Source organism: Xenopus laevis, chromosome 1L (assembly GCF_017654675.1).
Source record: "Xenopus laevis strain J_2021 chromosome 1L, Xenopus_laevis_v10.1, whole genome shotgun sequence".
NCBI lineage: Eukaryota > Metazoa > Chordata > Amphibia > Anura > Pipidae > Xenopus > Xenopus laevis.
This window is the reverse complement of record NC_054371.1, coordinates 145,779,446-145,841,831: the sequence shown is the minus strand read 5'-3', so window position 1 is coordinate 145,841,831 and position 62,386 is coordinate 145,779,446. Positions and strand designations below refer to the sequence as shown.

Here is a 62,386-nt window from a genome sequence, read left to right as displayed (position 1 = left end):
AATGTATATTTTAAAAACAATTTACTTTTTCTCTCTAATAATAAAACAGTAACTTGTACTTGATTGTAACTAAGCTACTTGAATCCATATTGATGGCAAAACAATCTCATTGGGTTTATTTAGGGGGTTATTTACTGAACTTCAAATCTATCTCATTATTTTATTAAAAAAAACACGACCAAACTCCCATGCCCGATTTTACCTTATTTATTAATGTAAAAACTGTATAAAATTGATTGAAAACAGGAATCGTCTGATTTTTTTTATAGAATTGCTAGATTTTTAGCTTTTTCCCAAAACCCCTAAATTTTTCGGATTATCGGGCTAAATCCAGCACAAACCACAATACCTTCAAATTGGGATCGGTGCCTCTTCCATCGATTTATACAGGACCTCGACAGGTCTGAGATGGCAGATTTTCAGATTCGGGGTATTTGCAGCATCGAGGCATAATAAATCTCGAAAAATGCTCGTTTTTGCCCCAAAAAGCTCAAACAGATGAATTAGAGGTTTAGTAAATAACGCCCTTAACGTTTAAATGTTTTTAGCAGACTTAAGTTATGGTGATCCAAATTACAGAAAACCCCAGGTCCCAAGCATTTCGCATAATGGATCCTATACCTGTACAGGTACTAATAATATATTTATTGGTTAGGATGTCAGCACACTGAGCTATTCTGATTCCTGATGCCATATAGGCCCATAGACTGACATGGCAAATACTGAACATTGATATAGCCCGAACTGCTCCATGTGGAGCTATACAGGTACACATTTTATTTTAATTTATTATTTACTGATGTTCCTGACTGACATGGCAAACAGGGTATCCATTATGAGACCAGGTCAGTGGGGGTTATTAATAAAGTTTGCGCAGCCAGGGCCGGAACTAGGAGTAGGCAGAAGAGGCACCTGCCTAGGACGCAATGAAGTGGGGGCGCCAAGCACGTACCTCTTCTTTCAGCCTACCCCTGGTCCGGACCCTTTCTCTTCCATCGGCACTGGTTCCCCCTCCACAAATTTAAATATTGACTGCAGATGCGCATTTCGGGAAGCGTGCGCATGCGCACTCTGGGATGTGTATTCTCCATGACGCGCACACTCCCGGACGTGTGCACACTCGGCGACACGCGCAATCCTGGACGCTTGCATGCGCACTCGGGAGCTGTGCCGGCAAGGGGGCGAATCGGCCAGCCGGGTTGCCTTGGGCGCCCAGGTTGCTTGGCCCGGGCCTGTGCGCAGCACATATTTATTTACAAATGGTTGTATTGCCAATGTTTTTTCGTGAATGCCAAAATATTGCATTGCTGTTCCCGTCTTTTAGTTTTTTGCGAATTCGCATACAAATTTTCGTAAATGGTTTGCAAATGAGACAGGTATTTGCATGAGTGTGCCCACTGTGCTAGGTTGTTGTGCGTGAAAATAATGTTGACAGTAGTTTCAATTCGCAATTGATTTGCAAATTATTTCCCTGCCACCAAAGTTGCGGCGTAACTCAAACGTAGAGTATTCCCCATTTAAAAAGCTCTTGTAGACATTTGCAGCGCTAAAAAAAATATTGCAATTCTGTTTCCACATTAAGTACATTACTCTGATCCAGCTTTATATATACAACCATCCGCAAGGCAAATATTTTCACTGTGCAAATTATTCTGCATTGTGTGAAGTTTATAAATGAGTCCCACTATGAGAGGCATTTAGAGCCTGTACGTTTTTAATGAGAAGATTCTAGACTAGCAAATTTGAATAAAAACAAGCAATTAAGAGCCCCTTAATTGTTGTACTATGCAGGAGATAATGAGACAAGTAGCCTCAAAACAATCTCATCCTCTGCCTAAAAGGTTGAATGTAAGCTGCAGCACAAGACTTCCAAGCCAGAGAGACACATTAGGGATCAGAGGTGAGTTGCTGTTTCTTTGCCTTGGTTTATACTGGCGATATCTAGAATCCCAGTCCTGTGGCAACATTCCTGAATATGGGTATGCTTACAGCAAATGTATTGTGGAGGATTCTTCTGAAATCTCTTCAGTTTGCAAATACAGTATGATACCATTCTTTATACAGCTCTTTAAAGCATGTCATTTCTAGTATTTTCTTTTCATTGTTGACAGAGGGATTCTGGAGTTTGCCAATAAACTCTAATGAAATCTGTGCTTTTAGATTTCTAAAGGCACTGAGCATCAGAACCCTGAAAAGTGAACTTGCAATGTAATGAAATTAACCAGTACTTGAACTTCAAAGACTTCAGTGCAGCCTGAACTGTTTGTAGGAGGAAGCTGGAGGCTACAACTCGAATATATTATATAGAAATAATATATAGCAGATTTAGATATGAAAAAATGCCATGCATGACTGTGTACGTTTAAATGGATCACTTTGCATAACACATACATAATAACTGGGGCACACCCAATAACTGCTTAGGTAAGAGAAAACTTTAAGGGTGCCTTTTTGTATTGAAATCCCTGCTTTCTCCTAAGATAGTGTTGTTAAAGCTTGTTGTTGGCAGCATTAAAATAGTCAAATGGTATCATTTGTTCTCAAAGGAAACATTACAAATTACAAATAATTGATGAAAAGAAATATACTGCTCATTTTTTAGAGTTATTGGAGACAGAGATAACACTGCAGTTGACCCATATTATTAACACTAACGGATTGGTGGAAATAAACTGATGTGAAAATGAGAAAGTGCATTGATGTTTTTATTTTCATAGTATGGTACCAAACATGGGGTTATTTAAAGTATGAATCACATACTGCAGTATAAAAATAACAGTTCTATTAGTAGCAGCTTACAAAGTGAGGTGTAAGTATATTGGGGGAAGTGTACTGTAGCGTATTGTAATATACTATACTGTGAGTGCAGCTTTTTCCTATACCTCATTTCTAACACTACTTTAGAATGCCCAATTCACCTATGGTGGAATGCATAGAAATCAAAGGGGTCATTAATAACTAGATGGCTCTGAGGAAGCCGATTGGATCGGCGAAACTCGTCAGGTGGAAGTGACGTCACTACAAGCTGAGGGGAATGCCACGAGGAAAGAGGGGAAGAGAAAACAACATATTATCCAACCTCATACTCCACTGCATACCTGCATAAATACTTGTGACTATATGTGACTAACTTCATAGGAAATGTGAGTGCAAAACTTTTTTTTTAATTTTTTTTAATAATAAATAGACTTACATTATAGGATTTCTTGTTCCCTTTTTGGAGCGTAAAGGTAGTGAGGAGGATCTACACCTGTGAAATATTACATGTGATACCCCCTTTTTGGTCTTGTAAGTAGGCACTTCTGCTAAATTGGTGGCGGTTGTTGAAGTAAACCGGTGGTGTCATAATTGAGGGGAGAGGAAAATCTTACTAAGAAACTGCACAAAATAGGATTTACATCCACACACTGGGTGTTATCTAACATAATTGCAACATACTACACCATATAGAGTTTCTGATTTCTCCGTTGCCCCAGGCGCTGATCCACGTTTGTGATTGTGACTAGATGGCTCTGTTAGGTAAGGGATTCACTTGAGGAGGTCCTAGATCAGGTTTTTCTTAGAGGCACTTGTAGAAGATGTCCCTAGTGAAAGGCTATATATAAGAAAGGGAAAAATGTCCCACTTCCATTTTGGTTGAAAAGAAGTCAGAAGCGAATGACACCAGACAGCCTGAGGTTGACGAACTCAGTGAGGAACTATTGTCGAGAGTTTGGAAACATAGTAACAAGTTATGTTTGTGGAGCTCACTGTAGGTAGTGAGAGCAGTATGGTAGGAATCAGGGGGGCCAAATGGCCTGAGTATTTTGGTTCTGTTGCAGTTATGGTATTTGTAGAACCTGTACAAGCACTACTATTGAAGAAGCTACATTGTGACAGTGAATAAAGTTGTTCCTATGGTCATCTGCAAGACCATGTGGACCTCCAGTTTACTCTCCACTAAGTGTGCAACTACAAGTCCTTTCTATATGTGACGCATATATATATATATATATATATATATGTGGTACACACTCTAAATTGTTAATTCGGTCAGTTAATACTAAAGCTATTTGGATACAACTTTACAAGCACTGTATTCATGGTGATGAATACAGGTCTCTGCACTCCGTTTTGTGGCAACTCATTTACAGTATTGTGCTGATGGATTGGTTCTGTTTTTTCACACTCTCATTTGTGATAAGGTTACCAGATAATGTGAAACATTTGAGACACTATAGAAATAACCTAAAAAGTCTGCAACGACTATGTTTAAATTAACTGTTATCCATTTGTAATCAGTGTAGCCTAGCAATTTATTAGACGGGTCCCGATTTCTCAAGTGAACAAGTAACCTTAAAGAAAACTATACCCCCAAAATGAACACTTCAGCATCAGATAGTTTACATCATATTAAGTGGCATATTAAAGAATCTTACCAAACTGGTCTATATATTTAATTAAATATTGCTCTTTTACATCTCTTGCCTTGAGCCATCATTTCATGATGGTCCCTGTGCTGCCTCAGAGATCACCTGATAAGAAATACTACAACTCTAAGGGGCAGATTCACTAAGGGTCGAATTTCGAAGTTAAAAATACTTCGAAATTCGACCCTCGAATTGAAATCCTTCGACTTCGAATATCGAAGTCGAAGGATTTAGCACTAAACGTTCGTTCAGTCGATCAATCGAAGGATTTTTCGAACGATTAAATCCTTCGAATTGAACGAAGGAAAATCCTTCGATCAAAAAAAGTTTAGCAAGCCTATGGGGACCTTCCCCATAGGCTAACATTGACTTCGGTAGGTTTTATCTGCCGAAGTAGGGGGTCGAAGTTTTTTTTAAAGGGAAAGTACTTAGACTATCGAATGGTCGAATAGTCGAACGATTTTTCGTTCGATTCGTTCGATTTCGTTCGTATTCGAACGAATTTAACCAATTCGATGGTCGAAGTACCCAAAAAATACTTCGGAATTCGAATTTTTTTCATTCGAATCCTTCACTCGAGCTTAGTGAATCGGCCCCTGTAACAGGAAGTGTTGAAGCAAAAGATACAACTCTGTCTGTTAATTGGCTCATGTGACCTAACAAGCATGGATTGTTGGTATGTTTGTGTGCATAGTGAATCGTATGATCCCAGGGGGTGGCCCTTATTTTTTAAAATGGCAATTTTCTATTTATGATTACCCAATGGCACATACAACTAGAAAAGTATATTATTATGAAAATGGTTTGTTTAAATGAAGCAGGGTTTTACATATGAGCTGTTTTATGCAATATCTTTTTTATAGAGACATACATTGTTTGGGGGGTATAGTTTTCCTTTAAGAATCTGGAAACCTTTATCTAAGGGTTAATTACAGGAAAGCCTATAGTAGCCTATTACATATATTGCTGTTAATACATGGTAGCTGAATTGGAGAGAAGGAGGGGTAGTCTGAAAGGCTATAAAGCAAATGTCTAAAGAAGGGTAAACATCCAAACAAAGAAGTAAGTTGTGTTGTAAAATATATTGGGGCCTAATTCACAGAACAGGTGAGTGGTAAATAAGGTAGTACATACAGAGGCTCACCACACCTTTATTTAGAGCTTGAAAGTTTTACAAGCACTCACTGGTATAAAACGTTAGGTCTAGCTGTTTGGGATGTAACATAGTAACACAGTAACATAGTAAGTAAGGTTGAAAAAAGACACACGTCCATCAAGTCCAACCTTTTTTTTTTGAAGCCTCACCAATTTGCCTCAGAGGGGGAAAAAAATTCCTTCCTGACTCCAAAATGACAATCGGACCAGTCCCTGGATCAACTTGGACTATGAGCTATTTCCCATAACCCTGTATTCCTTAACTTGCTAAAAATCCACCCAACCCCTTCTTAAAGCTAATCTAATGTATCAGCATGTACAACTGATTCAGGGAGAGAATTCCACATCTTCACAGCTCTCACTGTAAAAAAAACCCTTCAGAATATTTAGGCGGAACCTCTTTTCTTCTAATCGGAATGGATGACCTTGTGTCAGCTGGAAAGACCTACTGGTAAATAAAGCATTAGAGAGATTATTATGTGACCCCCTTATATATTTATACATATCACCCCTTAAGCACCTCTTCTCCAGCGTGAACATCCCCAATTTGGCCAGTCTTTCCTCATAGCTAAGATTTTCAATACCTTTTACCAGCTTAGTTGCCCTTCTCTGTACCCTCTTTAATACAATAATGTCCTGTTTGAGTGATGGAGACCAAAACTGTACGGCATATTCTAGATGGGGCCTTACAAGTGCTCTATACAATGGAAGAATGACCCCCTCCTCCCGTGACTCTATGCCGCTTTTAATACAGCTCAAGACCTTATTTGCCCTTGATGCTGCTGACTGGCATTGCTCAACAATGCGGAAGTGTAAGAAGCATGTTTGAACGCAAGTACCTTTAATAAATAACGTCAGCATGTGAAAAACTTGAATTTTTTATAGCACAACCCCACTGGCATTTGTAAATGACCCCCAATATGCAGTTAAGTACAATAACCATTATTATCCATGAAGCTCTGTTATTGTATCTATAGCCTGCAATTACATGACAATAACATTATTTGTTCATTGTATAATACAGGCCCGGACTGACAATCTGTCCGATCGGGCAAATGCCCGAAAGGCCGCTCCCTTTACTGCTGAAATGGGCTGCTTCTGTTTTGTGCAGCTAAACTGTAGTCAAACTCGCTTGGGCCTGCCGGAGCTGCGAGAGACTACAGCACGCACCGTCACACGGATACACATACTGAGCGCAGGGAAATGGACGCATCTCCCTGTGAAGTTTACAGATGGTTAGTGCCTGCCAGTCACTAGAGTGTCTAGCAAGTGGTTGAGCTGGCACGCTGCGATTGGCCAGGAACCAGCATGAATTGAATCTTTTTCTCCTGCTGAAATAATGGCCTCAACTTTCGATGGTGACGCAACAACATTGACTCCGCCCAGCTCATGACGGTGCTTGTCAGAGCGCTAGGTTTAGACGGGCTAATTTCTAGACTGCACGGGAGGAGATGGCGCCTGGGTATGTTTTGGGGGCCGCTGCGGAGCTGGCTGACCAGGTAATAAGCTGAACCTGTCGCCACGTCACAATAACATCCTGAGGTTACGTTCTCCATTTTATGTACTAAATCAATATAGTGTATATGCCCCCCTTTCAATGAACTGGTGGTGTTTTCTATACTCTCATATGACTAAAGATTGGGAGAAACCATTCATAGAGAATGGGGGGAGCAACGTCGCAAGGGAGAGGGTAACTTTGTGTCATTACGAAGGGATAAGTGGGGTCGTGCGTATAAAATGCAAATAAGCTAATTTTGAGTTCATTACTCTCACGCACCTATCTTTCATATGCTCCAGTGTGCTCAGCATCAGCCCTGCGAAATCCCATTAAAGAAACACTGTCTTCAATATCTAACTTCATAGCTTTATAATTATGCACAGGGATCAGCCAATGAAAATGGACTTCGGAGTATCCCTTTAGTTTTCCCCAAGGTTGTAAATCATTTAGATAAGGACCTCACTGGGGTAGTCATTAAAGGCACACCATTTGTTACTGGTCTAGTAACCCATAGCAACCAATCTGCAGGCAGCAATTACTTGGCAGCTGTTTGACAGCATCTGATTGGTTGCTACCGGGAAAAAAGTGATATACTCCTCTGAGCATTTTTTTCAATTTACATAAAGTGTTTTTTTTCAGACTAGGGTAGTCTGGGCCCACTGGGCCTGCACCATCGGCCACATTGTGTGTGTGTTTTCACCTGCTGATGTAATTATGAGATAATTATGATAAGTAATAAGCGCAGATGCTATGCTGTGCAGCTGTCCAGCTCTTCTGCTAAAATACCCACAATTCTCTGTCAGCCCAAGCAAAACTATAGGACACTCTTTGTCATCTCATTTCAGGAAGGTAGTCTGTTAGCTCATAAGCACACACAAACATCACTGGTGTCGCTTTATTTGGCCTAGAGGTTGTTTATATTAAACCAGATATCCTATCTACACTTATTGACAATAAAACAAAATTTTATCTAAGTTTATTGACATTTTTTCATGGATTTGCTCTCAAAACCCATTCAATGCATACTTCTGAGATTCCTATTGCACCTGCCATACAACAATACAGTTATGAGGACCTGTTATCCAGAATGTTCAGAGTGGGGTTTTCCAGATAACAGATCTTTCCGTAATTTGGATCTTCATACCTTAAGTCTACTAGAAAATCATGTAAATATAATAAATATAATAAATAAACCCAATAGGCTGGTTTTGCTTCCAACAAGGATTAATTATATCTTAGTTGGGATCAAGTACAAGCGACTGTTTTATTATTACAGAGAAAGGAAATCATTTTTGCTCACTACTCAGTGTGGCTGAGTACAAGAGCATTGTGTGTTTACATGTGGGCTGCTTTGATTTTTTTTGCCCGGGCTGCTTTTTACTCCCAGTCCGGCTCTGGTATAATAATAACCTAAACTCATTTAGATTTTAAGGTCTGAGCAGCCACCTTTTGGTGGTTTTATGTGTCCAATGTAAACTTCTAGTTACATTATAAAGAGTTTGCTTAGCTGTGTGTGGGTTGGGTAGGCTGGTTTCTAAGCTCCTAGCATTTCAGGAGGCTCAGAATGGAAGGCTGTTTGAGCTGACTACAGTTTTCATCTGCTTCTGAAACTGGATCTCAAACAAGAGGCCATGCAACGACACCACACATTTTGGTGTGAAACTGCACAGGCCAAAAAAGATCTCCAGTTTCAACTTACAAACTAGGACTCCAAGATTTTTAAATTATAAGGGGGACACAAGGTAATGGGGGAAAATATATGTGGTGAGTGGAGTAGGCAGTAAAGTTGAGCAAATCACATCTATTTTAAAAAGGCCAGGAAATCTAGGACATATAGGAGTCCTATCTGCAACCGAATACTGTTAACTTCTATGACAAATATCTCATCTGGTTACAAATACAACTGATTCTTAAGTTTCCTACAGCAAATGATCTCTTCAGTGGGACTGGGATTCCCTGCTGCAACCTCCTCTGTTCTCACAGCCATAAGTCACATAGAATTTTCAAAGATTTGTTCTCACATTTTGGTATGGACAAAAGCAGGCTTCAGGACTCCAGATTTCTAAATCTCATCTAGTTTCTTAGTATTTCATCATACCAGTGGGATATTGCTATTACACCCAGCAGGTAACATATATCAGATAAGGGAAAGTAAAATTGATGAATTGCTAATTCCTGTATCCATGGTATCTTAGCAGGTTTATGAACTAAAAGACTTATTTTTAGTTAACTGTATTATTATGTGCTTGGATGAAACTGTATATGTGAATATTGTGTTAACTATAGCTGCTTCCTCCCTTCAGGAAATGTTCAATCGTTTTCTGGGGATTAACCTTCATGGTCCTGGCCATGGTTTGTTTGATCCTACTTCTGTTATGTTATATTAGTATTCTAGATACACTGCATGTACACTATATGATGACTGGTATGGTTCTACAAATGCAGTATGTGCTTGTGTTGGTTTCCATTGCCAATGCATTACTACATATTACTGGCTGTGATACCGTTTTTGATTTAATGTGCATCAGCTTAAAAAGCCTGACAGTTTTTAAAAAAAAGTATATTCTTCATATCTTGATTGTGAGCAAGTACATGGCACTTTTTTATTGTTATAGGTAAAAGAAAATAATTGAAAAAAAAAAATCTGAATTATTTGATTAAAATGGCGTCTATAGTGGATGACCTGTAATTCAGAGTTTAACAGATCGTATAACTGTACTATTCTTTTAGTGACATTTATAACTTTCTTTTAAATCTTTTATATCTTTCTTTTGCTGTACTTTCTATCACATGATTATGGTGGTTGATGATCAATAAGGAGTCATTTACCTAGGCCCGGAATAGAAGAGCGAGAGCACTAAAGGTGGCCATAGACATAACAATTATGATCCTTCCTGGAAAAGATCCTTCCAAGAAAGATTGTTCGTTTCAATACAGATGTGTAGAGCTAAATCATCAGATATACAGGTAAAAACAATAGAATTCTACCTGTATCTGACTATTCAGCACTAAACAGTGGCCACTGTTCAGGTGCCTTCAAAGGCACCCAAGTAACATTTTTAGACTGGACCGATTGAGAAGCCGACCGATATCCAAGTCTTTTGCCAACATCAGTTGGCTCATCTCCCACCATACACTCACCAAAAATCGTACAAAGATTTGTTTTGTACGATAATATCGGTATGTGTATGGCCACCTTAAAGGAGAAGTTAACCCCTTCGGCGCTAAAATCCCTCCCCCTTCCCTGTGTTGCCTCCCTCCTCCCCCCTGGCCTATTTCCCCCCCGGCACAGGTCCTGTCCATGGAGTTCACAGGCACCATTGTCTCCTGTGCGGTATTCTTCCTGGATTGCCCAGTGTTAGATAGGAGTATTTGCCGGTTCAGCTCTACTGCGCATGCGCCAAAAGTCACGAAGTTTCTGAAAAAAAAGAAATCAGAAAACGTCGTGACTTTCGGCGCATGCGCAGTAGAGCTGAACAGGCAAATACTCCTACTGCGCATGCGCCGCCAAACGCCGGGCAATCCAGGACTATGTTAAAATTAACATACTCACTTCATATGTAATTATCTGTATGGGCAAGATCTATCTACAACATATTTGGGCAGGATCTGCTATACCTTGTGTATTGGTTATTATTTTTTATGCAATCTGTATGTTAAATGTATAATGTGTGTTGTGGGATATGTCTTATGTGTTATTAACAATTCATAAACGTTAGAATATAATCATAATCACTCTCATGCAGACATCTCTAGATGGTTGCCTTTAGGACCCTGAGAAAAATCTGTACATGAGCCACTCTCTCTCCCCCCCACCCGCTACTACTGGTTACATGCAGGAAAATGCCACAATTGACTTGAAACTTGTCTGACGGATAAGCAGCAAGCATCTTCTGCAGCACATCAGGAGAGGGAGACCAAATCCAGATTGACTGGAGCTTACTTAAAAAAAATCTATACAATTAATTTAAACTTTTTTCTCTTCTTCAGAACTGAAGCAACAGAAGCAGCAGCACATGAAATCTGTTCTTTTATTCCATCTCTCTGTTCCAAATGCTCTGCTGAATTTGGGATAACCCTTTGAAGAGCTTTCCCAACTGAAGCTTCCATATCAGCAATGATGAAGGACGCAAGTGCTACCCCATACCCTCTTGAACTTATGCCAACTGAAGTGGGTAACTTGTCCCTGCTTTCCTGTAGCAACGACTCTGCTGAAAGTATCAGACTTTACCAGTCTTCACCTGCAGCTGGGTGCAATAGCTCACTATCCAGTTCTGATCAAAGCCCACCATTGCTGGTGGATGCATGGCTGGTACCCCTGTTCTTTGCCCTCATCATGCTTGTGGGACTAGTAGGCAATTCCTTGGTCATATATGTCATAAGTAAACACAGACAGATGAGAACAGTAACTAATTTCTATATAGGTAAGCATATAAACCTTAAATTCTTTCTTTCTTTCTTATTTCACTAAATAGGAGCAGCATGCAAAACTGGCATACCAGTAACCTCTACCCCAGACGAGTATAAGCTCAGACTGGCAGTGCTCCATTCATAGATTGTTATGTGTGTGTATTTTTATATGAAATGATTTTGTACATCATTTTGGGATCTGTTTAGAAACAAGTATTAATTCTGAAGCTTGCTTATGTTTCCTGTTACTGTGCTGTGGTGTGCTAGTGCCTGCTGTGCATATCTTTGAGTCCCGTTAAAAACGTATTTGCACGTGGACATCTATGTACACATTGCAGAGGGGTAGAGTGATTTTACTCAGAAGTGGTAACATCTAGCAGCCAATTAGCAAGTAGCTCTAAATTCATTAAGGGTAGGACTACATGGACGTTTTTGCCGCGATCCGACTCGCTGTGACAAGTCGAATGCGACAGAAATAAGGTAAACGATAGAAATGTCGGATGAAGTCTGCATGCGACAGTCGTGTTACGTTGGATCAACGCTGCTACTCCAGCCGACATTTTTATCTTTTACCTTATTTCCGTTTTGTCACAAAACGTCCGTGTAGTCCTACCCTTAGACTGAGCCAATGCTTACCAAATGCAATTCTAAGCACAGAAACACATTCATGTCCAACCTCTCTGAATAAATATCAATGCAATATTTTTGTAAACATTTTTTAAATTCAAGTATTCAGTAAAGGAGTTTACATGCTCATCTGCACCTCAATGAAAAGAAGGGAAAGAAAGACTAGGGGTAATTTACGTATGCTACTGTAGTTGCACTCCTGCCATTATCCCCACATATTCTAGCAGCCAGTTGTGTGTTAAACCCCATTCATTAAAGATACTTGCCTCAAAATGTTCTGTAAAGTTGTGATTGGCGCCGCTCACTCCTTCCTGCCTTCCATTCCAAAACGTGCTCAGTTGCACTATTGTTGTAGAGCAAGAGTACCCATACTTTACTAATGAGGGGCCTACTTTTAGTGATGTTGCCCCATTATGATCTATATTGATAAAAGCATTCTGTTCTATTGAAAACATTACTTAAAGGGGTTGTTCATCTTTGAGGTGAGGCCTTAAAATGCTAGCAGGAAGTTGGTGAAGCGCGGGTTAGGATCCAGGTTGCCCTTAAAACCACTGAGGGCTCCATTAGCATGTCCCTGTGCATCCAACAAGCCATGTCAAACAGAAGCACTGCATACATAAGAACATGCAATCCTACCTGTATTAAATTATTTTTTTCTCGTACTCCTTAAGTGGCCTAAATTACTGAGAGTGGTTTCTGCAGGGTGGCTTTGAATTAATCCAAATTCTTTGATATCGCAAGTCAGTGGCATTATTTTAAACACAAGATAATTAAAATTCTATCCACTCCAGCATGAGCCAACAACTAAATCTAATTCACAATAATAAATCATGCGATACTGCATTTTCCATTCATTTTAACGTAATTACCATTTAACACAGCACTGATATCTATTGCCTTGGTAAGAGCTTGTACACAGCATCTGAATGTCTTCTTATTATGCAGTCAGCATGTTTAAGTGGAGCCTGATTGGTCAACAGATGTAAGTGGAGGGATCAGTGTGTATTTGGTCTGTTAATGCAGCATTATGGATAAAAGGGGACGCAGGTAATGAATATGGCATAAATTAAGTCTATATAAGTGAATTCCCCACGCTTTGAGCAAGACACTTGTGCTATACAATGTGCATACAGTTTCTGCACCGTATCTTCATCCAATAGCAGAAGCTTGACCTTATTGTTAACATCAAAAAATTAAAGTGGTTTAAAGTAATAAAAATATAATGTGATGTTGCCCTGAACTGGTAAAACTGCTGTGTTTGCTTCAGAAACACTACTATTGTTTATATAAATAAGCTGTTGTGTAGCCATGGGGGCAGCTATCCAAAGGAGAAAAGGCTTAGTTTACACAGCAGATAAGCTCTGTAGAACATAATGATGTTATCTGTTATCCACTATTTACAGTAACCTGTGCCATATAGCCTTTTTTAAATTTCTGCCATTGCTACACAGCAGCTTGTTTATATGAACTATAGTAGTGTTTCTGAAGCAAACAGATCAGTTTTACCAGCACAGGGCAACAGTACATGATATTTTCATTACTGTAAAACACTTTTATTGTTTGGTGTTAATGTTCCTTTAAGTAGGTGTAAGCAATGCTACGCTTGTTTACCCCAGTTAGCCAGGTACAATAGTAATAAATGCTGATTTATAAATGGTTGTTATTGGTAAACCAACTCGAGCATTTGCATAATAAAAACACGTTCATGAAGAGATGCTGACTCTGTGGCTAGCATATTCAATCTGTCCTGTTTTCCTTTGTCAAAACAGCAAGAATTTGAAAGTTAATGGGTGTTTGTTTTTTTTTGCATTCTATGATTACGTTTTCAACATATAATATTTTGGAGTTGATGGGCAGTGTTTTCCAGGGGGATAAGGATAGCAGAATTTAATAATGATGCTATATATAAGCAAACCATAATTTTCTTTGGTGTGCTTGTGTACAGAATGCAAACTAACTAAATAGATATAATTAATAACATTGCAGCAAAATACCACTTGAGAGATAATAAGGCAATTTCTTCATCTGCTAATTGGGAACTGAAAATAAGAGCATAGAGAGAGAGAGAGAGAGAGAGAGAGAGTCATTCAATCAGCTTTAAGTGAAAAAAAAACACTCATTTCAAACAGGACAAATCAGCCTTGTTATAAATAATAACAATAATAATAATAGTAAAATCATTAGCTAGCTGATTTAGTCCTGGTATATTTTACTGGTTATTTGGTTCTTCAAAAAAATCCCCATAGCTCAAGGAATGATTATTTGATAAATGATAATTAATGATAAATCCCCATGGCTCATGGCATATAAATGTAGCCAAAAGGGCGAAACATGTGGGTGGAAATATTTGTGTGCTTCTGCTTACTATAAATAAGTGAAGAGCTGTAAGGCAGCAAATGAAAGGCCTTTATCAGGAGCTGGAGCCTTACCTTCAGCCACTAACACATTTTCACGGTGCCTTGGGCAGGTCCAGAACTATGTTCTGTGTCATGGAATTATATTAAGTTTCCCAGGAAAAGCAATGACTAGAATACTGTAAAAAGAGTCTTCTACTCTGTCAGTGCTATAGATTGCACTAATAATGTGTGACAATATCCAATGGCTTAAAATAATGCACAAAATAACGCATGCTATAAAATACTGCACACAATTCACTAAAGATTAACTAAAAAAGGCGCTTCTTAAAGGAGAGGGGGCCGATACACAAAGGTAGAAAAAGTCAGTGTTATTTATAGCATGCCTTAAAAATTGTATCACTTCTTATATATTTAGAATTAACAATCGATTCACTAAAAGTTCACTTGTCTGACTTAAAGGAGTGAGCTATGGAATATACCTTTTTCCTTACTCTTGCTTTTCTGTTATTATAACTTTTATCAATATGTATTTATAGCCACTGACATGTTTTTCAGCATGTTGCAAAAAAAAGGTTTGTATGTCTAACATACATACTACATATAAGGATGGAAGTTTTATTCTTGCTGGGGTTTTATGTAATGAAATTCCATTCTGTGAGGCAGATATCCTTTTAAGAAACTGTTAACCTCCCATTTAGCTTGCTATGTTTCAGTGAGTGCTGGCATTGAGTTGGACAGGGAAAAAGGAAAAATGTATCAAACTTACTGTGATTTCACTATAGTGGAGAACTCCATGTAAAGCAGATTTCCTGTCATTCTTTGGCCGAGTGTTTTTTTACAGGTCAGGCAACTCCAAGGAAACTTATAATATCCTCATATTCTACAACAGGGGGGTACATTATTAATTATAATACATAAGTTTGGGTCATTCGACTATAGCACTGAGCACCGATTATATCTGATGACATCACTAAGTGCTGTTAAAATGAATATAATTTACATTATATTCGTGATTCTTGTTTATTGTCAAATAATGGTGTCACAAAAGATTCTAATCAAAGGATGATGCCACACAAAAATGTCAAATGAGCTGTTTGGAGGAATCAATATGGGACGGGCCCCCGCAAAAAATATTTCAGGAAAGGACCAGTGCGCACTTCAAAGTACCAATCCACCCCTCGCTCTCGTGCATGTACATGAGCACCTGGTAAGCAATACTTCCTGTATGCTGCCCACACTAAAGACACTGGGTACTGGGAGTTGCAATAAAACTTAAATGTGTTTATTAATGTTGGTCACGCTTCACACGGTCACAGGCAGGAGCTCTCCCACAGGACATTAATTCACAGTACACAGCATCCATGATAATTGCACAGTCAGATGGAATACACACGGGCACATCTCAAGTACACTTCCCGGTCTCTCCAGTGCCCTCTCCCACTCTCACCCTCAGCCCCCGGTGTCCTACTAAGAGTCCAGTCAACACTTCCCCATTTTGAGGGCCTTGCACAGACACCAAACTTGCCAGGTGCATTCCAGTGGGACTTCTCACGGGTGCCTCAACTATCCACTCCAACCCTGACTGGCGGGTACCCACTGGGCCACTATACCTACTTACTTCTTATTGGGGCTACAGCTGCCCATGCTAACTATCGTATCTCACCTCACACTCCTATTGTGTGCTATTTCAGACACTAGGGCTCTCACTAGCTAAATTCAGTACCTCTTACTGTGGGCACCTTCACTGCTTCAGTGACTTCTTGCCTGCCACTCGTCCCATTAGCCAACTCTCTATTTCCTGCAGAACCTCCCTCTTTTATAACCTTCTCATCTCATGGGACGTTCCCTCAACTCTTATGAAAGTACTTGTACTCACTAGCTCCCTCTAGAGGCTCCTATACTGTAATTAGACTTATTTTACCCTTACATTTAACTCTTACCCTCAAAATGAATACTTAAGCAACTGATAGTTTACATCATATTAAGTGGCATATTAAAGAATCTTGCCAAACTGGAATATATATTTAAGTAAATATTGCGCTTTTACATCTTTTCCCTTGAGTCCCCAGTTATTCTCTGTGCTGCCTTAGAGATCACATGTTCAGAAATACTGCAGCTCTAACTGTAACAGGAAGTGTGGGAGTAAAACACAGAACGTTGTCTGTTAATTGGCTCATGTGACCTAACATGTATGGTTTGTTTTGTGTGTTTGTGTGCACCGTGAATCCTAGGATCCCAGGTGGCAGCCATTATTTTTAAAATGGCAGTTTTCTATTTAGGATTACCTAATGGAACATGTTACTAAAAAGTATGTTATTATGAAAGTAGTTTATTTACATAAAACAGGGTTTTACATATGATCTGTTTCATACAATATATTGTTTATAGAGACCTACATTATTTTGGGTATAGTTTTCTTTTAAGCAACCACCATTCTTTTAACAAGGCTGGGGCTCTTTTACCCACTAGAGGATATTAGAAATTTTTAATTTGAGGGAGGTTTCAAAGAATGGTGAACACATTGGTCAAGTTTTTGCTTCTACTAAACTCTGATGCAGAATAAAAGAGCTTGGCAGTGATCATGAAATACAGGTATGGTCATGAAATACATGTATGGTATCAGTTATGCAGAAACTCCTTATCCAGAAAGCTCTTAATTACAGGAAGATCATCTCCTATATACTCCATTTTAACCAAATAATTCAAATATTTAACAATAATTCCCTTTTTTCTGTGGAATAATAAAACTGTGCTCTGTATTTGGTCCCTACTATATTTAATAGATAAATGTAATCCTTATAGGACACGAAACAATCCTATTGGGTTTAATTAATTAATGAATGAATAAATTAATTAATTAATTTTCAAATTATTTTTTTAGTAGCCTTGTATGTATGTATATTTTTATCTGTAAAGCGCTCCTTGAGGGCAAAGCACTGTACAACAAAACAATAAATTAGTAGTAACAAACAAGGGGTCATTGGAATAAAAAGTAACAATAAGTGCATTATTAGAATACAATTTACATAAATATAAAATATAATTACAATGCAGATTAAGTGCTCAGTGTCAAGGAAACAAAAGGCTAGAGGACCCTACCCCATAGGGCTTACAGTCTAAATGGGAGGGTAACATACAGACACAATTCAGAGGACTATTAAGGTGCTGTGGGTTACAGTTTGTTACACTGCTATATAAGTGCCAGTTCAGGTGTTATTCAGGTGCTCCCAGAGGTAGTCTTTGAGTTTTGATTTAAAAACATTGAAGGAGGATTCTCTCCTGAGAGATTCAGGAATGGCATTCCAAATATAAGGAGTCGCAAGAGAGAAGGGTTTGATACGGGAAACAGCAGTAGTAGTGGGGGGTACAACCAAGCGGTTGCTCTGAGAGGAGCGGAGGTTTCGGGCAGGAACATATAGAGAGACAAGAGATGAGATGTAGTTAGGTGCAGAGGAATGAAGGGCTTTGAAGGTTATAAGGAGGAGTTTATAAGTTATTCTTTGTTTTATAGGAAGCCATGATAAGGACTTCAGCAGCGGAGGGGCCTGTGCCCTTTTGGATGAGAGGAGGATAATTCTTGCAGCAGTGTTTAATACAGACTGTAGAGGGGAGAGATGGAAGTTAGGGAGGCCAGTTAGTTTAAGGTTACAGTAATCTAGTCTGGATAGGATGAGAGCATGCATAAGCGTCTTGGATGTATCAGTTGAAAGGAAGGGACGGATTTTGGCAATATTGCGTAATAAAAAGTGACAGGTTTTGACAGTGGACAGCCTTAAGGTATGGAGATCCAAAATACAGAAAAACCCATGATCCTGAGCAGTCTGGATAATAATTGCATGCCTGTATACAGTTGTTTACTTGAAAATTTTAAGGATGTATGGGTTAGGTGTTTGCTTTAAAAAAATTCCCATCAGTTGTTTTTTCTGTTAGTGACTCATTCCATGACATTCTATATTTCGAAGAATTTCTTCTCAAGCCTTTTATCTTCAGCTGCAAGATGGTCACACACACAACAAATAGATTAGCTTTATAGATCATCTTTGTTTTCCTGCAACTTACTAGCTGTGTTTTCTAATCTTCAGAATGCCTATGAATAATATAAATAGGCAAAACAGAAATATAAAATTGAATAGTGCTCTCATAAATAATTCACCCTTATATAAGTTCTGTGATCTTGAATTAGCTTATTCCATTCTCAGACCTACAGCTGTAATTGGAAAGGGGCTTATAAGCTACACCAGTGATCCCCAACCAGTAGCTCGTGAGCAACATGTTGCTCTCCAACCCCTTGGATGTTGCTCAAGTGGCCTCAAAACAGATGATTATTTTTGAATTCCAGGCTTGGAGACAAGTTTTGGCTGCATAAAAACCAGATGTACTGTCAAACAGAGCCTCAATGTAAGTTGACAATCCACATAGGGGCTACTAAATGGCCAATAACAGCACTTATAGGGCAGCCCAGGAACATTTTTCATGCTGGTGTTGCTCCCCAACTCCTTTCACTTCTGAATGTTACTCACATGTTCTAAAGGTTGGGGGTCCCTGAGCTACACACTGAAAAAAGTGTTTAATGGATAAAAATCCAAACAAGTTGACTTGAAATAAGCTGCTCCTGAGTAAAGAATTTGACTCCTGCTGTCTTGACTCACCCACTTATTACATGTTTTATACAGAAACATATTTACACTGGGAGAAATCCACGCAGACTGCTGACATGGTTTGAACCTCTCCACTAATAAGCTGTGCATGTGTGTGAAATGTTACAGGCGCAAATAAATGGAAATCAATGTGAAGGTCTATTAAAAATAAAGTCTGTGATACTGAGGGTAATTAGATAAGGGTCCCAGGGAATGAATATCCTATCAGAACTCTGCTGATGTACACTGGATGTTATACTTTCTAACTTAGGATAGAAAAAGTTCAGGGTGTATAACTTCCTCAAAAATAAGGAAAGAAATATAAGTGGTTACTATATTTCCCTTTATTTCTTTCAGCTGCAAAGATTGTTTCATCTGGGGTTCCATGTCAATATGGACTAGAACTAGTGCTGGAGCATAAGTTAAAGATGTCAGTTAGGTGAAAATTCAAACTTGTGGCAAAAATTACACCCCCAAATAATATTAACGGGGTATACCATTCTTTTAATAGTACTACAGTACAGTTCATCCTCACTGGGGTGCAGGCACATACTATAAACAAAAAGTAATAAGATTAGCAGGCCAGGTAGCATAACAGAACATACTGTATCGACTGATCAAATGAAATACAGTTTCTTTTAAATTTTATATTAACTGTTTTTATCGTCTTACACCACACATATGATAGTTGGTGGTCTGGGAAGGATACAGAACCAATTAATAAAATAATAAAAAAGAAAGCATTTATGATACTGCCAATTCTGAAAGGAAATGAGTCTATCCCAATTAGGCAGTTATTCATTATCACACCTGGGTTTTCTAGCACACATATGTACATACTCGAGGGTATATTAAGAAGGATGAATGGCTGTGGGTTCTGAAGTGCTACAAAGTGGCTCAGATACAAAGGATTGTGCTTCATTATTCTCCAGAGTGCACCACAATACATTTGGATTTCTAATATAGTATAAATGAAACTCATGCACCATATGATGTCTACTCTGCACTCATTTCCCTCAGCAACTACAGAGTCTGCTTCCTCTGTAGTTAAGTCCCTGTCACATCGCTCACTTTGCTGACTCCTGATCTTGTCTTATAACCCCTTCTCCTTTTAGAATGTAATCTATATTTAACGGGACTATTTTTACCTCCCGCATAAGGAATTGCTTGTATTTTTGGATCGGTATGCAATCTTTACATTAAAGGGGGATATTTAATATAAATTTTTCTAAATATAATCAATTAAAAATTCTGTACCGTTTCTGAAATAATCAATTTATCTTCACTATCCCTCTCTTAGCATCTGTTTCTCTTCATTCTCTCTTCATGCAGCAGTTGGGTGTCAGATATTCAATGACAGTTAGATCCAATATATTTTATACGGGGGCTCCTTTTGCCCTAGAAGATGTATTAGAGCTCACTATTAAAATCACCAGACATCATGTCTCTCTACATGCAGTTATTTTGTTAGATTTTGTTTGTACTCGAATCAGTTATTTGAGTGACTTCTAATTCATCTGCTAAGAAAGAAAGCCAGCCCCTATAAGATATATTGGATCTAGCTGTCAATGAATATCAAACACTCAGAAACAGATGCTGAGAGAGGGATAGTGAAGATAAACTTGATTATTTCAGAAACAATTCAAAATATTTAATTGATTGTATTTAGAAAGTTTCCTGTTTCAGTGTGATGTGTATATTATATTTTAATTGTTGTGATAGTTCCCCTTTAAGGGCACAATTTAAGAATGCTTGAATGCTAAGGGCTTTCAGGAGGAAGAATCACGTGCATAGTTTCTTTCTTTAAACACCTTGGCTTCTTACTGAGCAGGTTTTTTGTCCCCAACCAAAAAATAAAAAGTAGGATTTAGGTACCGAGCTTTTAATTATTTTGGAAAACCTACTTGGAGAAATAAAAACTTGCTGGGAAGGAAGCTGATGTATTCAAAGGAAGAAACCATGCAAGAATTTAAGAATACTCAAGTGATTATTGTACCCAAATGTGCCCCGAAGGTTCAAACATTCTTTAATCAGCCCCTAAATATATATATATATATATACACCCTGTAAAGCCGTGCAAAAAATGAAGGTGCTTTATAAATGTATTTTAATCATGAAAAAAAATCAGTATTGTAGAAATGTAGAAATTACCTTAAGAGGTAGTTTCACTTCAACTATCTTTGTGACATGCATAAAAGTATTTCACACATTTTCCATGTATATAGCTTCCTCTATAGTTATGCTACCGGATATAGGAATACAGTAACAATATTACTAGCATTATATCAGAGCTTCTATCAAAACCCTAAGTTTGCAATAGCATTCAAAAAAGAATTGACAAAATGTAAGAGCAGGACTCATGGGAAAAATCTTTATTTGTATACTGAAATATATATGGGAACATGGGCCTAATGAATTTTGAACACAATGCGATTAAGGTGCCCATCTTTATCCCAAATTCCTTTAATTCAAACAGTGAACAACATCAGGATCTATGAAATCTCATATTATAGTCAGGAAAACACAGATTGATGACACTTGACAACCTTGGTTCAAATCAGAGAAAGAATTGAGCCATACTAGGTATTTAAGAAGCAAGCCACATGTATATATATATATATATATATATATATATATATATATATATATATATATATATATATATATATATATATATATATATATATATATATATGTGTGTGTGTGTATTTAATCACTTCTTTCCCTTTATTATTGCTATAGCAGGATACCTGTGCTTGTAACTGGACTTTGTTATATACAGTATCTGGTTATGAACTTCACAAAATCCCAAATGCAGAAGTGTTAACTATTGCCTAAGTTGTCCTTCTTACTCCTTTTACTTCACTGATACCCCTTTTCTGAAAGGATTTAAAGATTTATTGAGAATTATGAGCTTACTTTTTAAAGTGCTTTGTTGGCACTATATAACTAAGGATAGCAATCACTATTAATTAAAATGCATGTAATAAACGTATTTCCACAGGGCCACTGTAATTCAAGTAACAGCTGTTTTGGTGGACACCAAACTGTACATTTTTTTTTGCTACCACAACCAACTTTCATAATGAATATTGTGGTCCCAGATATAACCATTATTGACAAAGGGTTTTCTTTATTTTTTTATAAAGATGTTTTATACTGCATATATACAGTATATAAAACGTCTATACACATATAGATGATTTGCATGTAGATCCTGTATTTATGCCTTAGCAACTTTTCTTTACATGTGCGTCATTCATTTCTTCCTGGAATGCTGCAATGCTTTCATAATTGTCTTTCCATATTGCTAAATGTTGCCACTGCAGATTTAAACACTGCTTGCATTTGTATATACATTTTCACTTGAGAAGCTCATAATTATAACTAAATGCCACATTTGCAATCACCTCCTTGCCATATAATTTTTTTTTTTCCCCATTGCTATCTTTGCTCATGAGAGTAGGCTGGAAAAATAGAGCAGTGTCTATTCAAGCCTTGGCCTTGCTTAATGGATTTCCATATTGTAAAATATTGCCTCTGAATTTTAAGTCACAGGTTCCGCTATTCCAGATTAGTTTTATTTGTTTTATTAGTTTTATCTACTTGTAGTAGCTATGAGAAGACTTAAAAGACACCCATCACAAAAATGTTGTATCTCCCACCGGAGGCTGGGCCGGATTTGAAGTAACGGTGCCCCGAGGCTATATGTCCTGCGCCAGACACTTTGCGAGCATGCGCACACCCCACCCCTGTGCCCGCATGGTCCTAGTGCGGGCCTTTAGGCGGCTAAACCTTCCATACTGTGCACGCATGAGCGAGATCTCAAGCAGCGGAGCATTGGGGAGCTTTGAGTCCCCATTGCTCCTCAGGGATGCGGCTGGGCGGTATGCCACCCCTAAAATTTTGCCGCCCTAGACCGGAGGTGCGGGGTAACTGAGCCTAAGTGAATGGACATACTCATGTGGGGTGTCCAGGCTGGTAATATGCACTGTTGCCCAATATCCATGTTATTCACATAAGCAAAGAAGAGGGCAAATAATTAAACAACTATAAGAAATAAATAATGAAGACCACTTAAAAAGTTGCTTAGAATTGGCCATTCTAGAACATACTAAAAGTTAACTTAAAGGTGAACCACCCGTTTAAACAGGCATCTTACAACAGTGAGATTCGGAATTTTATAGAAAGTTTAGCAGTTAACCTTGACGAACTGTCATTTACTTAGACCCCAGACAGCAGTGCAAGATGAGCAAAGACATGCCCCATAATGCTCATTCACAGATCACTTCTGCCCGGGGTCTGGCTGCGCTCTGCACCAAATAAAAAAATCCATATCTTGGCCAGTGCATGCACCACTGTATTCGCAGGGAGAAAGTGCAAAAAAAAACCATAGCCTAGTAAATAAGCTCTTATGTCTAACATCCAATTTGTAATACAATTTTTTACTCACATCTATAGCATATGTTTTGCATTCCATTCTTCATTTTTTGGATATTAAAATCTCAAAGCATCTGAGCTAATTATCACAAACATTCTCTGTTCTTAATCCTTCCAGCCAACCTTGCCATGACAGATATCACCTTCCTGGTATGCTGTGTGCCTTTTACTGCCACTCTTTACCCGTTGCCCAGTTGGGTATTTGGTGATTTCATGTGCAGATGTGTTAACTATCTCCAGCAGGTAAGCTTTAAATTATTCTTTAGCTGACAGCACCCTGTACTGTTATTTCATTTAAAGGGATACTGTCATGGGAAAAAAACATTTTTTCCAAATGAATCAGTTAATAGTTCTGCTCCAGCAGAATTCTGCACTGAAATCCATTTCTCAAAAGAGCAAACAGATTTTTTTATATTCAATTTTGAAATCTGACATGGGGCTAGACATTTTGTCAATTTCCCAGCTGCCCCATGTCATGTGACTTGTGCCTGCACTTCAGGAGAGAAATGGTTTTTGGCAGGCTGCTGTTTTTCCTTCTCAATGTAACTGAATGTGTCCCAGTGGGACATGGGTTTTTACTATTGAGTGATGTTCTTAGATCTACCAGGCAGCTGTTATCTTATGTTAGGGAGCTGTTATCTGGTTACCTTCCCATTGTTCTGTTATTAAGCTGCTGGGTGGGAAAAGGGAGGGGGTGATATCACTCCAACTTGCAGTACAGCAGTAAAGAGTGATTGAAGTTTATCAGAGCACAAGTCACATGACATGGGGCAGCTGGGAAATTGACAAAATGTCTAGCCCCATGTCAGATTTCAAAATTGAATATAAAAAAATCTGTTTGCTCTTTTGAGAAATGGATTTCAGTGCAGAATTCTGCTGGAGCAGCACTATTAACTGATTCATTTTGAAAAAATTTTTTTTTCCCATGACAGTATCCCTTTAAGGATGACATTCCTATTGGGCATATCATTTTCCCCATGAATTTGATATTTGTTTTGTCTTCTGTAAAAACAAATGCAAGGATGGGCCTTGTGAGATACTATTACCTACTAGGGTACAGGTTATTAACTTGTTAACTTAGATTATATTAAGAAAAATACGTTTGCTAGTACATAAAACTGTAAACTATTTGTCACATTGAAAGCAAAAGTCTAGGACATGTTGGCAATAAACATGTTTGGAATAAACATTTTCGTTGTTGAACTCCATGTCAGTACTCATCTGGATAGTCCATCCCCCTGCTCCCATCAGAAGGACCCTCCCCAAATCTTTAAAAGATGGACCACACCCACTTACGTGTGTCTTTTTGGCCCTTCTGCTCCCATTTTCTTTTTAACCTTGGGAAAGCATTAGGCCTGTCCATAAGGTGTCCTAGGTCCATAGGGCTTTTTTGTTCCCCAGCACATTACCTCATATCTTGGAGTCTTCTGGGCTTCAGCTTCTGGATCAGATAGAGCACTGGTGAGCAGTGTTTGGCATCCCATGTCTGCCTGTGTTTCAGTTGCCTTCCTGTATTGTCAGAGCATTTGGTGGCAAGTGCCATCCGTAAGCCCACCTGACCTGCCCAAAAGGCATCCATTGGCAGTGGTGTATGTGGCCCCTATACCCCCTTTTATTTTTATGGATGGGTGGGGGAGGTGGCAGTTAGCTTAGTGCTATTACCCTCACATTGGGAAAATAGTAGCTTGCTACGTCCCAATGAGTATTGACATGGAGTTCGACAAGAAATAAGGGAAGATTGTGTCATACTTACCATGATCTTCCTTTCCTAGACTAACTCTAATTTTTAGAAGCTTGTTGCGGTCCTTCTGATGGGAGCAGGGGGAGAGATGTTCCTGATGAGTACTGACATGGAGTTCGTCTAGGAAAGGAAGTATGACACAGTTTTCCCTTTTCATTACAACTCAACTGAAGGGGACAAGCTCTGCCAGTCAAGGAGGCATGGTATTACAGCAATGGTATTTTGGCCAGGTAATAGCAGTATAAATGAACAACTCACTAGGTTTTATTATAGCCTGTACAGTGAGATACCATACATTGGTGTCAAGCTTCCCATGAGCTTAGGAACTATTGAAGCTATTGAAAGCCCAGAATCTAGCACATTGGTATTCTGCAATCTCTCTTTTACTTTTCCTGTATTGCAGCCATTGTAGGTTAATCTGCTTGTCTGTGCTAATCGATAGAGCTTTTGTTTTTGGTGTCAGTTTCAAGTGCACCGTCTTCTTATCATTCTGGTTGCACAAAGGGCAATAGTCTGGGATGATTGTTGCAGTTAGCCTAGACTACTGAGCTCTGCACTCTTTGCATTTTCCTAATGCACATAGCCTTCATGAATAAAACTAAATTTGTTTTAAGGGGTCCACATATAATATTAAAGTATTATGAGAAGTTTTATTATGTTGTGTGGGACATTATTGGTAATGTTGCATTATATTGCACTTTACACTAAATTCAATATTTTATTACATATATAGTATACCTATATATACAGTACAGAACAATCTTTATTTTCAGTTATTTCAGTATGGAAGTGCATTTGATTTTGTACTTCATGCTGTGTTATTAAGTAATCTTTTCCCTTCCATTAAAAACCCACAGGGAAATTTAGATGTCTGTATATCTCCTTATAGATATAATTATTCAAGATGTATTCATATCCACTTGGTCGGATATTTCATCTGATAATAACAGAAAACAGTCGTTTTGAAAAAAGCTCTTTATGCTCTATTCAGTACAAATGCAGGCTTCTTCATAAGAATGAAGCAAGAAAACCAGATTTTAAATAATAAGGCTTTTTTGATGTGCACTAACTGGAAATGAGAATTCTACTCTTATTGCTGTAGAAGTATTTTATACCCAAAATACACTTTTATCGTACATTTATATGCATATGGATTCACTTATCTGAGGTAAAACTGATCCTGTAAAATGAATAATGCTATGTTGCTTTCTGTTATATACAAGTGTAGCCCTATTCTGCATGAAATTTAGCACTGATTTTCTTGTGTGTGGCGCTACAGGAGTCCTGTGTCTCCACTACTGGGGAAAGCGGGTACACTATGGGGCAAATCCACTATGCGCCGAAGCGCCTAACGCTAGCGTTGGTCATTTTCGTTACTTCGCAAATTCAGTAACGAACGCTGACGTAAATTCGATAGTGTTACTTCGCACCCTTACGCCTGGCGAATTTTCGCAACGGACGTAACTAGACAAATTCACTAACGCGCGCATTGTACTGAACGCTTCCTTTTACGCTAGACTTCCTTCGCCACCTCAGACCAGGCAAGCGCAATAGAGTAGATAGGGATTGCTTCAAAAAAAGTTCACATTTTTTCTAAGTCCCAAAAAACGCTGGCGTTTTTTCTATATTATGGGTGATAGGCTGAAAAAGATCGAAAAAATTTTTGGGGCTCCACTCCTTCCCCCCTACATTTCCTAACTCATGGCAACTTAACTATACAGTGGGCACATGTGTAGGGCAAAAAAAAAATGTATTTGATGTTTTGAAGGTTTCCCAGGGATTTGTAGTGATTGTAGTGATTGTACGTATTCCTCCATATGCAAATTAACCATCGCTAGCATAACTTCACTTTGCTTAGCGAATCAACGCTAGCACAACTTCGCAACCTTATGCTACCCCTGAGCTCAACTTTGGATTTAATGAATTTGCGGAGCGCTGGCGAAACTACGCCTGTCGAAGTGCGGCGAAGTTACGCCTGGCACAACTACGAATCTTAGTGAATTTGCCCTTATGAGTTGGCCTGCACCTAATGTCAGAAAATACTGGGCTGTGATACACCTCAGAATTTTTTTAAGGGGCACCTTTTTGACTAATGCACAGTGCGGGAAAGGGAGCAATGGCAGACAGTAAAAGAGGGCATTTGGTAAAGGGGGGGGGTTTAGTTCTCCTTTAAATAAACAGGATATATACAGCCTGCCAGACAGGAGCAACTTCATAGAATAATTCAGATGGTGATCACTGAGCTGGGGAATCCCCACTTATGTGGCAGTTTCTTCAGCGTCCTGAGAAGGTCTCCCTTTGGATTGCCTTCCCTGAAAAAAAGCATTCTTTGCACTTCAGAGCCTTGACTAGGACCTCCTTTCCTTCTGCCCCCTAAATAGAGCGCACTTTTATGCCACCCGGGTTCCCCACTGACTTTTCACACACACACAATAATATCTGGGACCTTGCAGTACCTTCTTTTCACTCTGCTGCTTCTCTCTCCCAGCACTTCCTGTGCAGCACTTCCTTCCTGTCAGCTCACGGGGTGGAGACTCCTCCCCCTCTTGCACGGAACACACAGAAGAGAGACAAGTATGCATAGCTTCCCTACACAAGCAGAGCATATCTACTATACTGGAAGAATTATAATGTATTCATTAAGGGGCATATATATGAAAAATGAAACTTGCATAAATACAATATAACAGGATCTTTTCCCACATTTCTGTATGTATTGCAATTCTCCTGTAACGATCTCGTTATCAGAACCTTGCGTGATGATGATGGGGCCCGGGCTTTCTGCTGTGGAAAACCAACAAGGAAGTGCAGATCTTTAGCAAATAGTCCGAAAACGAGATACCGGCAAGGATTTAGAATAGGCGTAGTCAAACAGGTGAAGAGGCAGGCGGCAGGAATCGTAAACGAGAGTCAGGTAGAAGTCAAAAAAAGGGATAATCAGATTGAAGAATACACGTGAGCAGGAACAGTAAACTGAAGCCTAGCTTGGGTACTCACAAAATGGAGGACTGGAGCTTTAAAGGCATTTGGTGGCAAATTTAAATCTGGCACCAAATCCATGACGTCATGACGCATGGTGCCATGATGCACGCATCATGACGCCCAGCGTTAAAATATGAGGAAGTGCGCACCTGCGCACAGGAACCCAGGACGAGACCTTACTGGGAGGTAAGAGAGCGCTGAACTCTCCCGGCGCGTCTTAAATGGGTGGCAAAACTATTGTTTTCATTTGTTTTTTTAAATCAGAATTTCATAAATAATAAAAATTGCACTCATGTTTTTTGCTGCACTTTTATTTTTTTAAGCAAACACACCACAGAAATTAGTGGCTGATTTATTATTAATTGACCTTCAGGGTCAGGTAATCCATTTTTAAAATAGCAGTTGTAAGGATTTTTTTCAGGAATTTTTTTGTTTACTAACCTATTTTTTTTTCAAAACTAAGAAAAGCTCACAGGTTTTAGGTCCCAAGCTTTTTTTTATTATTTTTTGAAGAAAAAGCATAATTACAAACACACTTTTGATGAATTATAAATCAGCCCTCAAGTGTCCAGTATAGTTGAAGCTGGTTCTATTGATGTATCTGGCAGTATTTCCTACTCTCTTTTTCCATCTGAAATGAATGGTGTACTGTGCAAATTGTTAGCATCAGCAAAGTCTGCTCCATCTGCTATTTATTCCTTTGTTTCTCATTTATTTTTACTTTTTGCTTACATTTTTGTTTAATTATGTTCTACAAACATACGTAATTAGCAATATTGGTGGCAAAACTATCTTATGGGTTTATTTAATATTTAGATATTTTAGGAGACTCAAGGAATGAAAATCCAAATTACAGAAATCGCCTTATTCAGAAAACCTAAAGTCCTGAACATTCTGGATATCAGATACACTTGAATAAGGTCTTAGCTTTATGATCGTTATGAATATAGGTTTGTGAATATTCAAGAAGCCTGGCCTTGTTACTTTTGAATCACAGCAGTCAATTTGACTGCTAAAAAGGTATGGGATCTATTATCCAGGATGCTCGGGAGCTGGCACTTTCCAGATAAGGGGTCTTTCTGAAATTTGGATCAACATACCATAAGTCTGCTAAAAAAACATTAAAATAATGAATAAACCTAATAGGATTGTTTTGCCTCTAATAAGATTACTTATATTTAGATCAAAGACAAGTTACTCTTTTATTATTATGGAGAAAAAGGAAAATATTTTTAAAATAAAGTGAAAGACTAGCCTTTAGGACATGGCCTTCCTATAATTCATTTCATTTCTTGCTTTCTGTATAACAGATCTTATACTTGTATTGAAAGCACACAATACAGAATGTTATTTCAGATGAAAAGTGAACCCATTACTTCCCTGGTCTTGTGAAACAGTAGCAATATTTTGGGGTCAGTACACTTGATATCCAATCTGAAACCAACTGTTACAAATATTTTTAGCAGTGAATTACTAAAATAATCAAAGAAGCATGAATAAGAATGCCATCCATGCAATCATCATAGCTGGATTCTATCCCTGAATATAGGGTAGTATCCATATATTTATAAATACAAATACTTCAAAGGTTTTCATTCATCTGCAACGGGGTCATTTTGGTGAAATTAGCTTTTCTACATCTATAGCGTGCAGTTTCTAGGGTTTATAGAAGGCGCAGGCCTTCCTGTTCAAATGAAGTATTTATCTTACTGTAATTACCTCCTATTCAATTTATTGTGGAAAAAGAGGTATTATTTGAAACAATATTATCCGAAGATGTTGGCATAAATGATGTAATCATTAGAATCCATATAATTCCCCTGCTTAATAAGTTGGCCTGAGGTGAGAAAACCCCTGCCTGTTAATTACACTAGATAAATGATTTGAATCTTGTTTCCTTCAGTCTGGGAACTCATAATTATAACAAGCAGGCAGGAGCCATATTGTGGACACTGTTATTAAGACAAGCCTTGTGTCATCTCAGAATCTTGTTTGTGTACCAGAATGGGGGACCTGATGTCCATCCCCATGAACTGGCTACTACAATATTTGATTGGCAGCCGAGATTTTTAAATGAGTTTACAACAGCAATGAACACTTTAATAAAAAAAAGAATTTGGATTTCATGTTTCATTTGAAAAGGACTTTTATTATACAGCTTTTTATGTCTGGGTGACAGGTCCACTTTAAATAAACCCAATAAGATTGTTTGGCCTCCAATTATATCTTAGTTAGGACCAAGTACAAGGTACTGTTTCATTATTACAGAAACTCATTATTAGAATTGAATTATTATTATTTGATTAAAATGGGAGATGGCCTTGCCATTATTTGAAGCTTACTGGATAATGGGTTTCTGAATAACAGGTACCATACCTGTACAATATTGTTTTTTTAAATGGCAATAATGTCTAAGCCCCCTCCAGGTGGACCTTCTTCTGAACCCTTCCAATTAGGATCCAGGTTGTGGATGATGGACTTTCGTTGCAAACATTTTCCTGACTCCCATACTTTACTATAGGGCGGATTTATTATTTTCCACAATTTGCTGCCCTACGGCAGGTTTTAGGTACCAAGATTTTGATTCTTTGCAAATTAGCTTCTTGTTGTTCAGACGAGCTGCAGGGTTTGCTCATGAATATTATAAGTACTTTATAGTAATTGTGCCGTTGGATTCTCTGAGCAGCATGCACATCAGTAAATTCAATAAAGTGATTTAAATATCTCATCACATAACATAGAACCTTATTCCCAAAGTGTTTTCGTTTGTGGGAATTGCATTACTGTACTGTTGAAAAATGATAAGGAAGATTGGGTTCAAAAAGCCATGTTGTGGCCATAGGTGTTTCATTTTACAGTCGGAGAGAAGGGGTATGCTCAGTGTTATTCTGAAGGGGGTAATCTGAATAATTTAATAACATTACAGCATTGAAAAAATAAAATGATAAAGAGAACTCCCATTTCCATTTAACTGGAGCATATCCATATAACAATTTTCTCTCACACATCAGTTATTCATTCTATCTTCTATTCAGGGCTTTGAATGGAAACGTATAATGCTATTGCACCTGACAGCATTAAAGCCTTAAACTGTCAATTTTTAGCTTCTGTTTTCTTTATGGATCACATTTCTGATCTTGATTTATGCTAAAATGATAAACATCTTTTTTCTTTTTTTTTAGGTCACTGCACAAGCAACCTGTATAACCCTAACAGCTATGAGCGTTGACCGCTGCTATGTAACAGTCTATCCACTGCAATCCCTGCGCCACCGAACCCCTCGAATGGCCATGGCAGTGAGTCTGGGTATCTGGATAGGTAATCAATTCTAATAATCACACTGCCTTGTAACCCATAACAACTAATTATCAAGGAAAACTTACTGATCACCTCGTAAAAAGCAAGCAACTGATCAGTTGCTGTGGGTCCAAGCTTGGTGTAAACTTAGTGCCTTACCCCATATGTAAAAGTACATTTCTTCCTTGTTTATAAATGAAGGCATAGGGCTTTAAAGGAGAACTAAAGCTTAACTAAATAAGTAGCTAGAAATGTGTACATTATGTTTTGGGCTACTTTTAGCACAATGCAACCACAGCCTTTTAGCAGTAAAGATCTGTGTCTCAAAAGATGCCCCAGTAGCTCCCCATCTTCTTTTCTGCTGATTCACTGCACATGCTCTGTGCACTGTCACTTATAGAGCTTAGGGACCGACTCAAAATGTACAGTACACATAGAATAGAAATGTCACAATATAAGGCTGATTAGTAATTTATACAGATAATTATTAAAGGCAGCACAGAAACCAGTGCAACTAGCATCAGAATTTAATGATCAGCCCTGTAGCATCATCTTATATTACAGGCAAACCTCATTTTCTGCTTGATAATTTGCGACAATACCTAAGCCTAATTTCCAAAAAGAGACAGATGTACATGACCTAAACTGAGTATAGCGTTGGTTTTGTGTGTATGTTGGTAATATTTCTTAACCAAATTTGATGTAACCAGAGAAGTAAATACAGACCGACTCTTAACCATTTGATGTATGCTTCTGAGATATAATAATTAGGCATTGGCATATGTGGCACCCACGCTTATGGGTCTCTCTCCTTACATCAAAACATATAATATGTCATAGAGACACAAGGAAGAATGACTTGTATTTAACATCTGACAGATGCTCCCTTGTGCCTTGTATTCTCTGACAATCCTTACAATGCTTTTTGCACCTTGACCCCCCCCTCATTGTAAATAAGCCCTACTGGCAGTATTCAAAGAGTTATAGATGATTATGCTGAAATATCATCTTAGCAGCAATACACATTAATTAATCACTTGGGAGTAAGGTAAGTAACCTTTATAACAAACAAGGGAAAATTGTGCTCACCACTATTTTTTAAAACCATTAGGCGGGTGTGCAATGAGGCTGTGACCACAAAATTGAGTGAAGAGGACTCTTGTATTTACCTTTATCATTGTCCCATTATTAGCATGTATTGCACTCTGCTTTTTTTGCCCTACTTTTTTGGCTCAAATAGATAAATAAATAGATAAATAAATAAATGTTTTTGCTCAAATATGTCTTTAATGACCTGGCCTTTTTGATTTTCCTTCCAGGCTCTTTTGTATTATCCATTCCATTTGCCATGTACCAAAAGCTTAGCACTGGATACTGGTATGGACCTCAGACGTACTGCATAGAAGCTTTCCCTACAGTTGTGCACCAGAAAGCATTCATATTATATACGTTTCTTGCTGTCTACCTTTTGCCCCTGCTCACTATCTGTGCCTGCTATGCTTTTATGCTAAAAAGAATGGGTAGGCCGGTGGTAGAACCCATTGACAACAATTATCAGGTGGGTGGTTATGCATTACAGGTATGTGATCTGTTATCTGGAAATCTATTAACCAGAAAGCTCCAAATTATGGAAAGGCCATCTCCCATAGACTCCATTTTATTAAAATAATCCAGGTTTTGAAAAAAAAAATTCCTTTTTCTCTGTAATAATAAAAGAGTAGCTTGTACTTGATCCAGACTAAAATATAACTAATCCTAATTGGAAGCAAAACCAGCCTATTGGGTTTATTTAATGTTTACATGGTTTTCTAATAGACTTAAGGTAAATAAGTACATTTCTGATGTCTAGAATAATGTTCCAATTTTACAGATATAAATCACAGGCATAATATACCATTTCCTAAATGTTGTGCACTTATTATTGACAGTAATGGTAAATTAGGGATGCACCGAATCCAGTATTCAGTCCGGGATTCGGGCCAGGATTCTGCCTTTTTCAGCAGGATTCGGATTCGTCAGAATCTTTCTGCCAGGCCGAACCGAATCCAAATCCTAATTCGCGTATGCAAATTAGGGATGGGGAGGGAAATTGTGTGACTTTTTTTTGTCACAAAACAAGGAAGTAAAAAATGTTTCCCCCCCCACCCCTAATTTGCAAAAAAAAAAATTCCCCTTCCCACCCCTAATTTTGCATATGTCTCCGGTATTCGGACAAATCTTTCTGGAAGGATTCCTTCCTTGGAGGTTTTGTTTGATTTTCTCTCAGCAAGTGACAAAGTTTGAAGTCAATAGATTTGTGTGTTATTGTTTATTGTTCTGCTTACTTGCTATGTATTTATGGATGTATGCGAGAAGCTAAAGCTATATATTGTTATATTTTGTGCTTTAAATAAATCCATACTCTCCCACCAACCTATAAATCATAGCAATTAACAACCAGGTTACACTAAAGCAGTGCTACCCAATCATTTTGTGGAATAAACTGAAAACAATTATGTTCCACCACCAATTACTTTATGCAATTATGTGTTTTTGTCTTGCACTATCCTAGCTGGAATCTTACAGATCCTGCTCCTAGGATGGAATATAATGACTGGGTATTAGCTTTCTTTCTGACTACAAACATTACAGTCATTTTTTCATACTTTAGTACTTTTGCCCATGCCCCAATTTCTTGCAATTGTTTTATGTTTCAGGTACAGCTTTTGGCCGAGAGATCTGAGGCAGTGAGAACAAAAATCTCTAGGATGGTTGTGGTGATAGTTCTACTCTTCACCATCTGCTGGGGACCTGTCCAGCTTTTCATCTTGTTCCAAGCTTTTGACTCCAGTTTTGAGAAAAGTTATGAAACCTACAAGATTAAAATCTTTGCACACTGCATGTCGTACTCCAACTCCTCCATCAACCCAATTGTGTATGCTTTTATGGGGGCAAACTTCAGAAAATCTTTTAAGAAAGCTTTTCCTTTCATATTTAAGCAGAGGGTTGAGGGCACAACTGGTGTTGTTGCTAACACTGAGATGCATTTTGTTTCTTCTGGAACATAATTAGCAGGGGGAAAATTATAACTGCAATAAATAGCGCATTGGAACACTTGTTAAACTCTCTTAGCAAATGCAATTTTGTGGTTTTAAGAAGCCAATATCAGGTGTAACTAAAGATATCAACGTGTTTGCGAATTCACATCTAACAAAATGTCCAGTCCAATGAATATTTATACATACACATCAGGGAGTCCTACGATTTCGTGCCTTTGAAGTTTAAGGTGACTTCTATTATTCACATCAGTTCTTTCTGTTTTGCTTGCGGCTTTATACCTTTGGAATCCGAAGGTATATTTTGTAATTCATATCAGATTCCTAAAGCTATACATAGCTCACTCCTGTTTTATATATTGGTGTTTTGTTCTTCTACACAAAAACTGTACAAGCCTTCAACTTGAAGGAGGAACAATAATGGAAAAATTCTTGACAAACACAAGCATCCAAATACATTGAAATACATACAGGGTATTTCCCTTTGTTTTGATCGACTGGACAAATAACGCATTTGTTCATTGTTTTAGAACCAGTGTTTAAAAGACCACAAATCAAAGAAGATTGGTCTTGTGGTGGAGGGTATTTTGCTTAGCAGGAAATTTATAAGCTTTTTAGACTACAGTAGTTTTAACTTCTGAGCGATGAAAAGGGGTAAAATGACCTACGATTGCACCAGCAGGGTCAGGGTGCAGGCATGAAAATGCTCACCATCTTCATCTCCTTTCTGAAATATGGTATAGAATACATGGGTTTAGCACTTGCATGACATTTGAGTGTGCAGCTTCAAATTTTTAATGCCAAGTGAGAACATTGCCGGGCATCAAAGAAGTAGCACCACCGTTTAGTTACATGCACATTAAGCCGAGAGTATGTCAAATTGTGTCTTTTTAAATGTATATAATTTGCTATGTAATGTGTGCTTGTTTGTCTTTTATAAAATAAAGATATAGTTTTGCTCATATACATCTAAGTATTACTCTGCACCCATATTTGCCAATATACAATTCTTTTAAAGACTTTTTATGATGCATACATATTAAATAAAGTTGCACGGCTTGGCTGCAGCATGATGAATGTTGCTAAGTGAATCATGGATCTATCATAATTTCTCTCTCTGGATCTGTTGTACCGCAAGGCTGGGCACTCGCTTTTAGGTAATAGTTATAAATATAGGGATCATTTACAGTTCCCCAGGGTACAAGTGCTAGAGTGCTAAGGGGCACAAAAGCACACCCCTTAGTAGTGATGCATGGGCTGGACTCAAGGGCGATCCTGGCACCTCCGCCGCCTGAGGCAGCAGCAGTTGCTGCTGCCCCCCCTCCCCCGGAAATTCGCTCTTAAAGTACCAGGTACCTAGTGGGGGGCTGCCGTCTGAGGCGACAGCCTCAACTCGCCTCATTGGCGAAGCACCCCTGGCTCAACTGATACCTGCAGGTCAGGCAGGTTCGAGTCAACTTCCACACATTTTGGGGGTCCCGGGCACATTTGGGTTGAGCTCTTCTCTTGCCAGGGTGCTCTGCTCTGCACAAAGAACATAGAATGTGACATTTTGGTCCCCATTGGGACCTTTCTTTAGCCTTGAGAAAGGTCACGTTGTTGCACATGCAATAATATACAATTTTGTGAATACACACACACACACACACACACACACACATATGTGTGTGTGTGTGTGTGTGGAATTCAGACTGTCTGCCTATTTGTTTAGAGAATCCACTAAAGGGTCGTTTTCCTCAGTGAGTGGTGAAAGACAAATAAAAGATTCTTTCAATTTTGTTTGGATTGACATGGTAGCATGTTCTAATATATGAGCTCAGAGTCAGGACACTGAACTGGTTGTGACTTAAGTCCAAAAACAAAATATATGCAGGTATTACAATATAACATGACATCTGTTTTTATTTATGAACAGTAAGCTACATGTGGTTATGGCATAAAAGAATGAGATCAATTGATTTTCCCTTGTGAAGAAATCCCTATGCTTTGAAAGTTTCCACACTCCTTGGAGAATTACTTATAGCAAAAGAAGCACTTATTATTCAAGGCAGCAGCAGCTTCATATCCCTGCTCCTGCCGCTAGAAAGCCAGAACATATAGGGAAATATTTTTCATTCCCAGCATCAAACAGCAGAGCAGTGCCCATGAAAATAACACATAATGACTTTGCAAGTCATGCGTACAATATTATTTAAGTAAAGTATAGCCTCAGGTTTGATAAATATGCAGCTAATCTGCACAATAAAATTAGTAATTATGTTAGTGATCAAAAAGGTGCTTTAATCCTTTGCATGCCTTCTAAAATTCTTGTTAGACAAGCTTAGCTCAGAATTGTTCAGACCTGGTCTGCATATGTATTATGCTTTTTAAAAAATATATCACGTGAGACATTTTTGTAAAATGAGTTCAAAATTGTGCACATTAAAAAAAACATTGTTAGCATTTTGTGTACAAAGCATAATAGTTTCTCATAGACAAGCAACAAGCGAAGAATGAAATATTGCAGGTTGTATGCTCATAATCTTTGACATTATGTAGAAAGGCAAAGTATGGTTTAAGTAAGGAAACAGAGAGCAATAAGAATAATAAACATACACTGCAATGCAGCAGTGGCCTATTTGTAGCTGTAAGCTCCAACTTTGCTAAATAGACAAATTTGTGTTTTTAGCAATGATAGAGTTTCATATCTATCTTCTCCTATAATACACGATCATTTATGCACTTCATCAATTCAGGGGGTTGGACAGAACTTCTTTTCCCATTCTCCTGTGTAACCCCTAGACTTAACCAAATACTGATATCAATTTTTCTGCTGACTTTGTTAGGAAGGAATTTGTTAGCTATTTTATACCTTACTAGTAGGTGTCACTGTGTCATTAGTTCATTGTCCTGACCAACATCCCCATTTATATTCTCAAGATTCTTGACAATGGCTCTGGATGTGAGCCAAAACGTTGATTGATTCCTGCATTTAGGGAGACAATGCACAGCATGCTATACACATTATCATCATGTCTAATCAGACATGTTTTGGTTCACATTTACATGATCATGTACAATGTGGATTTTCTATTTGATATAGTAAAGATGTCTAGAATTTGTTCACTATTACATGAGTGGGAATAGCCACAAATGGGCTCTGCAGTATTGTAAAAACGACACTGGTCACCTTTCCTCAAGCAATAATATAGAAAAAATATCAAAAGGGAGTGATGCCGTCACAATGTCCACATTCAGTTCATTATATAACTACAAGGGTGCTTAAAGAGGAACTCCATAACTTAAGCTTTTTGAAAAGTAAACATAATTTCAAGCAACTTTGCAATATACATCTATTAAAAAATATGCAGATTTTTCATGATTTTTAATGGTTTGGAACAATTCCCTAAGCCTAGCCCCCTGCTCTCCTGCTGATCTATCTGACTACTTTGCTGAGCTGGCTGACTACTGTTACTTTGTATCAACAGCCATCTTTCCTCAGCCTGCATCCTCCAAACCCCACAATTCCCTGCACATCTGATTTCAATAAGGAACGGAACATCACAGTGCAATGCATTATGGGTTATGTAGTTCCTGTATGCTGTCTGTAAGCTGTGGAGAAGTTGTTACAATTTGTAACGTCAGTTCTCTCCTTCCCTGCCAGGATTTCAAATGATGCAGAAAGAGAAGAACTGTTAAACAGAATAGAAAATGGCATTTATTCATACTTTTTAAAGAAACAGGTAACTGTGATGGGTATATTACGGCTTTCTGTATTATGTGGGCATCTCTATCAAATGTTGGTTTGGAAGCCAGAGTTCCCCTTTAAATTCTGCATTGTAGAGAACAATAACAATAATATAAGCTGCCAGTTTAATAATTACCACTTTTATACAGTATAATAATACATTACCATAAGGTTGTATTGTGATTCATATAAGGCCACACCATCCATAGATGGCAAAATTGGCAATTAGTTCAGTTGACAAGTAAAATTCTAAAAAAGCTTTTTAAGCTTCATTGGTCATTTAAAGTGATACTGCCACTAAAAATGTTATTTCAAAATATTAATCTACATAAACAGCTACTTATAGGTCATGCTGATCATTTTCACTGATAGTTCTGCTTTTGTGAACAATTGTTACTTGAAGTTTCTAAACCGGACTGTTTTGTCAACCTGACTGTCCCTTCTCAACCTGTCAGTTAGAGTTTCTAATGCTAACTGGCTACTGCTGTACAAATATCATTCAAAATAGCATTCAAAGATAATGTTGTGATAGATATTAAAAAAGTTTATTTGCTGGTGTCAGTATCTCTTTTACCCGAAGGCTTGTAGGCTACATAGTCGTTTTATCCATTAAGCTTCTCTTTGGACTAATAGCTTCTGTTTATCACCCCTCTGTGTGGTTCAGTTACAGCTTCCAGAATTTGCCATATTAGTTGTGACATATTAGGGGTCATTCTTGACTGCAAGGGTGCAAGTTAAATACACCCTAAGCAGGCGTAAAGGTGTACATTTAAAGGGGTGATTCCCCTTCAGGTTAACTGTTAGTATGTCATAGAATGGAAAATTCGAAGCAACTTTTTAATTGGTCTTCTTATTCTCTTTTGAATAGTTTTTGAGTTACTTGCCTTCTTCTTCTGTATCATTCCAGCTTTCAAATAGGAGTCACTGACCTCCTCTAAAAATCAAATGCCCTGAAAGGCAGCATATTTGGTGTTATTTCTACTTTTTATCGCTTATCTTTATATTCAGGCCCTCTGTAATTCATCAGTTTTGAACATGTTGGGAATATATGGAGTCAGATATGTTTTACTTCAAGTGCTTACCAGGCAGTCTGTCTACTGGTAGTGCTTTCCATCAGAAGCATTCTTTTTTGTTACAATGGGTTTTAAAATGATAGGTGTGAAAATGAGTCTCTGTCTGCTGTACAGTGCTGCATACAGCAAGTAGGAATATTAGAAATAAATATATATATACATAAATATAAAAGTACAATGGTCCAATGATCATGCACAACTCAATGACTGTTTATTTGTCCAGTTTTATGCCCAAAACATTTAAATTTAACTGCTTGGAAATGGAACACTAAGCAAACCTGTTGGGAAAGGAACATATCCATGAGGTTCTCACTAGATGCAACTTTCCAGCTATTCTAAATAAAGGGAAAATATGCCCCCCTTTTACATGAACTCATTCCATTTAGATTATGGAGAAAAGTAACATAAAGTAATATAAACATACTTTTTTTTTTCACATACATACATAAAGCCACACATTTTAAGGAAACTATGATCTGGTTGTGTGCTTGCTGGAAACTTTCCCCCACCCCCAGTTAGGTAGCAAAGTGAAATCTGCAAAGCAAGAAATACTGTTATTTTTATTTTACGTTACCAAGGAGAACATTTACCTTTAACAGGTTTTTAACACAGCCAATGCTGCATCCCTGAGTATTCACAGCTGGAAGTGGGCTGCAATGCATAGTGGTAACGTGAGGGTGGGAGCAGATTAACTATTTCATTGTTACTGACCTTAAGCTCATGCTGTGACTGATGTGTTTTTCATTTGTTCCCTGCACATCTAATTCTCACTTGTGCTTCAATAACTAAAAATATTATTAACAAGGAGCCCAGAATTCAGTATTAAAAAGGAAATAGAAAGGTCAGATAGTTCTCTTCTTCCATTTTTATATCTCAGGCTATTTAACATTTCAAGTACCAATTTTATGCCACAAATAAAGCAACCAGAGACAGCGTTTTACCCATTAAAACAGTAAGAAAAATAAGAACATTACATTAAGAAGCACAGCGTTTGTTTTCTACATTATCAGCCATTGTGAACTGTAAATTTGTGTGGGTCCTATTCATTTAATCTTTGGCTGGAGACACTTTATTAAAATATTAAGGCAACATGGACATAAAGCATACTAGGTGCTGCTCTATTCTGCTCAGTAGTCCTCACCCAACTGTGGGTTTTGTGTTGAATGTTTATTTTCTTTAAAATGTTTAAAAGCTTCAAATCCAGGGTTGTCATTTTCTTCAGGCTGCATTCAAGAGCGACTGCTACTTTAGAGTCTGCAAAAACCACTGTCCCCACACGTCTGTTCTATGCCGCGTACATCCAATTGCCTGGTTTTTGGAAAAGTCCATGTGTTTGAGCCTCTGAGGAAGTTGCCTTTTTTTCGGAATACATTAATGAGTAACTGATATTTACGGTTTGGTAAAGCGCCAAAAGCTGCCTTCGCTAATCAGCTTCTCAAATGGTTTTTATAAAGCTATCTACAGAACCCTGTCTTCGTTAAACAATTGATCATGGTCCACTGCAAGCTGATGCAAGGCACGCCCCAAAAAGGGCAGCGTGGGGGTTCTTACCGGCAATCCCTTAACCACCTGACCATTCGGGAGCCCCCCTTTCGCGAGATACCCAGGGTTCATATTGACTCTGTTAGGTGGAAAATGGACTGCCGGCACTGCCAGTCAATGAAGAGGCCCAAGAATACATTTGGTTGTTTTTCTGGAAGTGGTCCTACAGGAACAAGCTCAGTGGCATGGCAGCTAAAGCACTGGTTGTTTGCCTGTGGAGTCCTGAGTTCAAATCCTGGTTGGATCCCTTCCTGGACCTTTCAGGGTTGTTATTTGCTTCAGGCTGCATTCAAGAGTGACTGCTACTTTAGAGTCGGCAAAAAACGGCCTGTCCACATGGCTGTTCTATGGCGTATGCCCTGTCTTCATTAAATAATTGACCAAGGTCAATGGCAGGGCTCGGCTCTTTGGCTTGGTGACTAAAGTGCTGGCTTTCTGCCTGTGGAGACTGGAGTTCAAATCCAGGGTGGATGATTTTCTGGACCTTCCCAAAAATTTTTTAGGCCTGTACAGAGCCATTTTGTTAAGGCTGCATTCAAGAATGACTGCTACTTTGGAGTCAGCAAAACCATTAAAACTGTCCATCTGATCTGTGGCGCATGCAGCAAATTATTTGATTTCTTCCCCCAGTGAGCTCAAGGTTTGAGCACCAGTGGTATGCTTTTGGCTGAAGTTGCCTTTTTTCATCACAATAATGAGTAGCAGGTTGCTTATGCTTGTACAAAGCTATTTTCTTCAGGCTGCATTCAAAAGTGACTGCTACTTTGAATTCGGCAAAACCCACCACCCCCACTCGTCTGTTCTCTGGTGGATGCCTCAAATGGTCTGATTAATTTCCCCCGAGGACCCAGGTTTGAGGCCTCCTGGGTAATTTTGGCAGAAGTTGCCTTTTTTTTCATCACATTAATGAGTAACTGATGTTTACTGATCTGTAAAGAGCCAAAAGCTGATTTTGCTAATCAGCTTCTCAAATGTTTTATTCTCCAGCTATCTACAGAATCCTGTCTTTGTTAAACAATTGACCAAGGTCAACTGCAAGTGGATGCAAGGCTCTGGCAGGATTCGGACCATAAAATTTATGGCACAATTTAACAAAAGCCAAGTGGTAAATGAGGCAGACCCCATTGGTACATACACAGAGGCTTCCCTAGGACTAAGGGCACCCAGCCAATACATACCTACTACAGATTATGTATTTATAGGGACATTTGTCAATAATGTTAATAGAGAGGTAGCTGAACTAGAGAAAATGTTTAGTAGGGGGGAATGCCATTCAACCCCACATAACTTAACCCATGAACAACACACAGCATTACAGGAACTTTTGGGAAATGAAAAGTGGTAATTAAATATGCAGATAAAGGGGGAGCACTGGTGATTATGGATAAAAAAATGTATACAAAAGGAAATACAGCGTCAGCTGTTGGACACAGTGACTTATAGAGTCCTAGACACCAGTCCTCTCCCAGGAATCCAATCCAGAATCAAATATCTGGTTACAGGTGCACTTAAATTGAAAGTAACTGATGCTGTTTTGGCAAAATATTTACAGGTTGAGCATTCAGTTTTGCCAGTATTTTATGTTTTGCCAAAAATACATAAAAACTTGGACAAGCCCCCGGGCATCCAATTGTTTCATGTATGGGTTCAGTTTTAACACCACTCTATTTATGTTGATCAGATAATTAACCCTTATGTCTCCTCACACAAATCATGTATAAAGAATACTGGTGATTTTTTATTAAAAATACAGGAGTTGGGGGATCTACCGGCAGACTTGATCACTCTTGATGTGGAGAGCCTCTACACCTCCATCTCACATGATGGGGGCGTGGAGGCGATCCGCATCGAGTTAGACCAAAATCCAGCAATAGATGTTTCTGCACTGCCTAGAGATGGTTCTCTGCAATAATTATCTTGCTTTTCAGGATGTGGGGTAATGCAATGGGGTCCAATGTGGCCCCCAGTCCTATGCTAACATTTTCATGAATAGATTTGAAGAACAACTTGTATACACAAATAGGTGTTTTTTGAAATATTGCCTTAGATGGTTTTGTTTCATCGATGATGTGTTCGCATTGTGGACGGGGCCACATTGGACCCTTGAGGAGTTTGTACACGGTATAGGCTCTTCACTTGCATGCATAAAATTGCCAGTACACGCCAGTTAGCATGATATCTCCTTCCTTGATACAAATGTTCTAAAATGCAGTAAGGCTTTATGAACAGATTTCTATGTTAAGCCTACCGAAAGGAGTACTTTACTGCATTTCGACAACTTCCACCCAATGCAGGTCAAAAAATCATTACCAAAATCACAATTCAATACAGTCAATCGCATTGTATGTGATGAACAAATGCTGGGTGGTAGTTTGGATGAAATGCAGGAAAAATTTAGAGAGAGGGGGTACCCCAATAAATCAATGGGAGGAGGTAGAAAAATTAGAAAGTATAAATACAGAGGACGACATAAAGGACATACAGATCGTATTCCTTTTGTCTCGAGATTTAATGTACTGAGCCACCAGGTGGCCAATATCATTGACACTGGAAGACACTGGGGAGTGCTGAGGGATGGTATCCATGGGGTAACTTGGTTTGAGTCACCTCCAATGATGTCATATAAAAGGAATAAAACTATTGGATCAATGTTAACTAAATCAGATTTGGGAGTGGAAGAGACCAAACAAAGCTTTTTGGGTCCTGTTAAATTTGGCACCTTCCCGTTTTTGATTTGCAGCTGCTGCTCCAATTGTCAGAAAGGGGGATGCAATTTACCATCCGCGAATGGGCACCCCCATAATAATTTGGGGATATTATACTTGTGCAACAAATTTTGCCAATGATGTAATAAAATGCCCATGCGGTTAATGTATGTGGGTCAGACAAGTCGACCCGGTAAGGGAACGCATAAGGGAACCCATAAGGGAACACAAATCGGCTATAAGACAAAAAAAGTGGAGCAAGCTGTTTTTTTGTGTAAAAGTGCCACGGGGTACAGCAACTAAAGTATCAGGTTGTGGTTAATGTATCCAGTACGGGGGTGACCGAACCAAGGGGCTTCTCAAGAAAGAGGCCATGTAGATTAGGAGTTTAGAAACCCTCATTTCCCAGGGATTAAATAAGGAATACGATTTACAAGCTATTTTCCGGGTTTAATTGTTTTTAAATCTTGTGTCCTACAGATACTTTAGAATTTTGGCTAGCTTTTGGTTGTTCAGCCTTCTAAGAGTTAATGGGAAATAACCTTGTGACATTGTAACAAACCTTATCTTGAATAACAGGATATGAAGCACACCATACTCAGGCTTTGCCTTTAAAACATTTTATTTCAGCGGAATTCACACACAAGCACCCCTTCCTCAGGTGCATGCTTGTGTGTGAATTCCGCTGAAATAAAATGTTTTAAAGGCAAAGCCTGAGGGTGGTGTGCTTCATATCCTGTTATTCAAGATAAGGAATTTGGCTGACTTGGAGGCAGCTTGGGAGTGGATGCACCCTGAAAAAGAAAAAGTAAGTGGTGTGCTGAAGAAAAAATTGTTTTTGGATTGTAACAAACATGTTGAAGATTGTAACAATTTTGCCAGTAGATGGTGCAATATGTTTCTCTATAAAAAGCTGTATTGTTTAGTGTTTGGTAAGCTTGAAAAAAGGCTCTGTGTAGCCTGAAACTTCGCTTATCCAGGTCCTGCCAGTGTTCCAAATAAATCCAATAGAAAAAATCCAGTAGCAGACTGGTAATGTTGCAAAAATCTTCAGTGATTTATTAGCCCATATACAAACACACAGAAGGGCAGTTCTATTTTAGACAATATCTTATTTGACAAATTATATACTAACGTGTCTGTCGGTCGTTCCATCTTGCTGTTCGGTATGGTTGTTGTCTCTGTTCCGAGGGGGCTGTTGGATAGTAAGTGTGTCTCTCCTGTTGTCTCCTCTCGTCGATTCCTTCTCCTGTTGCCTCTCCGCGTTTTCTTGCCGTGTCCTGTATTGGCTCCTCTAAAAAAGACGAGGCTGATGAAGCTGAGCTGTCTGTGGCATTGGAGTCCCACGTAGGTTCCCTTAGGGCTTGTCTCGGTTTCTTTCCCCGATAGTAACGGCCCAACGTAGCTCCCTGTTGATCCCGCGGTCTTTGGCGTCCCACGTGACTCCCTTGGCGTTCTCGCGGGATTTGGCGTCCACTTCCGCCTTCTCCACCGGACCACTGGTACACGTTCCCCGATCGGTAATCTTCCGTGTCTCTGATGAACTTAGCGCGTTTCCGATCCTCAACCTCTCTTCTATGGCGCTGCAATGATTCCTCAGTGCGGGTAAGCAAACTCTTTAATTCAGCTGGTTGTAGGGATTCTTTTAAATCTCGCTCTATATTAACGATCTGTGAGCGCACTTCTGGAATAGCTTTATGTAGAAATTCTATATTTAACAGAAGAATGTCCAACGAACACTTGTTGGCTATTTGTTCATACCTCTTGACAAATTCTTCATTATCTTGGAAGATTGTCGGTCTGAGCTTAACCCGTAGACCACGTGGGATTCTTTTGCACTTGTAATATTCAGTAAGTGTTATGGCATGTAACTCAAGGCCCGCAAGTTGTTTCTTCTCTTTCTCTAGGTTTCTTGTTAGATTTTCTCCTGTTGGAACGGTGAGAAAAGTGTTACTGCCATATCCAGTGCCAATGATGTGTGCAGCATCTGCCTCTGTGTAGGCAAAGGTCACTTCTTGGGAGAAGGGGCTAGTTTGCGACATTGAGAAAAATACTTTGGTTACAGCAAAGGGGAGCTACTCCTGCAGGAAACAGTCAATAGCAAGTATTTAGGAGTGCTCTACCCTCTTATATTCACCTGTGTAGGTCCACGTCCTGTTGTCTCCTCTCGTCGAAAGACAGCGGGATCAACAGGGAGCTACGCTGGGCCGTTACTATCGGGGAAAGAAACCGAGACAAGCCCCAAGGGAACCTACGTGGGACTCCAACGCCACAGACAGCTCAGCTTCATCAGCCTCGTCTTTTTTAGAGGAGCCGATACAGGACACCGCAAGAAAACGCGGAGAGGCAACAGAAGAAGGAATCGACGAGAGGAGACAACAGGAGAGACACACGTACTATCCAACAGCCCCCTCGGAACAGAGACAACAACCATACCGAACAGTGAGACGGAACGACCGACAGACACGTTAGTATATAATTTGTCAAATAAGATATTGTCTAACATAGGACTGCCCTTCTGTGTGTTTGTATATGGGCTAATAAATCACTGAAGATTTTTGCAACATTACCAGTGTGCTACTGGATTTTTTCTATTGGATGTAAAAGTTGACCCAGCTTGCAGGCAAAGGTCTTCCGGTCTAGCACCTGGACCTACACAGGTGAATATAAGAGGGTAGAGCACTCCTAAATACTTGCTAGTGTTCTGTAGCTGTACTTGAAGGAATTTTTTGAAAGAGAATTGTAAAGTGGCCATTCAAGGTACGTGCACCAGGACTCTCAGGTGTAGAGAATTGGGAGCTGATTCAACTTACCAAACAAGGATTAGGCTCTTTGGCTTGGTGGCTAAAGCACCGGCTGTCTACCTGTGGATTCATGAGTTCAAATCCCGGTTGGATGATTTTCCCGGACCATTCCGGGGTTTTTATGCCTGTTCACAGCCATGTACTTTAGGCTACATTTAAGAGTGACTGCTACTTTGGAGTCAGCAAAACCATCAAAACCACATGGCTGTTCTGTGGAGCATGCAGCAAATTGCTTGATTTCTTCCCCCCAGAGGCCCACGGTTTGAGCCCCGGTGGGAAGCTTTTGGCAGAAGTTGCCTTTTCTTTGGGCTACATTAATGAGTAACCAATATTTATGGTTCAGTAAATCACAAAAGCTGCCTTTGCTAATCAGCTAATCAAATGTTTTTTTTGCCAGCCATCTACAGAAACCTTTGTTAAACAATTGACCAAGGTCATCTGCGAGCTGATGCAAGGCAGCCCAAAAAAGGGCAGCGGGGGAGGTTCTTATAATTAACCACTGTAAGAAAAGGGCATCCAAATGGAGACAAGACAGCCCTTCAGCAAGGAAGCTGCCAACCGCCATGTTGTTTTTTTTAGCAAGGCCCCTCCTTCCATCACAAGCAGGTTACCTCCCCCCCCACTGTAGCAATCCCATCGACTGACGTAGGGACGGACAGCTTGCCCCTCCTTCCATCAAAGGCAGGGTATCTTCACCCCCACCTTGGCATGCCAACACTGCCTTTTTATGTAAAGGCACAAGGGGACATCCAGTTGTTACCCAAAGCTGCATTTTCCTTAAGCTACATTAACGAGTAACAGAAAGTCGCTCATAAGCTTCTCAAATACTTTTTTTTTAAAGCTTGCTACAAAACACACTGTCCTCGTAAGCAATTTGCCAAGGCCAACTGCAGGCTGATGTTAGGCAAACCACCAAAATGGTTCTGTATGGGGGAAAAAACCCAAACTGATGCAAAGGCAAGGTAAGGGCAAAGTATGGGCAAGGTAATGGTAAAGTTAGGGCAAGGTATGGGCAAGGTGCTAGATGGGGAACCTCTGGCCTGAAGTAGATGCCTGGGTAGCTTAGAAGGGCAACCCCTGTAAGAAAAAGGGGCAGCTAAACAGAGCCCTTTTTAGCAAAGGGTACCGCCAACAGCCATTTGTTTCAGAAAGAGTGCTGCCTTGCAACACAGGCAGGTTATCGTCAGCCCTGTCTTTGCAATCAACCTAGGAGCAGACAGCTTGCCCTTCCATCATCTGACTGACTCGACGCCACCTGGAGCAATGAGCTTTTGGCACAGGCAGGAATTGTGATTTTTCCTCATCTTTTGAAAGGCAATTTGCCCTTAAATCTCTTTTCAGTGACTTCCATTGGTCCATCCACTATTCTTAAAGCGCTGAGTTTTCATTGGTTTATCCAGTATTGTTGAAGCACCAAGTTTTCAGCACAGGCAGGAATCAAACTAACAACCTTTGGGATGAAAGGCAAGCACCTTATCCACTCAACCATTCAGGAGGTCTCCTGTAGAGAGGTATCCGGTTTCATATTAGGCAGAAGATGGACTGACAGCACTGCCAGTCAATGTAGAGATCAAAGAAGGAAGTAGAAAAGTAAAATATATTGAGCTGCCAGTCAGGTACAGTCAGTGTGGTAGATTTGTGAGCAAGCAATTAAAGAACTGCATTTCATAAGCTTTGATTAGCCTTGCATGTGCCATTAACTTGAAAAGTAAATCTTAGCAGCAACACTTAGGTATGAGTCTAGTTATATATATATATATGAAAACCTGGACTTGAACTAAAAAATAGTTAATATTAAAAATATATTTTTAAAATATTTTAACAATGATGGCAAGAACATTATGTTTGTAAGTCAACCTGTTCTGACAGCAATTGCTCATGCATAACGAAGATGGTTCACTGCACAAATAGGTAAGAGGCGCATGAGATCCCCTTCAACCACTCAATAAGAAAGAAGGGGTCAATGTGAATGAATGACAGGGAGAATCTGTTATCCTTCAGATAACGGAGTAAGCCATTTTGAAAGTTAGGGATGTGCCGCCTAAATCTGGTCATTTATAATAAGATACACCCGTCAGTAGACCATGTCCACTTCTCAGGAGCCACCAGGTCTCAGAATGAAGTTAGAAGATTAAGAGAAAGCTCAAAGTCAGAAAGGAATCATAAGGACAGGCTTTTTCAAACACAGACAGGAGATACAGCAATTATACAAGGTCTAGAAGCAGACAAGAAGTCAAACTGGAATACAGATCAGAGAACCCCACCAAAGAACTAAACACTAGACCTATCATGAATGAGGGGGGGAGGCTACAGGTCTCATGTTTTTAATGTGAAGACCAAGATGGGTGTCATAGTGACATGCACTTGCAAATGCTGTTACGCCTAGCTAGCACACAGACTAGTGCGGGCATTCAGAACCACACATTTCAGTACACAACAAACAAGCATTGCTTTCTTTAATGCTTTAAGTAACAATATCACAATCTCTGTTCTAAACATATTATGCTGGAAATATATTCTGCCTACTGTTCGAATAAAAATAACAAAAATCTCTTGGAATATCTTATATGTGCTTCTTCATACTTACTCATGTGGCCGTGTCCCTGCTTGTCTGTGACACCACAGTCCTCTTCTTTTAATGCAACAGTATTATTGTGGAAAAAACACTAGATGGCAATCTTGCAAATATAAAAATTTTACATAACAAACAGCAAGGCAAAATAAAGCAAAATTATTTATCTGAATTTTAAGCAACCTTTGCCTTTTTACTAAGTATCCCCTTTACTACATTCTGCAGGAAAAAAACTTAGGGCTCCTTTACTGTAATGGAATCTACCTCAGGTCTTCAAGATGGCGTCCAAGATGGCGACCTCCTGCCTCACCACATGGCTCCTGCTGGGCACAGGTCTATGACCTCACCTTCTTCTCACTCCAGGATTGGTCGTCGGCGACGGAACGGACGCCGGCGTCAGAATTGGGCGCCAGCGTCGAGACGTCAGCGTGAGGACGCTGGCGTCTGCGTCTGACGCAAGCGCGTCAAAATTTGGCGCCAACCCAGAGACTATTTAAACGTACTTTCCCTTCCAGTCCTTGCCCAACTATAGGTTCCTGCTACAGAGTTCCTGGGTGTTATTGTCTATTTTGATTCTTGTGTACCGACTTCTGGGTGTTCTTCGATTCTGCTTGTCTTCTGCCTGGTCTGACCTATTTGCCTGTATTTTGACGATTCTTTGGATAAACCCTCTTGTACCTCGAACCTGGTCTGGTCTCCTCTTTGGTCTACACTATTACTGTGCCTTCGGGCCCATTACAGTATAGTTGGGCCATGGACCCTTCGGAGGAGACTCCGGCTCCACCTGATGTTGGTGGCGCTATCCGCGGTCTGGCTTCCCGCATGCAGTCATACGAAGCCCAGCAGTCACACTTCGGTCAGGCTCTTGAAGCTATTCTGGACAAGTTGTCGGCATTGTCACCTGTGGCCCCGGTCCCTGTGGCCGTTGCTGCAAGCCCACTTCAGCCTTCGGAACCTCGCATTCCTGCGCCTCCCCTCTACAGCGGCGATCCTGATGCATGCAGAGGTTTCATCAACCAGTGCGAGATCCAGTTCGCCCTGCTGCCAGGTCAGTTTGTATCCGAACGAGCTAAAGTGGGGTACATGATTACTCGCCTGCAGGGGAAGGCTTTGGAGTGGGCATCACCTCTGTGGGAGAAGGGGGACCCTTTGATTGACAACGCCAGTGCCTTCATCCGTGAACTTCGGGTCGTCTTTGATGCCCCTGGTCGAGCTATGGCATCCTCTGCTCGCCTGTTCCAGATCCAGCAAGGCACTCGCTCTGTTCCAGAGTACGCTATTGAGTTCCGCACCCTAGTTGCGGAGACCACCTGGAACAATGATGGGTACCATGCCGCCTTCTACAACGGCCTAGCCATGCGGATCAAAAACGACTTGGTCTCCCGGTAAATTCCTTCTCGGTGGGAGGATCTGGTGGCGCTGGCTATAAAGGTTGACACCCGGCAGAGGGAATTTCAACTCGAGCTCGACAGAGAGCGTTCGAAGAAGTATCCCCGGTTCCAATCCACCCTGGCTCCTCGCTTCCAGAGACCCCTACTTTTCAATCCGGCTTCTGCTTTCCCCTCTCCTACTCCTGCCTCATGTTCCTGCCGCCAACGATCAGGCTGCCCACATGATGGCTATTTGGGCTGCTGTTGCCTCTAATCTGCAGAAGAGCTCCCTGGTCCAGAAGAGGTTTGCCGACAAGAAGAGGATTTCCGCTCCACCCTATGCACCTGGTGACAAAGTTTGGCTTTCCACTCGTAACATCCGCCTGAAGATTCCTACCCCAAAGCTCGGTCCCAGATTCATCGGTCCCTTTCCTGTCATTGAAATCATCAATCCGGTGGCGGTTCGTCTTCAACTCCCTCCAGAGATGCGGATCCCGAATGCCTTCCATGTCTCTCTCCTTAAGCCTGCTGTGTCTTTTTCTTCTTCTTCCCCAGCTCCAGTCCTGGTTGACGATAACCAGGAATTCGAGGTGAAGAGGATCTTGGACTCTCGTCTTTCCAGGGGCACTCTTCAATATCTCATCGAGTGGAAGGGGTTCGGTCCCGAGGAGTGCTCCTGGGTCAGGAGCTCAGATGTCCATGCGCCCATCTTGGTTCGTAGATTCCATAAACTATTCCCTCTCTCCCCTAGACTCGGTGGTCCTGAGGCCCCCCCCTAAGGAGGGGGGTACTGTAATGGAATCTACCTCAGGTCTTCAAGATGGCGTCCAAGATGGCGACCTCCTGCCTCACCACATGGCTCCTGCTGGGCACAGGTCTATGACCTCACCTTCTTCTCACTCCAGGATTGGTCGTCGGCGACGGAACGGACGCCGGCGTCAGAATCGGGCGCCGGCGTCGAGACGTCAGCGTGAGGACGCTGGCGTCTGCGTCTGACGCAAGCGCGTCAAAATTTGGCGCCAACCCAGAGACTATTTAAACGTACTTTCCCTTCCAGTCCTTGCCCAACTATAGGTTCCTGCTACAGAGTTCCTGGGTGTTATTGTCTATTTTGATTCTTGTGTACCGACTTCTGCCTGTTCTTCGATTCTGCTTGTCTTCTGCCTGGTCTGACCTATTTGCCTGTATTTTGACGATTCTTTGGATAAACCCTCTTGTACCTCGAACCTGGTCTGGTCTCCTCTTTGGTCTACACTATTACTGTGCCTTCGGGCCCATTACATTTACATCCACAAGTGCAATTTCGAGCACAATTGCCATGTTTCCCCCCCCCCACAATGCAGTGTTCTAGAATTCCAGAATCATTGTGGTTGGAAGGGAAGTTGCACTTGTTGCAATTGTTCTATGCCTACCACACCTGTCTGTATATGTGTGTGATTTACTACACATGCATTTTACAACACAATTTGTTTCAAAACTGGGGTAATTGGGTGGAAGTCCAGCTGCCGTCATGCACGCGCACAAGGTTTCTCGGACAGTCGTGGCAGGAAGGAGCCTGTAAATCGCGGATCTGGGCCGGCAAGGCCAACCAGGTTTCTTCATGGTGTTTTACATCCCCTGATTTTAAGTTTCCCCTCATTTTATATTTCTTGTTTTGTCCCATAATACATTTCCCTGATTTTACATTTTACTGGATTTCACACCATTTTTTTCTGGTCCCCCTGAAAAAAGTAAAATGGGGGTTCTACTGTAGTGCATAAACAATCAGCACTCTGTAGATTTAGGCAAATTGGAGGTTTTGTCGTCTGCACTTAATGTCCTCCAGCATAGACTACAAAACATTCAAAGTTACATTCCTAGACTAATCTAAATCACTGGTATTAAAGCATATGAATTATGCAGTAGCCTGATGTTGCCTTGCAAGACTGGACAGTTTGCCCCCCATGCACAGAACATTTTGTGGCAAGGCAACTTCAGGCTATTATGCAATGCATATGTGATGCATATGCTTTACTACTGCTGATTTGCATTAAAGGGCGAACAACCCATTTAATTCCGGCCAGAATGTATCTTTGGATGTTTTGTCCCCCACACTGGAGGAGAGGCAAAGATGGGCAACAAAATGCCCCATCTGACAAATCCCTTCAGGAAAATCCTTTGGTCAAGTGCATATATCACATAAACTAACAAAACTAACCATTTAGGGGTGTGTTATACAAGGTAGAAAAATGCTGTGCTCAAAAGAAGAAATACAATCATGTCATGAATCAACTGAATGCTGAAATTTACAAGTCACAAAATAATTAATCACAAATCAGTTGGAATGAGCTGCAAATTCCCAAAGAGTTCCCAAGTTTTACATACATCAAAAATAAAAAAATATGGACAGCACCAAACTTCTAATAAAAATAATAATATCTGTATTTGCTCAACTTAAACACATCAGAGTCTTGTTACCTTACACCTTTTGGTCCCCGAAACGCGTAAGGAAACAAGGCTCTGATGTTTTTAAGCTGAGCAAATACAGATATTATTATTTTTATTGGAAGTTTGGCTGCTGTCCATATATTTTTATTTTTGCTAACTTTTACACAAAGGGGAATCCTCCCTTTGTTCGTTCATAATTTATAAGAAGTAAATATAAAAGATAAGAAGTCCATTTTTTCAGAAAGTAACAACTGTGGCAATTTGACAAAATAAGTCTATAGTAAATTGAGTGGAACCGCTGCTCTAACTATGAGCTTTACTCCAAAAATGTGTTTGGATGACACCAAGGTGTTGAGCCCTCGCAATGGTGTGGAGGCAGTGTGTTCTGCAAATGTAACTGTATGAAATGCAGAAGAATTGGCGCCAGTGGTTCTTGCAACTTAAACAGAGATCTTATTTATAGAAGAGAGTAAATTCACAAGGGAGTTCAAATAGAGAAGAGAAAGAACATGAGCATATACTCACAGCATCAATGGTCAGTATAAGTCCACACCGGGATGATCGCATACACAGCATCCACTAAGGTACACCTAGCCCAGCTTTCAGACTTTACCCTAAGTGGAGCACACTTAAGGTGGCCATAGACACACAGATCCTATCGTACGAATCGAGGATTCGTACGATTTTCGGATCGTGTGTGGCGTGTGCCGACATCTTTCGTCCGCCGGAGATCGTCGTTTGGTCGATCGGTCAGGTTTGATTTTGACCCGACCGATCCCGCCGGAGCCCACGGCACATCGTAATCGGATCGTTTGGCCATGCGGCCGAACAATCAGATTACACCCGATATAGCCATGTTTGTTAATGGCATATCGGGGAAAGATCCGGTCATTTGGCGATGTTTCCAAACGAGCGGATCTTTGCATCTATGGCCACCTTTACACTTTTTTAGTCCCTACTTCTGGGCAATTGTTACCCAGGATTATAATCCCACTCACTCCTCAGTGGAGCCTCAGCAACTGTCTGTCACTACTAGAGTGACCTATGAGTTAGCTATACTTTCTACACCTGATCTTGTCTAGGCTCCACTTCACCCTTCCTGCCTACTCAGGTAAGGGGCATAACAAAATGGACCCTGAGCAGGTGTACTCAGGTATTATAGTATAACACAGTGTCATATGGTTGCTAGGGTCCAAATAACCTTGCATTAATTTGAATAAGAGACCGGAATATTATAAGTAGGAGAGGGTCTGAATAAAAAGTAACAATAACAATACTGTAGTGTTTAGTAACAGCACTTCTAAGGACATGCTTATTATGCCTTGTTTATGTTTATTGCTATGCAGCACTGCTGACACTAGAGGGCACACTCTACAGTAGTTCAGGAAGAATCCTAGAGTATCCTAGGATTCTATGGTTATGACACTTTCCATGTGAAGCCGGCTATATGGAACGCATATTAGGACATCGTCAGGGGGAATCCATCTCCTGTATGCGATCTCCAATGCTAGAGGAATGAAATGTTGCCTGCTTTTTCACTCACCCATCCTCAAAGCAGATGTCACACCTTGCTCCTCCCTTCTCAGCTGTCAGGTCCTGCTCCTCACTCCTGCCTCCTCGGCCATCCGACCTGGGTCCTCACTCCTTAGCCATCCGTCCTGGGTCCTAGCTTCTCCCTCCTCAGCCATCAACTGCAATTAAAAAACCTGCAATTAAAAAACCTAAAACGCCTGTTGTCTAAAAGGAATGGCAAGAACAAGTAACTATAATCAGGGCAAAGGGCTGAATATTCGCACCCTGAGGAGTAAGAGCTGACGACTGAGAAGGGAGAAGCTAGGACTCAGGACGGATGGCTGAGGAGGGAGGAGCAAACGCTGACAGCTGAGGAGGGAGGAGCAAGGTGTGACATCAGCCTCGGAGGATATGTGAGTAAAAAAGCATGCCATGTCGCATTCCTCTTCCTTAAGGTGGCCATAGACACACAGATCCTATCGTACGATTCGAGGATAGAGGCGTGTGCCGACATCTTTTGTCCAGCGGAGATCGGTCGTTTGGTCAATCGGTCGGGTTTGATTTTGACCCGACCGATCCCACCGGAGCCCATGGCACATTGTAATCGGATCGTTCGGGCATACGGCCTAACAATCAGATTACCCCCGATATAGCCATGCTTGTTAATGGCATATTGGGGAAAGATCCCCTCGTTTGGTCGATCGGTCAGGTTTGATTTTGACCCGACCGATCCCGCCGGAGCCCATGGCACATCGTAATTGGATCGTTCGGCCATACGGCCGAACAATCAGATCGGGGGTAATCTGATTGTTCGGCCGTATGGCCGAACGATCCGATTACGATGTGCCATGGGCTCTGGCGGGATCGGTCGGGTCAAAATCAAACCTGACCGATCGACCAAACGAGGGGATCTTTCCCCGATATGCCATTAACAAGCATGGCTATATCGGGCCGATATAGCTATGCTTGTTTATGGCATATCGGGGAAAGATCCGCTCGTTTGGCGATGTTGCCAAATGAGCAGATCTTTGCGTCTATGACCTCCTTTAGGACAGCGCATGCAGGACAATGATTTACCCTGATGATGTCCTAATATGCGTTCCGTACCCGTACGGCTAGGCAGTTCTGCAGTCTGTTGAATAAAGACTACAACCAAAGCCTTCTGTGTGTGTGTGTCAAGATTCTACAAATACATGTGTAGCCTTACAGAGCATTTATTTATTAGATGGGGGTCAGTGACCCCCACTTGAAAGTTGGAAAGAGTCAGAAGAAGAAGAATTAAAAAACGATTGAAACGAAATAATCAAGACCGATTGAAAAGTTGCTTACAATTGGCCATTCTATAACACACTAAAAGTTATCCTAAAGGTGAACCGCCCCTTTACACTCAGGGTCCCCTTGGTGCCTTATCCTTAGGGGAATGCAAAGTAAATGGGGATACATTTATCAGTCCCCTGTGTCAGAAATATACACATTTTCAGCCTTTCTGACTTTTTGTGTTTCCTCACAAAGTTCTTACACATGAAATGAAATTCACTGTGGCTGCTTCTGTGAGGCAGCATGGCTGCGTTTGGGCAAAGGCAAGGGTTAAAGACGCCTAAGGAATAAAATCAAACCAGAGAGATCAAAGAAACAGGCCTGTGCGCTGAAGGGAGGGGGTAAGAGAACCAGGAACACACCTACTGCTCTACATCCCCTCCCTCCTCCTTAGGGAAGGTGAGGAATGGTTGCCTAGCAACGGGCTTAAAGTGAAAAGCCTAGCGCAGAGTTCCTGGAGTCCGGTACGTGAGGGAGAGAAGGGGTGTGTATTAGTTAAGAATGAGGTGTCGTGTATAGGAAAACGAGCTGGCAGACAGTTAAAGGTAAACTGCGCCTAGACGGAAACAAGCTGTGTGGCCTTACAGCCCAAGGTGAGTTTGGGTTTTTTGTATCCCGGCATAGAATGTTTGTGCATACTGTATTATATTCATTGCCCCGTTGCCGGCTATGAGACGTGTACACAGGGTACTTGTATAGTAGATAAAGCGCTACTGTCAGCGCAACCCTTTTCGGGCCAGGCAAGCTTCAATGAGCTGTACACGTGACATGCGCTGCCCTACACTTTTTCTGCGCTGTTGTCGGGCTACAAGTCCCAATAACTCCCGGAAACCTTCATGACGCAGCCTTGTCACTTTCTAGGAGTTGCGTATTGCCCACGTACTCTCCATACCTTTCCTTCTTTTATTCATACCCCCCTAATGTTAACTTGTGTTACCCTTTCCTGGACACTAAAAGAAGCTATGGGGAAGTAGTTTCTTATGAGGGGAATTAGTACCTATGTCCTGAAGAAGGTAGAACCTGGTAAAAATGCTTTCATAAACCAACAGAATGATCTCATCCAATGTTCCTCCAAGAAATATAAAGTGCAAGGAGTTATTTTATTTAAATCTTTTTAAAGTAGAGTCAAATGTGGCCTCACATTAGATAGTATTTTATGTGTGTTGTTTATTCTTTATGTAAATCAGATTACAACAGGTAAATGACCCTTTTGTTGATATCATCCAATGGGATAGAAGTTTGGTGCTTGACCCACCCACATACCTTAAATATAGGCCCCACACATGGTCTGCCAGTGTCTATGGCTAGCTAGCCTGTCCTTGTGGCTAGCCTTGTCCTTAGTGGGAAAGGCAGTTTCTGTGGCATTCTATAAAGATTATTGAATGTTTTGCTTCCTTTTTAAATGCACATTATCTTGATAAGGTAAGACCAGTTAAACAGCATCTTCTTAAATGTCACCAAACTACATTCCTAACACAAAATAGACAGTAATGGAAATAGGTGGGGGCGGGCCCTGGTGCGGGCCGTGCAGCCGCCCCCCCCTCGTCCGTGCGAATTTACAATGCGGCTGCGGCCGGCTGCCCTGGGGGGGCCCTCCGGGGGTGTGGGCGAAGGCCCAGTTGCACCCTCTGCTCCCCCGGTAGTTACGCCACTGAAAATAGATACACATGCATGTGGGCTCAGAGTTTGCAAAGCAGCTAGTCTCTATGGCCCAGTCCATTCATCTTATAGTAAACTTTTATTATATAGTGTAACTTTACATGCTCAAATGTTTTATATATGTCTTAAGTAGGATATAAACGTGTATGTGGCGGCATGCAGGCTTCGAAAGAAATATTCTTTTTCATTTTGTTGGATGTTAAAACTCTTAATGACCTGTGCTTCATTAAATTTACTGTTTGTTAAAGTCAATCTTGAGAATCTTTTATCTTGTCAAAATGACAGTACAGAAATTAATTCCTTCGACCATGACTCAGGGCTACCCCAATTGACTTGGATGAGAAGGGCTTGTGCTTCATTAAAATGACAGTAAGGAAAATGAATTCCTGCGACCATGACCCAGGGTTACTCCAAGTGTCTTGAATGAGAAAGACTTAAAGTGCCATTACAGGCACCTTTCAGCCTAAAAATGATCACTAGAGTTATAAAGCACCAGCACTAACATAGTCAGGCATTTCCCATTGAAGTTAGTGAGAAGTAACTGGTGGCCATGTGTGCCATCAGCTACGTACTGGCGTCTTTTTGAACTGGCTATACTTATATATGTACATATAGATGCATGTAATAAAATGCTTTCCTTCTTCCTGTACTGTTCATGGGATGCCAATTTGATAGATGATCTATCAAATTGGCATCCCATGAACAGTGCAGGAGATGGTTGTAATGGCCTTGTTTATATTTGTATATGTTGATTATATAGCTTTCAAGGCTTTTTTTCACATTAAACAATCCAGCCTTAGGTTAAAGTAATTAAAAACCTAAACAATTTTGGAAATATTTATCAAAGAGTGAATGAATTCTATAGCTCTCAATATACTTCTATAGGGGTTTTCCAAAGGGAAGCGCCACAGCCCATTATGTCTAAGGAAAACATACAGAAGGGTGTCCAGTATAAATTCTGATATACACAATGGATATTTGGGTCTTTTATGAAGCTTTTTTTTTTAACTGTAAGCACTGAGCCAGTGCAGGGTCCTGTTAAAGGGGTTGTTCACATTTAAACTAATTTTTAGTATGATGTAGATGGTGATACAATGGTGAGACAATTTGAAAATGGTTTTCATTTTTTATTATTTGGGGTTTTTGAGTTTTTTAGATTTTTATTCTTACTTTGCAATTTCTGCAATCTGAATGCTAGGGTCCAAATTACCCTAACAACCATGCATTGATTTGAATAAGAGATTGGAATATGATTATGAGAGAATAGAAAAACGAGTAATAAAAAGTGAAAATAACAATAAATTTGTAGCCTTACAGAGCATCCGTTTTTTTAGATGGAGTCAGTGACCCCCATTTGAAAGCTGGAAAGATTCCAAAGAAGAAGGCTAATAATTCAAAAACTATAAAATAATACATAATGAAGACCAATTCAAAAGTTGTTTTTTGTGAATTGGCCGTTCTATAACAAATTAAAAGTTAACTTAAAGGTGAACCACCCATTTAAAGCTAAACATTAGATAGTATGTGTTAATTTTATGAGATTATCATATACATGTACATTTTACATGAGAAGCAGCGGCTGCTTTACACTGTGCTGAATCCACACTCAAACAGTTACTGCTTTATTTGCCTTTTAAGTCAACAATTTCCTTAATTGGGTTTCCCAACCTTTTTAACTTAATTTATTAATATTTGTTTAAAAAAACAGTAACCTGGTTATTGAGTCAAGGCCTCTGTCAGAGTTTAGTGACTTATTAATACCGAGACAGCATCATACGTCATTCACCCCAATCCAGGTTGGACTGCAGGGGTTGTTCCAAGTAGTCACATGCCTTGCAGACGCAGCTCTGATTGGAGCAACATCAAATAACAGGAAAGATTCAGTACTGACAGTAAAGGTAAAGCTGGCCATACGTGGGCTGACACAGCCACTCCAGACAGCAAGCTTGCTGGGGCAAAAACACAGCATTCCTAACTGATATGTGGGAGCATATTTATCAAAATATGAAATAAAGCTTGCAAAGGTTGATCAGAGGAGAAGTTTACTGCAATCTATTTTCTTGTAATGGAATGTTTAGGGAATATTTATCAGTCACAGGGTTATCTAGCAAATAAAACTCCCAAAGTTGTGCCACCTGTGTAGAAATGGTGAAATGTTTTTCATTTTTTTTAATCAAAAGTCTCATTATTCTTTATTGTCCCAATCTTGCTATGCACTCCCCTTTTCCAGAAACCCATTATCCAGAAGGCTCCAGTCCAGATTAAGGGAGGCCATCTTCCAGAGCGTAAATCATTTTTTTTACCTAGTACTTGATCCTTATTAAACTGCATGAATTTATGTTGGTGGCAAAACAATCCTATTTGGTTAATTTAATGTGTAAATAATTTTAGGAGACTTAAGGTAAGGTGATAAAAATTACAAAAAGATCCCTTATCCGGAAAGATATATATAAAAAAATTATACTAACTTATCGTATAGAATCTATGCTATATATAGTATATTATATATATTTAAAAAAAATAAAAATAAATATATATATATATTTTTTTTTTTTTGGTTGAGCCAAAATGTTTGTTACACTGCTTTTTCCTCTTTTGAAAGCCTTTAATCAAACATACTTAATTTGCTGGCTGTGCGCTAGACCGTATCATTGAGGATTTAGAAGAACAACTGAGCAGCTGCAGTGGTTTGGGCATACTGGTGACAGTACTACAGAGAGCTATTGTAGCACATAGCAACTGGATACATCAGTATGTTCCACTGAGTATAATGGGGTATTTCATCAGTTACTTTTAAAGGGAAATGATACTACAGCTAAAGGCAAGCTGGTTCTCTCTGTGCATTTTGTTTGTGTATTGTGTAAGTTAACCATTTTCTTTACTGAACCCAAGACTTTATATATTTATATAGTCTCTGTTTTCTTGACATGCTATTCAGCAGTGGAGAAGTGTGCTGAATTAACCTTGAATTGAGAGAATATTGCATTAAAGTCAGGGGTGTTTTGAAATTGGAAGTAATGTCAGAGGAATGGGTCAGATAAGAAATTAGTCTTCTTGGGCACCATGGGTTTTCAGCAGTTAGAATTGCTGCCTTGAAGTGCTGGGGTTGTTGGTTTTATTTCAGCCTTCAAGGATTTTGTATGTTCTCAAAGTGCTTGATTGCTGAGCCAAGCAAATCCAGCGCAGGCTATACACTGGCAGATTTAAGATGGAGATTTGACTCCTCCAGATGAAGTAGACAGCTTTGTCACCCATGTTTGAGCCCTGTAAGAAAATCTCTTCGGGTGGGGACTAGTGATGTGTAGGCCGGCCTGATATCCGCGGGTAGCGGGTGAGTTTGGGTTGAGCTCTTCTGCCTGTTCTCCCCGGCCAGGACCTTAGACTGCCCCGCCCCTTTGTGAAGTCATCAGCGGGTTGGCAAATCTATAAAAGGAGGAGGGAAGCCGGGTGTGGGCGGGTGCGCACCTCAGACATTAGTTGATACATTTCTTATCTTTGACCCCGCTTAGCTAAATCCTTGAGTTTCATTTAAGGCAGCTGTTACAAATGTATACAATGGTGTAGAGATGCTGCTGAGTAATGTAACAATTTGTAACAGTTCAAAGTCTGTCCCTGGATTACAGAGCTGCCACACTGAAGCTGAAAGAGTGAGGAGCATTAACGTTTAATATTGAATATTAGAAAAATTTTCAAAAATAAAAAATAGTAAGCAATTCAAAAACATGTTTAGTTCTAAAACCTGTATCTGACTGGAAACCACTTGAAAAAAATAAAGTGTTGAAAAAGGTGAACAATCTTATAAATAGTAACAACAAATATCCTGTTGCCCTACATTAGTTAAAGGTATGTGTTTTTCTCAAGAAGCAATAAGGATACTGGTACATTCTGTGTTTTTACAACCACTGTAGAGTAGAGGTCAAAATAAGCCTGTGCCATTACCCTAATATAATATATGCAAATAAATTATGATGTTGTCATTCAAGTTTCATTACGGCTGAAGGCACACATTTGCATAGCAGATAACCGCTAAACTGTTTAGGTGCTCAGGTTAATTCCAAGCTATAATTTTATTGTCAATCAAACCCTAGCCAATCTGTCTTTTTCTTCGAAAGTTGTCCTTGAATGGTTGGACAGAGATTAACAGCACATAGCTTTGTATGTGTTTATTCTAGTGAGGAATATACCATATATCTTGTGCTTTCCATTTTAATTGCAGTTGTAAAATGACCGGGGCTCTTGTTCATTTCTGTCACTTAACACATGAACCGCCCTGGTGTTTTCTTTGCAGTGTTTTGCCATCGATGAAAGAATCACCTCTTCTGCCATGATTTATTTTAGAGATAGATATCATATCCAAGTATATTGGCCCAATTAACACATTCATGTAACGTACCAAGTGATTTACCCCAGGTACCAATTGTTATGCCTTAAAGGAGAAGAAAGATATAAATACAAAACTATGGGGCAGATTTATCAAGGGTCGAATAGTAAATTCTAATTCTAATTTTTTGGTTAAAACTCTCAAATTCAACTTGAATCAAGTTTGTTCAAAGTTTTCGAGTTGTTTCAATTTGTCTGACATTAAAAAATTAGAGCTAGTACAGTAAGTTGAGCGACAGCATTACTACCCATATTGTGTTTTTAGGTTTTAAACTTAGAGGCTTTGATTTCTGCTATTAGATGAAACAAAAAGAAAAGTGGAAAAGATTTGGGTTAAAACAACATGAGAACAGAAGAGACACAAGCTCAAGGAAGGGGCACAAAGGAGGTGGGGAAAAGAAAGATGTTAGTTAAAATAATGACAAAAAGGGTTATATGTTAATGTTAGCTTTATGGACAGCCATTCATTTGTTTGTAATCATTTCTTGGTTGTCCTTTGCTATAAAAAAATAGTTTCTGACTGTATAAGTCCTGGTGGAAATATAGTTGCATTTACAAATAATTCCCATGAGTACTCTTCCACTGAGCTGGAAGATAAGCTGGCTACAAATAAGCTGGCTATTGCATTTCCAGTTCAATAACAATATTTAGTTGGTAAGGTAATGGGTACTTTATTGTAATTAGTAAATAATCAGCATTCTGGCATCAAG

General features: G+C 39.8%; 2 protein-coding genes across 2 annotated transcripts in view; both read left to right on the top strand.

Moving 5' to 3' along the window:
• Positions 1-2,767: 2,767 nt before the first annotated feature.
• LOC108714648 (G-protein coupled receptor 54) lies at positions 2,768-35,613 on the top strand. The gene is made up of 6 exons (XM_018259070.2): positions 2,768-3,143; positions 11,053-11,486; positions 23,652-23,776; positions 31,439-31,574; positions 32,873-33,111; positions 34,250-35,613. Exons 2-6 carry the CDS (start codon positions 11,180-11,182, stop codon positions 34,598-34,600), a joined length of 1,158 nt encoding a protein of 385 aa, XP_018114559.1. The 5' UTR covers positions 2,768-3,143; positions 11,053-11,179; the 3' UTR covers positions 34,601-35,613.
• Positions 35,614-56,175: 20,562 nt separating this feature from the next.
• The window catches only part of golm1.L (golgi membrane protein 1 L homeolog), a 29,419-nt gene continuing 23,208 nt past the window's right edge, over positions 56,176-62,386 (top strand). The window contains 1 exon segment of the mRNA NM_001094405.1: positions 56,176-56,230. The gene's annotated coding sequence lies outside the window, so the exon portion shown is untranslated.

Coding starts and splice junctions, on each gene's coding strand:
- LOC108714648 (XM_018259070.2), top strand. CDS start 11,180: ATGATGAAGGACGCAAGTGCTACCCCATACCCTCTTGAACTTATGCCA. Junction 11,487..23,651: donor AGTAACTAATTTCTATATAG/GTAAGCATATAA, acceptor TAATCCTTCCAG/CCAACCTTGCCATGACAGAT. Junction 31,575..32,872: donor GAGTCTGGGTATCTGGATAG/GTAATCAATTCT, acceptor TTTTCCTTCCAG/GCTCTTTTGTATTATCCATT.